Source organism: Zalophus californianus, chromosome 1, assembly GCF_009762305.2.
Source record: "Zalophus californianus isolate mZalCal1 chromosome 1, mZalCal1.pri.v2, whole genome shotgun sequence".
Taxonomy (NCBI): domain Eukaryota; kingdom Metazoa; phylum Chordata; class Mammalia; order Carnivora; family Otariidae; genus Zalophus; species Zalophus californianus.
This window is the reverse complement of record NC_045595.1, coordinates 10,550,938-10,623,026: the sequence shown is the minus strand read 5'-3', so window position 1 is coordinate 10,623,026 and position 72,089 is coordinate 10,550,938. Positions and strand designations below refer to the sequence as shown.

Below are 72,089 nucleotides of genomic sequence, written 5' to 3'. Positions count from 1 at the left end.
AACTTATGAAACTCAACACCCAAAGAACAAATAATCCAATCAAGAAATGGGCAGAAGACATGAACAGACATTTTTCCAAAGAAGATATCCAAATGGCCAACAAACACATGAAGAAGTGCTCTACATCGCTTGGCTAAAGGGAAATTCAAATCAAAACCTCAATGATATACCCCCTCACACCAGTCAGAATGGCTAAAATTAACAAGTCAGAAATGACAGATGTTGGCGGGGTTGCGGAGAAAGGGGAACCCTCGTACACTGTTGGTGGGAACGCAAGCTGGTGCAACCACTCTGGAAAACAGTATGGATGTTCCTCAAAAAGTTGGAAATAGAGCTACCATTCGATCCAGCCATTGCACTACTGGGTATTTATCCCAAAGATACAAATGTAGGGATCTGAAGGAGTACGTGCACCCCGATGTTTTTTTCAGCAATGTCCACAATAGCCAAACTGGGGAAAGAGCCAAGATGTCCATCGACAGATGAATGGATAAAGAAGAAGTGGTATATATACACAATGGAATATTATGCAGCCATCAAAAGGAATGAGATCTTGCCATTTGCAACGACGTGGATGGAACCGGAGGTGTCATGCTGAGTGAAATAAGTCAATCAGAGAAAGACATGTATCATATGACCTCACTGATATGAGGGATTTTTAATCTCAGGAAACCAACTGAGTGTTGCTGGAGTGGGGGTGGGGTGGGAGGGATGGGGTGGCTGGGTGATAGACATTGGGTACGGTATGTGCTATGGTGAGTGCTGTGCATTGTGCAAGACTGTTGAATTACAGATCTGTAGTTCTGAAATAAGTAGTGTGATAAATGTTAAGAAAAAAAAAGAATAAGATAGCAGGAGGGGAAGAATGAAGGGGGGTATATTGGTGGGGGATACGAACCATGAGAGACGATGGACTCTGAAAAACAAACTGAGGGTTCTAGAGGGGAGGGGGATAGGGGGACGGGTTAGCCTGGTGATGGGTATTAAAGAGGGCACGTTCTGCATGGATGCACTGGGTGTTATGCACAAACAATGAATCATGGAACAGTACATCACAAACTATTGGTGTAATGTATGGTGATTAACATAACAATAAAAATTTTAAAGAAAAAAAAATAACATGTTTCACACCATGAAAATATCACTACTTTTGTCTTTTTGTTCCTTTATTATTTTTGCTGGGCATCAAGGGGATCTAAGGAGAGCAGGAATTTCACCAGAACCAAAGATACTTTTTATTCTTCCTGGTTGGTCTCTCGAGGGCCACCTGCACTACTAGATCTGTTTTCCCACTCATGTCCATGTCATTCCTCTCTTTTCTCTGTCTTTACTGAACAGATTGCCCATGTTTATTTAAATTGACATCAGAAAATGAGCATACCAATAGGTATCCCCAAGTTTATTGTCCGTAGGAATTTCTGGGTAACACTTCTTTAGGAGAAAGATAATGAGATCAGGCAATCTTGATGTGTATCTGCTGCTGGCCTAACTAGTGTGGCTGGGGGTAAAAAAGGCATGGCAGTCGGTAGCCCAGGAGACCATTGTGTGTGTGTGTGTGTGTGTGTGTGTGTGTGTGTGTGTGCGTGTGTGTGTGTGTGTGTTGTGAACTGAGGGCAGTCCTCACAGTCGGGGTACTAGGGCTCACATATTCCAAAGTGACTCTTATTGACAGAGGCCAGAACTCAATCAACAGAAGTTACTGATGTGGGTGTGCATTTCAACTCATGCGACACCTTTATAACAAAATTAAGAAAGTTTTGCAAAATTAATAAAGTGAGGGATTCCTGTGTCTTGAAGTTTCAGCCATAGTGGGGTGGCTGGTTCCTTCCTCAACACGCACTGTCACTACCTCTCATCTGTCTCCTTCTTCTCCTTCCCCTTGACACCCTGGTTTTCTTTTGAGCCTTGATTTTCTGAATCAAACAGCTTCCTCAGGGCCTTAACACTAGCTGTTGCCCCTGCTGGGTGCACACTTCCTGAGATAATCTCCCTTCTTATCTCCCTCGAGGTCCTGTTCACATGTCACCTTTGCAAGTCTCGTGTGGACGTCCAGGAAAAAAATAACACCCCTTCAACTCTTCTTTATACCTGCTTTCTTTGTCTTCACAGCCCCTGTCAATATCTGACATGTGATTGGATTGTTAGTATTTGCTTATATTCTTTCTCTGTCATAGGATTGTAAGAACATTTTTATCAGCACCCTATATTCATTGCCTATACAGTACCTAGAACACGGTCAATACTCAGTATGTACCCCTTAAAGGAATGAAAAATATTCTCAAGGAATCAAGTCTCTACATTATGCTTGAGGAACAGACTGAGGTGGATACAGAATTCCTGATATGAATTGGTGCTAGGGATGCCCTAATGGGGATGAGACCACACACACATTGAAATTAATTTCCTGACTCTAAAATATATGTGGTAGCACTTTTGCTAGGTTATAAAAACACTTGTTTGTGTGAAATTAGTCATTTATTTTCCTATATCCTGGTAGTTACCTCCAACCCATGGAGCCAGTGATAGATAGATATCTATCATTATTTCAGTCCAATGACACCCCTTTCATGCTTCTGATCTCTAAAACTTTCAGAGAATTATTTGTTTTTAGACACTAGTGAGGTGATTTGTGAAAACAGTGAAAGGAATCTAATATAGATATTTATCCAATAAGCTATTGTTTGCAGGAACTGAGTTTGAGCCTCTTAAATAATTCAGTTAGCTTCCCTTGGGAATTTTGTGTTGAAATCCCACATTAAATAGAGAAATTAGAGTGATTTTGGAGATATTTGGCCCCATCAGATGGTACAGAGAATTTTCCACTGCATAAATGCAAAATGGTTCTGATTTTGAGGCCTTTGAGGACTTAAGATAGGAAAAGTAATTCATTACTAAAATTAAGTCACCCTAAAGGCTTTTTAAAAAAGACTTATTTATTCATTTGAGAGAGAAAGAGATAGAGTGAGGGAGGGGAGTGGCAGAGAGAGAAAGAGAGAAACTTAAGCAAACTCCACAGTGAACATGGAGACTGATGTGGGGCTCGATCCTGCAACCATGAGATCTCGACCTGAGCCAAAACCTAGAGTCAGATGCTCCACTGACTGGGCCACCTGGGTACCCCATCCTAAAGTTTTTTTTTTACATTAATCACTCATTCTACTTTATTTTTTAAAAAGATTTTATTTATTTATTTGAGAGAGAGAATGAGAGACAGAGAGCACGAGAGGGAAAAGGGTCAGAGGGTCAGAGGGAGAAGCAGAGCCCCCACTGAGCAGGGAGCCCGATGTGGGACTCGATCCCGGGACTCCAGGATCATGACCCGAGCTGAAGGCAGTTGCTTAACCAACTGAGCCACCCAGGCGCCCCCACTCATTCTACTTTAAATCTTTGTGTCAAAATTTCTACCTTCTTTCTATTTCACATTCATGCAAACATTCCTTTTCATTACAATATTCTGCAAATTTCTCTCAAGTTTTCTTTCAACATAATAGTTGGGATTATAAACCAGTGTGTGTGTGTGTGTGTGTGTGAGCATGTTTATTTGAAAGAAAGACATGCATGAGTGCACACACTCACATCCATACACACACTCCTCCCTATCAAATCTTTTCTTTGGACTCAACAAAGTGTATTCAGCATTTTATTTATTCCTCACCACTTTCATTTCAAGTTCCACATTACCTTCAGAAATAAGGAAATGGATGTCCAGGTCAATTACATTTTTAACAATAACATAAAAATGCAGATAAAACTTCCTGTGCCTCTTCTCAAGTTCTTACAAAAGGACCCGTACAATAGGTATGCTTAATTCAAGTATGGCGCCTTTATTTCAGTAAAATATACAGTTAATATATGTGCAGCTTATTCTATGTAATTATACTCTAATAAATTAGTGGGAATTTAAAATTCTAATGGTGTATGACTCATACTGGGTCAAAAGCACCCATAGCTGAGTCACATCTGACAGGGGTGGGAGAAATGTCTTGTAACTGGGAAGAAGGCAAAGTGTCACATATGGGTATAGAAATAGCGGAATGCAATTAAGGTAATTTACATTTGGTAAATTATTTTTTTCCATAAACTGTAAGATTAACCTACATATATAAATTAAATAAATATCATCTTTTAGTTGAAGAAAGATGTGAACAACAGCTCCACACAACATCGTGGATGACCTTTAGAAATACAAGGTAGAGAATGATAAGTAGTGCAGAATAGGTCAGAACAACTCCCCACCAGACAATCTCATTTGATAATAAAAGTGTTATATAAAGACACATGTTTTCAGAATGGCTAGTTATACAGTCCTAGTGAAGAGACACAATTATAAAAACAACGAGAACTAAGAGAAATTTTAAGAGTCTATTTCTTCCCATTCTAGGCATTTGTACAGATATTTGGGGACAGAATTCATGATTACTCTATTATTGAAGTTTATCAGCAGGAGCAGGAGCTTAATAAAGTGAGGTACTTAAACAAATGCAGAAGTTGAATCCAAACAAATGGAAATTCCAGAAAATAAATAGAAGGGGCAGATTTTACTTCCACAGCCTGATTGAAGAATGGCAGTTCCTGGCTCTGAGACTGAGTCCTGCAGTCATGGGAACTTCTTCAGCCCCAGGACCACTGGTCCTTACATCACTGAACCCCAATGATTCTTTTCAGAGCCCTCTTTATGTCTCTGTTCCTCAGGCTGTAGATGAAGGGGTTCAGCATGGGCGTCACCACTGTGTACATCACCGAGGCTACTGCACTTGAGTGGGCGCTCTGGGGAGCAGCAGAGCTAAGGCACACTCCTAGGCTGGTACAAAAAAATAAGGAGACAACAGAGAGGTGAGATGCACAGGTAGAAAAAGCTTTATACTTGCCCTTAGCTAAAAAGATTCTATGAATGGAGGAAACTATTTTAGAATAAGAGTAAAGGATCCCAGAAAGGGGACCACCAGACAGCAGCATAGCTGCAAAATACATCACCATGTTATTGAGGAAGGTGTCAGAACAGGCAAGTTGGATCATCTGATTGAGTTCACAGAAAAAGTGGGGGATTTCCATCTCTGTACGGAAGGACAGCCGCAACACCATTGAGGTCTGTAACAAGGAATGCAAGACACTCGTGAGCCAGGACACCAGTACCAACAGTAGACAGAGCCGGGGGTTCATGATGACCATGTACTGCAGGGGGTGACAGATGGCCACAAAGCGGTCATAGGCCATCACAGCCAGAAGATAGATATCCAACCCTGAAAAGATGATGAAAAAGTACATCTGTGTGATGCAGTCTGCATAGGTGATGACTTGGCTCTGAGTCTGGTTGTTCCACAGCATCTTGGGGATGGTGGTGGAGGTGAAACAGATGTCTGCAAATGACAAATTGGAGAGGAAGAAGTACATGGGGGTGGAGAGATGGGAGTCAGAGACAACAACCAGGATGATGAGCAGGTTTCCAAGCACAGTTATCAGGTACATGAAGAGGAAGAGCCCAAATATGAGGGGCTGCTGTTCCAGTCCCTCTGAAAATCCCAGAAGAAGGAATTCTGATATCCTTGTATCATTGCCTGACTGCATGTGGTTGCACTGACTATCAGGAAAGAGAAAAAAGACATCATTAATTTTTCATGAATAGCATAGCTCACATAGTTGAAATGCGACAATTTATATTTTAGAGTTAAGAAGTTAATTTTGGTATCTTGTGTAGGTACTGTCCCCCCAAAGAGATTTCCCCCCTGTTCCATCTCTGATTAGGCATTTTGTCTCATTTCCCTCCTTCCCCCCCAGAGGTCATGCATTCTACTGTTTTATTGAGAATATCTTTCATGCATTTGAGGAATATGTATTGAGTATCAAACATGGTCCAGACAATGGCTAGCCATGAGTACAGGATCCTGAATACCAAAAGCCACTATAATACAATGATGGAGAAAGAACAGAGACAAATAAACATATTAATAATATATCAGAGACTGTACCAACTTGCACTCCCACCAACAGTATAAGAGGGTTCCCCTTTCTCCACAACCTCTCCAACATTTGTTGTTTCCTGCCTTGTCCATTTTTGCCATTCTAACTGGTGTACGGTGGTATCTCAATGTGGTTTTGATTTGAATTTCCCTGATGGCTAATTGTGATGAACATTTTTTTCATGTGTCTGCTAGCCATTTGTATGTCTTCTTTGGAGAAGTGTTTGTTCATGTCTTCTGCCCATTTTTTGACTTGATTATTTCTTTTTTGGGTGTTGAGTTTGAGAAGTTCTTTATAGATCTTGGATATAAGCCCTTTGTCTGTAGTGTCATTTGCAAATATCTTCTCCCATTCCGTGGGTTGACTCTTTGTTTTGTTGACTGTTTCCCTTGCTGTGCAGAAGATTTTATCTTGATGAAGTCCCAAAAGTTCATTTTTGTTTCTGTTTCCCTTGCCTTTGGAGACATGTCTTGAAAGAAGTTGCTGTGACTGACGTCAAAGAGGTTACTGCCTATGTTCTCCTCTAGGAATTTGGTGGATTCCTGTCTCACATTGAGGTCCTTTATCCATTTAGAGTTTATCTTTGTGTATGGTGTAACAGGATGGTCGAGTTTCATTCTTCTGTATATAGCTGTCCAATTTTCCCAGCACCATTTATTGAAGAGATCCTCTTTTTTTCCATTGCATATTTTTTCCTGCTTTGTCAAAGACACAGGTCACTTTGCTGCTGGTTAAACTTCAAGAAAAAGGAGTCACTCACCCACATTATATACTTCTTGTATTTTATAATCTATTTGCAAAGGCATCCTTTAAATTGAAATAGAGCCCCTTCTGAGTACCATCTGGTGATTGAGTTTTGGTCTCTGTATTATGAGACTCACCTTGGAATATATTAGTCTGTGAACCCTAGCTCTTGGACTCTTCTCACTCCACAAAGCACTCACACACACACATGCACAGACACACACTTACACACACCCCAATTCATTGCTCCCTGGGCTGTGTTCTTACCATGACTCTTCATCCCCAGATCCAAGGATGAACCTGGAGTGAATGTAACTCAGACTGGCCAGATCAATGATCACTCCCCTAAACAATGTAAAATGCTACCTGACATTCCAATTATCAAGCTTCCCATGGACAGTCATATTTCCCATATAAAATTTAAAACTTTTTATGGACAATATATCTAACCAAAAGTCAATAAATAATAGTCTGTGAATTGCATTTGAAATACTGCTAACTGCAGAATAGACATAGAGTTTATGGACATATAATAATCAGGGGAATCTAATAATGAACATGGTGATCAAGTACATAAATATTTGCTCAAATTTAATAATGGTTTAAGAAAAGAACAAAAAATCTCTTGCACACTCAGCCTGTGACACAATTTAAAGATCTCTTGTGCTGATTAGGTTGGAATTTTTTTAAAAGCTAGCAAAAGAAGTTTCTCTAATTTTGCTGGCAGAAATGTGAACTGTTACAATGTTGAGAAAACAACCTAAAGGTAGCTATAAATATGAAAATACACATATTCTTCAGCTCAGAAATTCTCAATCTTGACACTATTGACATTCTGGTCCAGTGTGTTCTCTGTGGTGGCCTGTGTCTTGGACTTTATAGGATGTTTAGAACATCCCTGGCCTCTCCTGACACCTCCCATGTGACTCTGAATTCCTCAGTGTCCCCCTGGGGAACAGTATTTCCTCCAATGGAGAAACAGATTTTTAACATAACAATCTCCAAATATTTTTTTAATAATTTTTTATTGTTAGGTTAATCACCATACATTACATCATTAGTTTTTGATACAATCTCCAAATATTTTTGACAATTGTTATAACAGCAATGAATTGAGAAAGAAAATGCTTTCAAAGTGTGAGTAACACAACCACATCATGAAATATTATGTAGAACCTGAAATAAAGAATCAGCATTACCCTAGTTGACTGGAGGCAAGTCCATGATGTATTACTGAGAAAGAAGAAAGAATGGAAACAGGTAGAACACAAAGACTGCCCTAAAACTAAAGAGCATTTATGATGAGGACAGGATACTACTCATCCATTTTTATTGTGTATAAATGTGTATGTGTGCATCATCTAGGAAGAGAAGTTTTAAAAACACTAAGAACTTAAGGAATAAAGATTGTCAGGAGGAATGAAATTAGGTCAAGTGTAGTGTTTTCAAAACAACTGTCTGAAACAAAATTATATGAGAATCTAAAACTAATGTATATAAAGACATAAAAGAATAATTGTGTGCTATCAAGGTGAGTCACTAATTCCAGATTTAAATTCCAAAGACTTAGAATAAAAGAATATGAGAGAATGACATTTACAATTGGGAGGAAGCACCCTCTAAGTGATAAATTTTTTCTTACATAAAGATATATGGATTAAAATGTTGCTTATGGAAGCTAAAAGCAATCTTCAGTCAAATGTAAAGAAGAGATGATGGTCAAAGATGATGCAACTTTTAGAAATGGATCTCATCACAAAGAGACAAAAGGACCCTGATGTGGAATGACAGATGTGCAAAAACAAATGAGAAATATGTATAGAGGTGATTTATTAGCACTCAGTGTACAAATTAACATTTATTTTCATTTTGTTTATTGCAAGGATTGGCAAGTGAAGAATATTAGTGACAGCTCAATTTTTCAGGATGGATAATAAATCAAAAAAGCAATATGGAGAACACCATATAACCACATTACTAATACACAATTTTCCACATATACGTCTATACATACACAAGAGAACTCAATGCAAACAGCAAAGTTGGTAAAATAAAAACAACCCCTCCTCCAATTTCTTGTTTGAAAGACTGCAATAAAAAAATGGGAATAAAAAACCTCTGACTCCAGGGACGCCTGGGTGGCTCAGTTGGTTGAACGTCTGCCTTTGGCTCAGGTCATGATCCCAGTATCCTGGGATCGAGTCCTGCATTGGGCTCCCAGCTCGGCGGGGAGCCTGCTTCTCCCTCTGCCTCTGCCTCTCTCTCTCTCTGTCTCTCATGAATAAATAAATAAAATCTTAAAAAAAAAAACAACCTCTGACTCCATTGTACAAATGAAAAGACCTGGTAAAGACAGTGTACAATACAGAAAACCAATGAATAACTAATCCATAAATATGTTCAGCTCCCTGGGTAATGAAATCATTGCAAAGCAAAGCTCCTTCACATCATTTTCATTGTCAGATCATTATTTTCATATGAATACCCAGAGTAACAGGGGACACTGTGAAAAATGTATGTCTCATAAATTACTGTTGCAAGGTCATATCTGCAAGCAATAAATCAGTCTAGGTGTTTCTCATCAATATGGAAACAGAGTCTAATATGCCGCATTTAAAGACAAAAAAAAAAAATGCCCTGACTTCACTGGACATCCCTCCATCCCTAATATTCCTACTCCCTTTAACTGCAAAACTCACTGGTTGTGTTCTATTGTTACTAGAAGTACTTTATGCCTCCCACCCCCTGATGTCATTGTCAACAATCACCCATGTCCTGCTGAGCTCAATGTTCACTCCTTACTTTAACATCATCTATGAATCCATTAATCAGCTCATCAGGCAAGCAAATAAGCATAGAGATCTCTAGGTTTTGGGACAGGCTAGTGGCTGTCAGGTGACCTCAGGTCAATGCACCTGGCTTGGATTGTGTCTGACCCTTTCCTGCAGGACCTTCTGGGCTCTGGGACTCACCTGAATGGCAACTATGAGGGAAAGATCTCCCTGTGGCAGTCTGAATTTCCTGGGTGGGGATGATGGTGACTAAACTGTCCCTACACAAACTGGCAGGAAAGAGGCTGGAGTTAATCTCCCAGCCAAGCTTAGGACTCCAGAAGCAACAATCAGGTCCCATCCAGCCCACAGTGGCACAGACAGAGGGACTGCCACACAGGAGATATTTAGAGCTTCCTCTGTCTGTTCATGAGACACATTTCCCTCCTGCTCCTCCAATCTCTAAGCACATGATTTCCCTGTGGGACACTGGTGTGGACACAAAGGAAACTTTTCCTGGAGATTGTGTGTTCCCAAAAGACCAACTTCTTTCCAGGTGAATCCAGAGTTAATTACTCCTTCCTCGGGAACTCTGCTGCTCCCAGAGTTCAGACCTCCTGGTGCCTTATCCCAACCCTGATTTTAACTTTTCCCCAAAGTCTAGGACTGAGCAATCTGTCTGTGTTAGATCCCTTGAATCTCCAAAATGTTGACTTGTGGTGGACACAAAGTGCTGCCATCTACAAAAAAATGTTGTTTTCCTTTTCAAAAAGGAGAACGAAGTTTCTTGTTTGTTTGTTATATAATCCTCGAGCAAGACATCCTGTAGCTTCATGACACGTTTGCCAAATGATTAGGAATCATACTTGTAAATTAAGAGTTGTCATTTGGTCCTCATTGTGAAGCACTTCTTAATTATAAGAAATATATTTAGATTTTTTTACACTATTTTATAAGCTTGGAAAAGTAAATAGATTCTTCCCTGTAGCTTCCAGAATGAACCAAGTCTTGCAAATATTTTTAGCCCAGTGAGAGCCATTTCAGGTTTCTGATCCCCTGAATGCTAAGAACATAAATGTGTTTAAATACTAACATAGTCATTTTACATAGTAGTAGGAAATGAATATGAATATTTATCCAATAAAATTTTGCTCAGGAAACTGAGATTAAGCAATTGTAGGCAAATGTTCAGTCCTATGACAATTGGCCATGTAGCGTCTCCTTCACAAAGAATGCTTTCAGAGCCCTTTTCATGTCTTTGTTCCTCAGGCTATAGATGAAGGGGTTCAGCATGGGTGTGACCACCGTGTACATCACCGAGGCCACTGCACTTGAGTGGGAGCTCTGGGGAGCAGCAGAGCTAAGGTACACTCCTAGGATTGTACAGTAAAATAAGGAGACAACTGAAAGGTGAGATGCACAGGTGGAAAATGCCTTATACTTACCCAGGGCTGACGATATTCCATGTATGGTGGAAACAATCTTAGAATAAGAGTAAAGGATCCCAGCAAAAGGCCCACCCCCCAGCAGGACAGCTGCAAAATACATCACCAAGTTATTAAGAAAGGTGTCAGAACAGGCAAGTTGGATCATCTGATTGAGTTCACAAAAAAAATGGGGGATTTGGAATTGTGTACAGAAAGAAAGCCGCAACATCATTAAACTTTGTAATAAGGAATTCAGGACACACGTGATCCAGGACACCAGAACCAGAAGTCCACAGAGCCGGGGATTCATGATGACCGTGTAGTACAGGGGGTGACAGATGGCCACAAACCGGTCATAGGCCATCACACTCAGCATAAAGAAGTCTGAGACAGCAAAGAGTATAAAGAAATAAATCTGTGTGATGCAGCCTGCATAGGTTATAACTTTGCTCTGTGTCTGTATATTCACCAGCATCTTGGGGACAGTGGTGGAAGTGAAACAGATGTCTACAAAGGACAGGTTGGCAAGGAAGAAGTACATGGGGGTGTGGAGGTTGGGGTCCGTGCTGACGGCCAGGATGATGAGCAGATTTCCAAATACAGTGATCAGATACATGGAGAGGAAAAGCCCAAATAAAAAGGGTTGCAGTTCTGGGTCCTCTGATAAGCCAAGAAGAAGAAACTCTGAAATTTGTGTATCATTGCCTGGTCCCATGTGGTGGAGGTGACTTCAAGGAAAGAAGCAAATAGCATGACTAATTCTTAAACAAACATTTAATAGTCACAGATTTCAAATGCTACTTTTTATATTATGTAGTCTAGAAATTCATTTCAATATGTTGTGCATGGATATGGTCCCCTTCAATGAATCCTGTGTATCAGCAGAGTGATGTATTTTTCTTCCAATCCCCTTTTTTCCCAAAAAGCCATGTACTCCACAGTTTTAATTTAAAAATTATTCCAAATCTCAGAAATATAAATTGAGTGTTAGCAATGTTTTAGGCATTCTACAGGCAAGGAGTATAGGGTGCTAGAGAAAAAAAAAAGTCCCTATCACTCAATGATGGAGAAAGAACAAATTAACAAATAAGAAAATTAATTACATTTCTGATGGTGGCAGGTGGTATGAAGAAAAGGAAAGCAGGGATAAAGCAGAGAGTGAATAGGGCATGCTATTTTCATGGGTATGGAGACCAATTGTGCAAAAAGGTGACATTGGAACACAGATCTCAAGTAAGAGATGGAGGCAGATCAAGGATTATGGGGGAAATGTGTGCCCAGCAGAGGGAATGGCCAGTGCAAAGGCCCCAAGGAAGGTACTTGTTTCCAATGTTCAAGTCAAAGAAGTAAAGCCAGTGCTGCAAGGGGGAATGAAGAGGAGGGAAATTGAGGAGAGACGTTGTCAGACATGCTGAGGAGGGAAGTGGCCTCCCTGCTACCTCTGAACCCTCAAGTCACAAGGACTTCCTTGTCCACACTGCCTCTCCCACTGTATTCATCGTGTTGCAAAGGCATCCCATGAATTGAATAAGATCCCCTTCTTAGTGGCCTCTTTTGATCGAGTTCTGGCCCCTGTGTTGTGTCATGTTGGGAGTCATGAGTCCTGGCACCCTGTTGTGGGGGCTGCTCACACACTACAGGTCACACACACAGGACACCATGGCCTCCTGGGTTGTGTTATTCCCCTGTCTTTCTCAGCCCCTCCATCCTGGTTATGCTAGGAACGTATCCAACCCAAGTAGGCCAGATCACTGATCTTTACCCTACAAAGAACAGAAATGCCAGTTCTTAAGCCTCCCATGGACAAATAATATATATAAATATTAATAAATATATACTAATAGGGTACATTTCCAAAAATGAGAAAACAGATAAACCAACACTTCACAAAAGGAAGTATACACAATACAACAAAAGTTGGGCATTTCTATATCAAACATAGAAGACTTATTTTTCCTGTATTTCCTGCATCATTATTTGGCCAATTCATTTTTGTGGGGTTTTGTAGGGAGTGAGGTTAGCCCCTTGCTCCCCTTTCTTATATGGCATCTCTTATTGACATTCTTGGGCTTTGGGTATTGATCTCTCCTTTGACAAACCCAACGGGCACGCTCTAGTCCTCATGCTGGATTTTGTCCATTGTGCAAAGGCGTCCCCAGACATTGGTCTATAAATCCTGCCCACACCATGACAATTCTATCTTTTTGTACTCAATAATTTGCTTCATATCATTCTGTCTGTGGATATCATATCACACACACATTTATGATCACACCTGATTAGATCCACACATTGAGTTTAACAATCTCAACATACTTTTTCTAGCATTGCTATAGTAGCAATTTAATGATAAAGAATATGAAAGACCATCAAAAGTGTGAGTAGCTGTCACTTGTGAAATTGACATTAGCACTGAATAAATACATTAATAACTTAATCCAGGAAACCAAAAAAACATAGGGATCACTCATTCTGGGCTAAGTTGAATTGGCTCTCAAGTGATGATGGGTCAATGTTCTTGCTTTCCATTCTCTCTGACCCTGACATCCATGGTCCACTGGGGTGTTGGACTCACCTTGCTGGGGCATCTGACAGGAAGGTGTTGTTGTGGAAGTCTAAATTTCCCCCTGGATGACAGATGATAGGGACTAAAACTCTGTCCTCAGCCAAGGGCAGCAGGAAGGAGTGAAACATAGGCCCCGAGCCAGAATTAAGACTTGGAACAAACAGACAAGAAGCATGGCCCTTCCTGTCCAAGGTTGCCCGGGCTGACAGACTGGAGATGAGGAGGTATTTACAACTCCCTGTATCTGCTCATTAGGCACATTTCCCTCTTGTGATTCCAGCCTCTATGCACATGATTCCCAAGTGGAAAATTTCTCTGGACAGAAAGGATGTTTTCCTAACGAATCTTGGTTCCCAAAAGACTAGATTAGAGGTCACAGGAATCCAGCTTTGGGTTTTTTTTACCCCTTTTCCTTGACCTTGTTGTCATCTTGCTGTGTGAATCTCCTAGCATCTTACCTCAGCTCAAAGCTATAGTTTTTTTCCATGTCTAAAACCCAGTAACTCTCCTTGATTAGGTTTCTTTATCTTCAAAGCATTGACTTGTGTTGGGGACCCAGCCCTGCTACCTCCACATATGGTCTGTTCTTCTTCTCAATTAGGCGCAGAAGTGTGTTCTTTTGATAATAAGCCTTGGCCACTACACACATTGGCTTCAGTAGATGTTTGCTGTTACAATTAGGAATTTCTTACTTTATACAAGTTAAGAGCTGCCACATAGTCCTTTGTCATAAAATGATTGTTTATTATAACAGGTGTGTTTAGATCTTTTCATGTATTATAACATGACCTTCAGATCTCATATGTGTTGTTTTAGTTTTTATAAACATCTTATCCCCAAGGAAGTACATTTATGAACTCCTTGCTTGGTGCTGCCTAGTGATCTGTTCACATTTAATATCTGAATATGTGGTGGCCTTGAGGGTCATTCTGTCAGGATGCCTCTACTTCTCAAGCTCTGGGGCAGTGGTTCTCACTGAAGGGATGCCGCTAAACACCTATAATTCAAAGGAAAGCACCCTTACAGTTTTATTATCCTGCCACAGATGTCAACCATAAACTCTGACAAATCCATCTAGACCAGCATCTCTTCCACTTCAATGTGCTATGAATCCACATGGATCCCACTACAAATGTAGAATCTCATCAGAGCTCCCTGGGTAGCCCAGAGATTCTGCATTTCTAACAAGTTCCCAGGTGTTGTTGATGTCTTGATGTTAGGAGTTACTTGGACAATTAGGTAGTCTGGGCCAGGGTCTCCAACAAGAAAATATGGAGTCAGGACAGCTAAAATAAAATAGCTTTGAGATCCTGTTCTGAAGCTTAGACAGGAGCTCACTGATATATTGCTTTGCAGCCCTTGCAGAAATGACTTCTTCAAAACGTCCTAAATAAGACAATTAACCACAAAGCATTTGTCAATATTATGGGTAAGGGGCAGTTAGGCCATAAGCCCCAAGAGGACAGCAAGAAAAAGACCCATCTTTTGGATTTTTGACATAGAGTATCATGTCATCTGCAAAGAGTGCGAATTTGACTTCTTTGCAGATTCAGATGTCTTTCATTTCTTTTTGTTGTCTGATTGCTGAGGCTAGTACTTCTAGTGCTGTGTTGAACAGCAGTGGTGATAGTGGACATTGATGATGTGTCCTTGACGTTAGGGGAAAAACTCTCAGTCTTTCCACCATTGAACATGATATTGTCTGTGGGCTTTTCATACATGGCTTTTATGATATTGAGGTATGTTCCCTCTATCCCCACACTGTGAAGAGTTTTAATCAAGAAAGAATGCTATATATTTTTTATTATGTTCAGTTAGCCACTGCATAGTACATCATTAGTTTTTGATGTAGTGTTCAGTGATTCATTAGTTGTGAATAATACCCATTTGCATTGACATGGATGGAACTGGAGGGAATTATGCTAAGTGAAATAAGTCAAACAGAGAAAGAAAAAAAAGAGAGATGGCAGAACCCACACATAAAATAAATACCTGTAATTAAAAAGTGCATACAAATGAATTGTTCCAGAATGTGAAAAGGTATTATCAGAGCCTGGGAGGGTCCATGTCTCTCAAGAAATAAAGAATATTTTCATCTAAAAAAAAAGAATGCTATATTTTGTCAAATGCTTTTTCTGCATCTATTGAGAGGATCATATGGCTCTTTTCCTTTCTTTTATTAATATAGTGATCACATTGGTTTGCAGATGTTTGACCACCCTTGCTGCCCAGGAATAAATCACACTTGGTTAGGGTGAATAATCCTTTTGATGTACTTTTGGAACCTATTGGCTAGTATTTTGGTGAGAATTTTTGCATCTATGTTCATCAAGGATATTGCTCTATAATTCTCTTTGGTGGGTTCTTTGTTCAGGTTTTGGGATCAAGGTAATGATGGACTCATAGAAAGAGTTTGGAAGGTTTCCTTCCACTTCTATTTCTTGAAACTGCTTCTGAAGAATAGGTAACAGTTCTTTAGATGTTTGGTAGAATTCCCCTGGGAAGCCCTGGACTCTTGTTTGTTGGGAGACTTTTGATTATTGCTTCAATTTCCTTGCTGGTTATGGGTCTGTCCAGGCGTTCTATTTCTTCCTGTTTCAGTTTTGGTAGTTTATATGTGTTTAAGAATACATCCACCCCCAAATTCCTAAAACTCATACAGGAATTCAGCAAAGTGGCAGGATATAATATCAATTCACATAAATCAGTTGCATTTCTATACACAATGAGACAGAAAATAGAGACGTTAAGGAGTCAATCCATTTACAGTTACACCATAAACCGTAAGACACCTAGGAATAAACCAAAAAAGTAAAGAATCTATACTCAGAAAACTTTAGAACACTCATGAAAGAAATTAAGGAAGACAAAGAAATGGATAAACATTACATGTTCATGGATTAGGAGAACAATATTGTTAAAATGTCTATGCTACATAGAGCAATCTATACATTCAATGTGATCCTTACCAAAATACCATTAACTTATTTTTACTGAGCTGGAACAAATAATCCTAAAATTAGTATGGAACAAGAAAACACCCCAAATTGCCAGGGAATGTTGGAAAAGAAAGACAAACATGGGGGCATCACAATGCCTGACTTCAAGCTATATTACAAAGCTGTGATTATCATGACAGCAGGGTACCGGCAAAACAAAAACAAAAACAAAAACAAAAAAACAAAAACAGACATACAATCAATGGAACAGAATAGAGAGCCCAGAAATGGACCTTCAACTCTATGGTCAACTAATCTTCAGCAAAACAAGAAAGAATATCCAATGGAAAAAAGACAGTCTCTTCAACAACTGGTGTTGGGAAAATTGGACAGCTACATGTAGAAGAATGAAGCTGGACCATTTTCTTATACCATACACAAAAATAGATTCTAAATGGATGAAAGACTTCCATGTGAGACAGGAATCCATCAAAATCCTAGAGGAGAACATAAGCAGTAACCTCTTTGACATCGGCCACAGCAACTTCTTTCAAGACACATCTCTAAAGGCAAGGGAAATAAAAGCAAAAATGAACTATTTGGACTTCATCAAAATAAAAAGGTTCTGCAGAGCAAAGGAAACAGTCAACAAAACAAAGAGTCAACCCAAGGAATGGGAGAAGATATTTACAAATGACACTACAGATAAAGGGCTTGTATCCAAGATCTATAAAAAAACGTATCATATCAACACCCAAAAGACATAATCCAGTCAAGAAATGGGCAGAAGACATGAACAGACACTTCTCCAAAGAAGACATACAAAGGACATACAGACACATGAAAAAATGTTCATTATCATTAGCCATCAGGAAAATACAAATCAAAACCACAATGAGATACCACCCCACACAGGTCAGAATTGCTAAAATTAATAAATCAGGAGACATCAGATGTTGGCCAGGATGCAGAGAACAGGGAACTTTCTTACACTGTTGGTGGGAATGCAAACTGGGGCAGTCACTCTAGAAAATAGTATGGAGCTTCTTCAAAAAAGTTGAAAATAGAGATACCCTATGACCCAGTAATTGTACTACTAGGTATTTACCCCAAAGATACAAATGTAGTGATCCAAAGGGGCATCTGCACCCCAATGTTTATAGCAGCAATGTCCACAATAGCCAAACTATAGAAAGAGCCCAGATGTCCACTGACAGATGAATAGATAAAGAAGATGTGGTACATATATACAATGGAATACTACTCAGCCATCAAAAAAATGAATTCTTGCCATTTGCAGTGATGTGGATGGAACTAGAAGGTATTATTCTAAGCCAAATAACTCAATCAGAGAAAGACAGTTATCATATGATCTCACTCATAGCTGGAATTTAAGAAACAGAACAGGAGCATAGAGGAAAGGAGAGAAAAATAAAACAAGATGAAATCAGAGAGGGAGACAAAACATGAGAGACTCCTAAGTATAGGAAACAAACTGAGGGTTGCTGGAGGGGCGGTGGATGGGGGTTGGGGTAACTTATTGATGGACATTAAGAAGGGTTCGTGATATAATGAGCACTGGGTTTTATAGAAGACTGATGAATCACTGAACCCTACCTCTCTAACTAATGATACATTTTATGTTAATTAACTGAATTTATATAAAATAGAATTAAAAAATAAAAATTCTAAATTCTAGTATATGCTATATGCATTCTGCTTATAATTAGATAGTACTTTAGAAAAAGATTTGGAGAGAGACACAGAGATTGAGAGAGAGCAATTGACATTTTCCTTTCCAACTTAGAGTATTTTTAAAAATATGATTTTTTTAAAATTTTGTTTTATTATGTTAGTCACCGTACATTACATCATTAGTTTTTGATGCAGTGTTCCACGATTCATTGCGTATAACACCGTGATCCATGCAATACATGCCCTCCTTAATACCCATCACTGGGCTAACACATTCCCCACACCCCATCCCTCTAAAACCTTCAGTTTGTTTCTCAGAGTCCATAGTCTCTTATAGTTTGTCCTCCCCTCTGATTCCCCCCCACCACCTTCATTTTTCCCTTCCTACTATCTTCTTTGATTCAGAGTGACCTATGTTCAAATCCTGCTTTGGCTACTTATTAATTGTGTGGTATTAGGTAACTTAGTTAAAATTGCTGAATGTACTTCTATAATTGCAAAATTAGGAAAAGAATGTCTACCTCTGTCGGGGGTGGAGGAGGGAGAAGAGATTCAAGGACCTGTAACACGGTAAGTGCTTGATGAATGTTGCCTGCATTTTATCTCATTCTATTAATGATGTAGGCTTATTGTGGGCACAATGAGAAGAAATGAATGAACATGAATTAAAATATAGATGTTGGGGGGTCCCTGGGTGGCTCAGTCATTTAAGCATCTGACCCTTGATGTTGGCTCAAATTATGATCTCAAGGTCCTGAGATTGAGTCTTGTGTTGGGAGTGGAACCTGCTTAAGATTCTCCCTCTCCTTCTGTCATTCCCCGCCCTGCTTGTACATATGGGCCCTCTCTCTCTCTCAAATAAATAAATAAATAAATAAATAAATAAATAAATAAATAAAGTTAAAAAAAAAAAAGAAGACCATAATCACAGAGACAATAACCTAATAGGTAGACAGATACATGACCAAAGCCGATTGGCATGATTCACCACACCCCAATTACTTAAGATAGTTCTGCCAAAGAGCTCATAAAAACCCCTAAAGTTAGAAACTCTGGGGCCCACCCACTTGGGCCCCCTCACTCTCTGGGAGCTTTATACTGTTGCTCAATAAACTTTGCTTTGCTGCCTACCACTCTTTGTCTGGTCTACCTTTTCATTCTTCAAAGTGGTGTGACCAAGAACTGTGGGGAACTAAGAGAACAGAAATCTTGTAACACTGGTATGTGGGTCACACTTTGATTAACAAAGCTGTGATAGGTATAGGGAGTTTTAGGTATTTGTCACCAAATATTGTCATTGCATGAAATTTTGAAGAAATAGTATATTCACTCATTCTTGAGACTTGTAAATTCCATGTTTATTGCTTTTGTAACTGAACAGAATAATATGCTTATGATAAAGACTTTGCAGTAGGCAGAAGAAGGCCCTCCCAAACATGTCCACATCCTAATGCCCAGTGCCTTTAATGTGTTATTTGTTATAGCAAAGAAGGGTTATGGTAGCAGATTGTAAAGGGTTGCTAATCAGCTGCCATTAATATAAAAAGATTACTTATGATTGTCCAGGTGGGACTAAGGTAATCACAATGGTCCTCCAAATGTTGACAAGGGAGACAGAAGAGTTGGTGTCAGAGAGACTTTGAAAATGCTGCCCTGCTGGCTCTGAAGATGGAGGAAGAGCCATGAGCCCAGGAATGCAAGTGGCCAGCAAGAGAGACTGGAATTGGAAAGAAAACAGATTCTCCCTTGAGCCTCTAGAAGGAACTCAACCTTGTAGTCATCTTACCATTAGTCCAGTGAGACTCCTTCTGAACTTCTGACTCCAGAACTATTAGAGCACATATGTGTTTGTTTTAAGCAATTAGCATTGGGATATTTTACAGCAGGAGGAATCTCATATGGTTATAGTCAATAACATTATTTGAGAAAACTGACTTTAAGCCTTCCAATTCACTCATCAGCTTCCCTTGGAAAAGGGCAATTTGCACTTAAGGAAGCAAATTAAATAGAAAAGAAAAACTAGATTGATTTAGAGATATTCTGCCCCTCAGCTGGTACAGAAACTTCCTCATGGCATGTGTGGTCTGACACTGAGGCCTTTGAAGCAGTGACATTGAAAAGGAACTTATGATCAAAATTAAGGTTACCCATTGTAATTTACAATTTTGTGTATATATTTCTGCATTCTTTTATTTCATATTAATTCAGCAATTCATTCTTTTCACAACCGCTACACTGGAAGGTTTTCTTTGGAGTAAAAATTAATTTCCATGCATTTCATTATTTTCTTACAACGTTCATATGAAGTATGTTTATCCATTTAGAGTTTATCTTTGTGTATGGTGTAACAGAATGGTTGAATTTCATTATTCTGTATATAGCTGTCCAATTTTCCCAGCACCATTTATTGAAGAGACTGTCTTTTCTCATTGCATATTCTTTCCTGCTTTCTCAAAGATTAGTTGACCATAGAGTTGAGGGTCCATATCTGGGCTCGCCATTCTGTTCCATTGGTCTATGTGTCTGTTTTTGTAGAAGTACCATGCTGTCTTGGTGATCACAGCTTTGTAATATAACTTGAAATCAGGCAACTTGATGCCCCCAGCTTTGTTTTTCTTTTTCAACATTTCCTTGGCGATTTGGGGTCTTTTCTGGTTCCATAAAAAATTTTAGGAATGTTTGTTCCAGCACTTTGAAAAATGTCATTGGTATCTTGATTGGGATGGCGTTGAAGTTATATATAGATTGCTCTGGGCAGCATAGACATTTTAATAATGTTTATTCTTCTGATGTATGAGCATGGAATGTTTTTCCATTTTTTCCAATTGAAGGAAGAAATTACTTCAATTTCTTTCAGGGGGGCGGAGCAAGATGGCGGAGGAGTAAGAGACCTAGATTTCGTCTGGTCTCAGGAATTCAGCTGAATAGGGATCAAACCATTCTGAACACCTACGAACTCAACAGGAGATCAAAGAGGAGAGTAGCAACAACTATCTGAACAGAGAAGCGACCACTTTCTGGAAGGTAGGACATGCGGAGAAGTGAATCCGAGGCAATATTTGGGAGGATAGACGGTGGGGGAGGGGCCTCCGCCAGCCGCTTCTGGCAAGTGCTAGAGCGACGGAGCACAAAATCGGACTTCTAAGAAGTCGGGTCGGCTGAGGGACATCGCTCCAGTGGCTAAGCTGGGGGTGGAATCCTCCCGGGACAGTGTGGTCTCAGGACCCTTGGGGTCACAGAAAGACCGGGGGTGCCTGAGTGCACCAGAGCTCCCAGGGATTGGAGCAGGGAAGCCGGCTGCAGAGACGGAGCCGAGGCGCGGGCTCTCAGCTCGAGGTTGCCATAAACTGTGATCCGCGGCCCAGTCGGGCCACTGCTCCTCCAGCAGGGACCCAACAAGCAGCAGATCTGGGGACACTCCCCTTCCTTCCCAGGGAGGAGCGGTGCAGGAACGCACCGCAGGGATCTGCTGGGTTTGGAGACTCCACACGGGATCGGGTGCCAGAGATAGCAACGCTCGGTCACAGGCCGGGTGAGCACGGAGTGCGGCCGGAGACCGGGGAGACGGGAGTGACTGCTTTTCTCTGGGGGCGCACTGAGGAGCGGGGCCCTGAGTTCTCAGCTCCTCTGGGTGGAGATTGGGAGGCCACCATTTTTGTCCTGGTCCTCCAAAGCTGTACCGAGAGCTTGCAGGGAACAAAAGCTCCTGAGAGCAAACCGGAGCAGCTTCCTTAGCCCAGACCGACAAGGGCGGGGCAATTCAGCCTCCGGCAAAGACATTTGGAAACCACGGCAACAGGCCCCGCCCCCAGAAGATCAGCACTAACAGCCAGCAAGCCAAGACCAAGTTTACCGATCAAAGAGAACGGGAGAACTCCAGCGCTAGGGGAATACTGCACATAGAATTCATGGCTTATTTTACCATGATTCATTAGTTCATCAAAGTTAATTTTTGTTGACTGTTTTTTTTTATTTTTCTTTTTCCCTTTTTCAACCAACATCTTATAAATCCCTTTAAAAAAAAAAAAAACATTTTTTATTTTTCATTTTTAGAGTCATATTTTATCCCTTCATAGTAGTTATCCTTGTTTTTGGCATATATATATAAGTTGTTCTCTCTTTAAAATTTTGAGGTACGGTTTCTTCTAACAGATCAAAATATACCCTAAATCACTAGTGTATGGCTTTGTTCTAGTCTCCTGCCTGATCACATTCTCTTCCTTTTTCCTTTTTTTTTTTCCTTAAATCTTCTTTCTTTTTTCAAACAACATATCTTACCAAGTCCTTTTATAAAATCTTTTATAATTTTCATCTTTACAGTCATCTTCCATCCCTTCATTGTATCAACCCTTATTTTGTACATATATGTCTTTCTTCCTTTAAAATTTTAGGAGGCACTTTTTTCTAACAGACCAAAATACGCCCAAAATCTAGTGTGTGGCACTGATCTATGCACTAGCCTGATCATATTTGATCATATTCTGCCTTTTTTGTATTGTTTTGTTTTTGTTTTTATCTTTTTTTTTCTTTATCTCTTTCTTTTTTCTTTCTTTCCCTTTCTTTTCCCCTGGTTTCAGGTCTTTTCTGATTTGTATACAGTATATGTGCTGGGGACGTTGTAAACCTGTTAGCATTTTGTTCTCTCATTCATCTATTCTCCTCTGGACAAAATGACAAGACGAAAGAAATCACCTCAGCAAAAAGAACAAGAGGTAGTACCGTCAGCCAGGGACCTACTCAATACAGACATTAGTACGATGGCGGACCTAGAGTTCAGAATCATGACTTTAAAGATACTAGCTGGGCTTGAAAAAAGAGTGGAAGTTATTAGAGAAACCCTTTCTGGAGAAATAAAAGAACTAAAATCTAACCAAATCGAAATCAAAAAGGCTATTGATGAGGTGCAATCAAAAATGGGGGCACTAAATGCTAGGATAAATGAGGCAGAAGAGAGAATCAGCGATATAGAAGACCAAATGATGGAAAATAAAGAGGCTGAGAAAAAGAGAGAGAAACAACTACAGCATCACGAGGGCAGAATTCGAGAGATAAGTGATATGATAAGACGAAACAACATTAGAATAATTGGGATCCCAGAAGACGAAGAGGGGGGGGGGCAGAAGGTATATTGGAGCAAATTATAGCAGAGAACTTCCCTAATGTGAGGAAGGAAACAGGCATTAAAATCCAGGAGGCACAGAGAACCCCTCTCAAAATCAATAATAATAGGTCAACACCCCGACATCTAATAGTAAAACTTACGAGTCTCAGAGACAAAGAGAAAATCCTGAAAGCAGCTCGGGAGAAGAGATATGTAACCTACAATGGTAGAAACATTAGATTGGCAACAGACCTATCCACAGAGACCTGGCAGGCCAGAAAGGACTGGCAGGATATCTTCAGAGCACTAAACGAGAAAAATATGCAGCCAAGAATACTATATCCAGCTAGGCAGTCATTGAAAATAGAAGGAGAGATCAAAAGCTTCCAGAACAAACAAAAACTAAAGGAATTTGCAAACACGAAACCAGCCCTCCAAGAAATATTGAGAGGGGTCCTCTTCTCTTTTTTTTTTATTGTTATGTTAATCACTATATTACATCATCAGTTTTTGGTGCAGTGTTCCATGATTCATTGTTTGTTCATAACACCCAGTGCTCCATGCAGAACGTGCCCTCCTCAATACCCATCACCAGGCCAACCCATCCCCCTACCCCCCTCCCCTCTAGAACCCTCAGTTTGTTTCTCAGAGTCCATCATCTCTCATGGTTCGTCTCCCCCTCTGACATACTCCCCTTTTCTTCCTCTCCTGTTATCTTCTTTTTCTTTTTTCTTAAAATCTGTTGCATTATTTGTTTCAGAAGTACAGATCTGTGATTCAACAGTCTTGCACAACTCACAGCGCTCACCGTAGCACATACCCTCCCCAATATCTATCACCCAGCCACCCCATCCCTCCCACCCCCAACCACTCCAGTAACACTCAGTTTCTTTCCTGAGATTAAGAATTCCTCATATCAGTGAGGTCATGTGATACATGTCTTTCTCTGATTGACTTATTTCACTCAGCATAACACCCTCCAGTTCCATCCACGTCGTTGCAAATGGCAAGATCTCATTCCTTTTGATGGCTGCATAATATTCCATTGTGTATATATACCACTTCTTCTTTATCCATTCATCTGTCGATGGGCATCTTGGCTCTTTCCACAGTTTGGCTATGGTGGACATTGCTGCTATAAACATTGGGGTACATGTACCCCTTCGGGTCCCTACATTTGTATCTTTGTGGTAAATACCCAGTAGTGCAATTGCTGGATCAAACGGTAGCTCTAATTTCAACTGTTTGAGGAACCTCCATACTGTTTTCCAGAGGGGTTGCACCAGCTTGCATTCCCACCAACAGTGTAGGAGGGTTCCCCTTTCTCCACATCCCTGCCAACATCTGTCGTTCCCTGACTTGTTAATTTTAGCCATTCTGACGGGTGTGAGGTGGTATCTCATTGAGGTTTTGATTTGGATTTCCCTGATGCCGAGCGATGTTGAGCACTTTTTCATGTGCCTGTTGGCCATTTGGATGTCTTCTTTGGAGAAATGTCTGTTCATGTCTTCTGCCCATTTCTTGATTGGATTATTTGTTCTTTGGGTGTTGAGTTTGATAAGTTCTTTATAGATTTTGGATACTAGCCCTTTATCTGATATGTCATTTGCAAATATTTTCTCCCATTCTGTCGGTTGTCTTTTGGTTTTGTGGACTGTTTCTTTTGCTGTGCAGAAGCTTTTTATCTTGATGAAATCCCAATAGTTCATTTTTGCCCTGGCTTCCCGTGCCTTTGGCGATGTTTCTAGGAAGAAGTTGCTGCGGCTAAGGTCGAAAAGGTTGCTACCTGTGTTCTCCTTTAGGATTTGGATGGACTCCTGTCTCACGTTTAGGTCTTTCAACCATTTGGAGTCTATTTTTGTGTGTGGTGTAAGGAAATGGTCCAGTTTCATTCTTCTGCATGTGGCTGTCCAATTTTCCCAACACCATTTGTTGAAGAGACTGTCATTTTGCCATTGGACATTCTTTCCTGCTTTGTCAAAAATAAGTTGACCATAGAGTTGAGGGTCCATTTCTGGGCTCTCGATTCTGTTCCATTGATCTATGTGTCTGTTTTTGTGCCAGTACCATACTGTCTTGATGATGACAGCTTTGTAATAGAGCTGGAAGTCCGGAATTGTGATGCCGCCAGCTTTGCTTTTCTTTTTCAGTATTCCTCTGGCTATTCTGGGTCTCTTCTGGTTCCATACAAATTTTAGGATTATTTGTTCCATTTCTTTGAAAAAAGTGGATGGTATTTTGATGGGGATTGCATTGAATGTGTAGATTGCTCTAGGTAGCATTGACATCTTCACAATGTTGATTCTCCCAATCCATGAGCATGGAACGTTTTTCCATTTCTTTGTGTCTTCTTTAATTTCTTTCATGAGTATTTTATAGTTTTCTGAGTACAGATCCTTTGCCTCTTTGGTTAGATTGATTCCTAGGTATCTAATGGTTTTGGGTGCAATTGTAAATGGGATAGACTCCTTGATTTGTCTCTCTTCTGTCCTGTTGTTGGTGTATAGGAATGCCACTGATTTCTGTGCATTGATTTTATAGCCTGCTACTTGACTGAATTCCTGTATGAGTTCTAGCAGTTTTGGGGTGGAGTCTTTTGGGTTTTCCACATACAGTATCATATCATCTGCAAAGAGTGAGAGTTTGACTTCCTCTTTGCCGATTTGGATGCCTTTGATTTCTTTTTGTTGTCTGATTGCTGTGGCTAGGACTTCTAATACTATGTTGAATAGCAGTGGTGAGAGTGGACATCCCTGCCGCGTTCCTGACCTTAGGGGAAAAGCTCTCAGCCTTTCCCCATTGAGAATGATATTCGCTGTAGGTTTTTCATAGATGGCTTTTATGATATTGAGGTATGTACCCTCTATCCCTATACTCTGAAGAGTTTTGATCAAGAAAGGATGTTGTACTTTGTCAAATGCTTTTTCTGCATCTATTGAGAGGATCATATGATTCTTGTTCTTTCTTTTGTTAATGTATCGTATCACGTTGATTGATTTGTGGATGTTGAACCAGCCTTGCAGCCCAGGAATAAATCCCACTTGGTCGTGGTGAATAATCCTTTTAATGTACTGTTGGATCCTATTGGCTAGTATTTTGGTGAGAATTTTTGCATCCATGTTCATCAAGGATATTGGTCTGTAATTCTCTTTTTTGATGGGGTCTTTGTCTGGTTTTGGGATCAAGGTAATGCTGGCCTCATAAAATGAGTTTGGAAGTTTCCCTTCCATTTCTATTTTTTGGAACAGTTTCAGGAGAATAGGTATTAATTCTTCTTGAAATGTCTGATAGAATTCCCCTGGGAAGCCATCTGGCCCTGGGCTTTTGTTTCTTGGGAGATTTTTGATGACTGCTTCAATTTCCTTAGTGGTTATAGGTCTGTTCAGGTTTTCTATTTCTTCCTGGTTCAGTTTTGGTAGTTGGTACATCTCTAGGAATGCACCCATTTCTTCCAGGTTATCTAATTTGCTGGCATAGAGTTGCTCATAATATGTTCTTAGAATTGTTTCTATTTCTTTGGTGTTGGTTGTGATCTCTCCTCTTTCATTCATGATTTTGTTGATTTGGGTCATTTCTCTTTTCTTTTTGATCAGTCTGGCCAGGGGTTTATCAATCTTGTGAATTCTTTCAAAGAACCAGCTCCTAGTTTCGTTGATCTGTTCTACTGTTCTTTTGGTTTCTAGTTCATTGATTTCTGCTCTGATCTTTATGATTTCTCTTCTCCTGCTGGGTTTAGGCTTTCTTTGCTGTTCTTTCTCCAGCTTCTTTAGGTGTAGGGTTAGGTTGTGTATTTGAGACCTTTCTTGTTTCTTGAGAAAGGCTTGTATTGCTATATACTTTCCTCTCAGGACTGCCTTTGCTGTATCCCAAAGATTTTGAACAGTTGTGTTTTCATTTTCATTGGTTTCCATGAATTTTTTTAATTCTTCTTTAATTTCTTGGTTGACCCATTCATTCTTTAGTAGGATGCTCTTTAGCCTCCATGTATTTGAGTTCTTTCCGACTTTCCTCTTGTGGTTGAGTTCTAGTTTCAAAGCATTGTGGTCTGAAAATATGCAGGGAATGATCCCAATCTTTTGGTACCAATTGAGACCTGATTTGTGACCTAGGATGTGATCAATTCTGGAGAATGTTCCATGGGCACTAGAGAAGAATGTGTATTCCATTGCTTTGGGATGGAATGTTCTGAATATGTCTGTGAAGTCCATTTGGTCCAGTGTGTCATTTAAAGTCTTTATTTCCTTGTTGATCTTTTGCTTAGATGATCTGTCCATTTCAGTCAGGGGGGTGTTAAAGTCCCCCACTATTATTGTATTGTTGTCAATGTGTTTCTTCGTTTTTATTATTAATTGCCTTATATAATTGGCTGCTCCCATGTTAGGGGCATAGATATTTACAATTGTTAGATCTTCTTGTTGGATAGACCCTTTAAGTAGGATATAGTGTCCTCCTCATCTCTTATTACAGTCTTTGTTTTAAAATCTAGTTTGTCTGATATAAGGATTGCCAGCCCAGCTTTCTTTTGGTGTCCATTAGCATGGTAAATGGTTTTCCACCCCCTCACTTTCAATCTGGGGGTGTCTTTGGGTGTAAAATGAGTCTCTTGCAGACAGCATATTGATGGGTCTTGTTTTTTAATCCAATCTGATAGCCTGTGTCTTTTGATTGGGGCATTTAGCCCATTTACATTCAGGGTAACTATTGAAAGGTGTGAATTTAGTGCCATTGGATTGCCTGTAAGGTGACTGTTAAATGTATGTTGTCTGTGTTCCTTTCTGATCTATGCTGCTTTTAGGCTCTCTCTTTGCTTAGAGGACCCCTTTCAATATTCCTTGGAGGGCTGGTTTCGTGTTTGCAAATTCCTTAGGTTTTGTTTGTTCTGGAAGTTTTTGATCTCTCCTTCTATTTTCAATGACAGCCTAGCGGGATATAGTATTTCTTGGCTGCATATTTTTCTCGTTTAGTGCTCTGAAGATATCTTGTCAGTCCTTTTTGGCCTGCCAGGTGTCTGTGGATAGGTCTGTTGCCAATCTAATGTTTCTACCATTGTAGGTTACATATCTCTTCTCCCGAGCTGCTTTCAAGATTTTCTCTTTGTCTCTGAGACTCGTAAGTTTTACTATTAGATGTCGGGGTGTTGACCTATTATTATTGATTTTGAGAGGGGTTCTCTGTGCCTCCTGGATTTTGATGCCTGTTTCCTTCCTCATATTAGGGAAGTTTTCTGCTATTATTTGCTCCAGTATACCTTCTGCCCCTCTCTCTCTTTCTTCTTCTTCTGGGATCCCAATTATTCTAATGTTGTTTCATCTTATCGTATCGCTTATCTCTCGAATTCTGCCCTCATGATCCTGTAGTTGTTTGTCTCTCTTTTTCTCAGCCTCTTTATTTTCCATCATTTGCTCTTCTATATCGCCTATTCTCTCTTCTGCCTCATTTATCCCAGCAGTTAGTGCCCCCATTTTTGATTGCACCTCCTCAATAGCCTTTTTGATATCGACTTGGTTAGATTTTAGTTCTTTTATTTCTCCAGAAAGAGTTTCTCTAATAACTTCCACACTTTTTTCAAGCCCAGCTAGTATCTTTAAGGTCATGATTCTGAACTCTAGGACCGACATAGTACTAATGTCTGTATTGAGTAGGTCCCTGGCTGACGGTACTACCTCTTGTTCTTTTTGCTGAGGTGATTTTTTTTCATCTTGTCCTTTTGTCCAGAGGAGAATAGATGAATGAGAGAACAAAATGCTGACAGGTTAACAACGTCCCCAGCACATATACTGTATACAAATCAGAATAGACCTGAAACCAGGGGAAAAGAAAGGGAAAGAAAGAAAAAAGAAAGAGAAAAAGATAAAAACAAAAACAGAACAACACAAAAAAAGCAGAATATGATCAAATATGATCAGGCTAGTGCATAGATCAGTGCCACACACTAGATTTTAGGCGTATTTTGGTCTGTTAGAAAAAAGTGCCTGCTAAAATTTTAAAGGAAGAAAGACATATATATACAAAATGAGGGTTGATACAATGAAGGGATAGAAGATGACTGTAAAGATGAAAATTATAAAAGATTTTATAAAAGGACGTAATAAGTTGTTTGAAAAAAGAAAGAAGAAGATTTTTAAAAAAAAGAAAGAAAAAAGGGAGAGAATGTGATCAGGCAGGAGACTAGAACAAAGCCATACACCAGTGATTAGGGTATATTTTGATCTGTTAGAAGAAACTGTATCTCAGAATTTTAAAGAGAGAACAACTTATATATATATATATATATATATATATATATATATATATATATATATATATATATGCCAAATATAAGGGTACCTACTATGAAGGGATAAAATATGACTCTAAAAATGAAAAATAAAAAAAAAATTTTTTTAAAGGGATTGATAAGATGTTGGTTGAAAAAGGGAAAAAGAAAAATAAAAAAAGCAGTTAAAAAAATTAACTTTGATGAACTAATGAATCATGGTAAAAAAAAAAAAGCCATGAATTCTATGTGCAGTATTCCCCTAGCGCTGGAGTTCTCCCGTTCTCCTTGATCGGGAACCTTGGTCTTGGCTTGCTGGCTGTTCGTGCTGATCTTCTGGGGAAGAGGCCTGTTGCCGTGGTTTCCAAATGTCTTTGCCGGAGGCTGAATTGCCCCGCCCTTGTCGGTCCGGGGTAAGCAATCTGCTTGGGTTTGCTCTCAGGAGCTTTTGTTCCCTGCAAGCTCTCGGTACAGCTTTGGAGGACCAGGGCAAAAATGGTGGCCTCCCAATCTCCGCCTGGAGGAGCTGAGAACTCGGGGCCCCACTCCTCAGTGCCCCCCCAGAGAAAAGCAGTCACTCCCGTCTCCCTGGTCTCCGGCCGCACTCCGTGCTCACCCCGCCTGTGACCGAGGGTTTCTATCTCTGGCACCCGACCCCGTGTGGAGTCTCCAAACCCAGCAGATCCCTGCGGTGCACTCCCGTGCCGCTCCGCCCGGGGGAGGTAGGGGAGTCTCCCCGGCTCTGCCGCTTGTCGGGTCCCTGCTGGAGGAGCAGTGGCCCAACTGGGCCGCGGATCACAGTCTATGGCAACCCCGAGCAGAGAGCCCACGCCTCGGCTCCGTCTCTGCAGCCGGCTTCCCCGCTCCGATACCTGGGAGCTCTACCGCACTCAGGCACCCCCGGTCTTTCTGTGACCCCGAGGGTCCTGAGACCACACTGTCCCTAGAGGGTTCCACCCCCCGCTTAGCCACTGGAGCGACGTCCCTCTGCGGAGCCGACTTCTAAAAGTTCCCATTTTGTGCTCCACGGCTCTAGCACTTGCCAAAAGCGGCCGATGGAGGCCCCTCCCCCGCCGTCGATCCTCCCGAATATCGCCTTGGATTCACTTCTCCTCACGTCCTACCTTCCAGTAAGTGGTCGCTTCTCTGTTCAGAGAGTTGTTGCTACTCTCCTCTTTGATCTCCTGTTGAGTTCGTAGGTGTTCAGAATGGTTTGATCCCTATTCGGCTGAATTCCTGAGACCAGACGAAATCTAGGTCTCCTACTCCTCCGCCATCTTGCTCCGCCCCCAGAATAAATACAAATTTTTAAAAAGATAGAAGGATAAAAAGATTAGAATTGATTATCCAGATGGGACGAAAGTAATCACGACGGTCCTCCAAATGTTGAGGAGGGAGACAAATCTTTGGTGTCGGAGAGACTTGAAAATGCTGCCCTGCTGGCTCTGAAGGTGGAGGAAGAGTTATGAGCCATGCAGAAATGCAGGTGGCCAGCAGTAGAGACTGGAATTGGAAAGGAAACAGATTCTCCCTTGAGCCTCCAGAAAGAACTCAGTCCTGCAGATATGTTGCTATTAGCCCGATGACACTCCTTCCTAACTTTTTTTTAAAGATTTTATTTATTTATTTGACATAGCGAGAGAGAGCACAAGCAGGAAGAGCAACAGAGGGAGAAGCAGGCTCCCCGCTGAGCAAGGAGCCTGATGTGGGACTCGATCCCAGGACCCTGGGATCATGACCTGAGCCGAAGGCAGATGCTTAACCGACTGAGCCACCCAGGCATCCCTCCTTCCTAACTTCTGACTCCAGAAGTATAAGAGCAAATATGTGTTTGTTTTAAGCAACTAGTGTGGGGATATTTTACAGCAGCAGGAGGAATCTCATGTGGACATAGTCATAAAATTATTTGGGAAAACTGAGTTTAAACCTCTCAATTTCTTCATCAGCTTCCCTTGGCTAAGATCAATTTTGTATTAAAAACCCGCGGTAAGTAGAAAGGAAAATTTAAATTATATGAAGATATTCTACCCCATCAGCTAGTACAGTGAATTCCTTAACGTCATAAATTGTCTGTGGTCTGACTATGAGGTCTTGGTGGCAGTGACATAGGAAAGGAACTCATGATCAAAATTAAGTTAACTCATTGTAGTTCAAATCTTGTATTTCTGCATCCTTTTATCTCATGTACATTCAAAAGTTCATTCTTTTCAGCACTATCCTCTCTAACTTTCTCAATATTCCTTTCAACATAAAAGAAGATGCAACTGTGTGTGTACACATGTGAGTGAGTTTATTTGAAAGCAAATGACACACAAACATACACATATCCAAGACACAACCCTTACCCTCAAATGTTTTCTTTGAGATACAAAAGGAAGTTTCACACATTTTATTCATTTCCAACAATGTCCATATGAAGTTATGTTTAGAATCCCACATTACATTCAGAAATAGAGAAAATGATGCTCAGGATGCTTTAATTTTTAGTAATTACCTAACAAAGCAGTTAAAACTTGTGTGCAGTCTTAAATTACACATAAGTAGAAACTTGCACTACATACTCTTCATTTTCATGTGGATCCTTTAATTCACCAGAGTGTACAGTTTACACATGCAGGTTTTGTGTATAATTATACTCCAATTATTTTGTTCAGTGGAAAAAATCTAATGGTGCATGGCTATTGGTAGGATCTAGAGCACAGGTAGCTGATTCTCACTTAAGAGGGGTGGGAGATAGAACTTCTAATGGGGAAGAAAGCCAAGTGTCAATTATGGATGTATGAAGAATGGATTTAAATTTAAGTAATTCACAATATACCATTTTTTCTATGAATAGAAGATTAACCTACATATGAACATGTAGTAGTAAGAGACCATGAAATGGCTGAGACAGAAGAGCCCTACAGACACACACAACATTATGGATGAGCCTTAGAAACACAACATAGACATTCACACCTGACTCTAGACCCATGAGGACCCAGCAGAGAGATCAGAAACACTCCCCAGCATACAATTCTAGTTGATTGTAAAGGTATTATGATATTCCATTTCACAAGGACAACCTGTTATACAGCAAGAGCTGACTGACACAATAATCCAAGTGAACAGATGTGAGGAAGTTAGAACATGTGCTGCTTTTTATTTGTGGCACATGGTCTGACAATAAGGAGAGCAGTCATGATCATTCTGTTATTCAAATTTATTTCCAATGACTATGAACAAGTGATTATATGTGGGCTCCCTTATGGGTCACTGGGAAAGTCTGAAGGACATGGACATTTGTGCAGAAGAACTGGTGACTCTGAACCACATGACCAGCAGAACATCCAACTCTCCTGTGAAGGGTCCTCTGAATATGCAGAGAGAGGAGATTTCTAAACAGGAAGGAGATATGAAATGGATGATGCTGGTATTGTTCATTCACCATTCCTTAGTATTTGTGACAAATATTAGGAAAAGGGAGTTATTTCATGGAACAATAGAGAGGGTCATACTAGCAGGTAGCACTGGAAGTTTTCAAGTAGAAACAGGAATATAACTTGGTGATAAAACAAAGAAGACACTAAGCAATCCTCCACCTCAATGAATAAACCCCCTCAGCTGTGGACACCAATCTTCCATGCTTCCACAAATACATGCGTAGTATGAAAAAGAAATATTTTGCATAGTGATAAAATTGGTGGTTTGAAATGTTGCACCCCTGTATTTCTTTTTTCTTTTCAGATTTTATTTATTAATTTCAGAGAGAGAGAGGGCAAGAGCACATTAGCCAAGGCAGGCACAGAGGGAGAAGCAGACTCCCCACTGAGCAGGGAGCCTGATGGGGACTCAATCCCAGGACCTGGAGATCATGACCTGACCCTAAGGCAGACATAACTGAATGAGCCTCCCAGGTGCCCCTCACCTTTGCATTTCTTAATTCTTTTTTACTTTTTTAATTCCAGTATAATTAACATACATTATAATAGTAGTTTAAGGTGTAGAATATAGTGATTCAGCACTTCTGTACATTACTCAGAGTGCATCACAATAAATGTACTCTTTATCCCTATCACCTATTTCACCCATCTCCCCACCTACCTCCCCCCTAGATACCACCACTTTGTTCTCCATATTGAAGAGTCTGGTTTTTTTAATCTCTTTTTTCTTTGTTTTGTTTCTTAAATTCCACATATGAGTGAAATCATATGGCATTTGTCTTTCTCTGACTGACTGATCACACTTGCCATTATACCTTCTAGATCCATCCATGTTGTAAATGGTACATCAAAATAAAAGCTCCTGCACAGCAAAACAAAAAGTCATCAAAACAAAAAGACACTACATCAAAAACTAATGATGGCTAACTGAACATAAAAAAAAGACAACCTAATGGGAGCAAATATTTTCAAATGATATGTCCAATAACAGGTTAATATTCAAAATGTATACAAGTCAACACAAAAAAATAATAATTTCATTAAAAAATGGCTGGAAGACATGTACAGATGTTTCTCCAAAGAAGAAATCCAGATGGCCAAAAGACACACGAAAAGATGCTCAACATCACTCATCATCAGGGAAATACAAATCACAATGAGATATCACCTCACACCTGTCAGAATGGCTAAAATCAGTAATACAGGAAACGACAAATGTTGGAGAGGGTGTGGAGAAAGGGGAACCCTCTTGCCCTGTTGGTGGGAACACAAACTGGTACAGCCACTTGGAACACAGTATGGAGGTTCATCAAAAAAAATAAAAATAGAACTACTCTATGATCCAGGGATCACACTACTGGATATTTTCCCAAAGAAAATGCATCCTCAAATTTGTAGTCATTTCTGACACTAATAATATATCAGGTCATAATATTTATTCAAATTTGTCTTTCCATGTAGACTCCACTGGGAGGTATATGTTTCCTAATCAATGTTTGCCAGTGGCGATGGTAAGCATTCTAGACACCTAGGTGAATAATGGAATAAAACAAAGAGTCTAGTTTTAAGCACAAGAAAGTGCCTGACACTAAGCTTTTGATTTCTGGTGCAACCATTTCAAGAACAATGATGTTGAATAAACATATTGTCAGGTGTGTGACACTATTACCAGAGAAGCACTCAGGAGGCCCCAGCCGTGAAATACCTCTTTAGAAAGCCCTGGTAACCTTGATACTGATGTGTGTGATGCTGCATTCCTTTCCCTGCCAGAATTTCACTCTTATGTTTTAAACTGGTCAATAAAGAGTGAACCTGTGAACCCCAAATCACTCCGCCCATGGACACCAATAAAGGCAGAACCCCCAGTTGTGGCCTATCTGTCTTTTCCTATGAAACTCTATACTTGGGGCACCTGGGTGGCTCAGTCCTTAAACATCTGCTTTTGGCTCAGGTCATGATCCCACGGTCCTGGGATCAAGCCCTGCATCGGGCTCCCTGCTCGGTGGGAAGCCTGCTTCTCCCTCTCCCACACCCCCATTTGTGTTTCCTCTCTCGCTGTGTCTCTCTCTGTCAAATAAATAAAATCTAAAAAAAGAAAGAAAGAAAGAAAGAAAGAAAGAAAGAAAGAAAGAAAGAAAGAAAGAAAGAAAGAAAGAAAGAAAGAAAGAAAGAAAGAAAGAAAGAAAGAAAGAAACTATACCCCACTACCCCCAGACTGTCCTGCCACTGCCTTCCAGGACCTATGAGTAGTAAACCTGGTTTTGTTAGAGTTCTCTGATGGGTGTTGCTGAGGCATATCTTGCAATCATAACAAGAACAAATGGGCTGGAGCAGCCACAACAGAGGCTCTGTTCAGGGAAGCATCTGTGGTAATGTCCACAAGCACAAGGGAGTGCTTGGGCTTTCCTAGCTTGAGCATCCCTGTCAGTAGCCTGAGACATAAAGGGAACAGTATTAAATTCCACATTATCAGGAAGAGGAGTGAAGGTAGTGATATAAAAAGATCGACAGAGTCTAGGTGAAAATTGTATTTTCATCTGAAATAAAGTTATATGAAGGGCTTAGGGCCAAATGTAGTTTCTTCCATAGGAAGAATACAACTCATGATTAGTGTTTTTGGGGAATCTAGAGAAAATTTATTTGGCGTGGTTTAAGTCATTTGAAATGAAATTATTTTTAGAAATCCAACATGACGCTTGGGTGGCTCAGTCAGTTAAGTGTCTGACTTTGGCTCAGGTCATGATCCCAGGGTCCTGGGATCGAGTCCCATATCAGGCTCCTTGCTCAGCAGGGAGCCTACTTTTCCCTCTGCCTGCCGCTTCCCCAGTTTGCTCTCTCTCTCTCTGACAAATAAATAAATAAAGTCTTAAAAAAAAAAAAGAAAGAAATCCAACATGTCCCATGTAAGACAAAAATTTTCAGCATTTGTGGTCCAAGATCAGGGAAAACGTTGGAACAGATGAAAATGGACAAAGAGAAAAATGTCTGTATATCAGACAGAGCAGAAGGTTAATAAAATGAGTACTTAAATTAATGGAGCACTTGAATTTAAACAAATGGAAATTCCAGAAAATATACAGAAGGATCGGATTCTACTTCCAAGCTTGATCTAAGAATAGCAGTTTCTGACTCTCTGAGGCTGTGCGCCCTGCTATCATGAGCAATTCTGCCCCAGGATGACTGGTCCTTACATCACTGGAACCCCGGTGATCCTTTTCAGAGCTGTCTTTATGTCTCTTTTCCTCAGGCTGTAGATGAAGCTATTCGGCATGGGCATGGCCATGTTGTACATCACCGAGTCTACTGCACTTGAGTGAGAGCTCTGGGGAGCAGCAGAGAAAAGGTACACACCTAGGGACATAGAGTAAAATAAGGAGACAACTGAGAGGTGAGATGCACAGGTGGAAAATGCTTTATATTTGCCCTGAGCCTAAGAGATCCAAAATATGGAGGAAACTCTCTTAGAGTAAGAATAAAGGATCCCAGCCAGGGGAGCACTAGCCAGGAGCATAAAATACATCATCACGTTATTAAGAAAAGTGTTGGAACAGGCAAGTTGGACCACCTGATTGATTTCACAGAAGAAGTGGGAGATTTCCACATCTCTACAGAAGGACAGCCACAACACCATTAAGGTTTGTAGTAAGGAAGTCCGGGTACTCATCATCCAGGACACCAGAAGTAGCAGTCCTCAGAGCCAGGGATTCATGATGACCCTGTAGTGCAGGGGATGACAGATGGTCACAAAATGGTCATAAACAATCACAGCCAGGAGAAGGCTATCCAATCCAGTGAAGAGTAGGAAAAAGCATATCCAAGTGATGCAGTCTTCATAGTTTATAACTGTGCTTAGTCTGGATGTTCTGAAGCATCTTGGGGATGGTGGTGGAGGTGAAACAGATGTCTTCCTGTCCAACCAAAGGACAGGTTGGAGAGGAAGAAGTACATGGGGGTGTGGAGGTGCGTGTCAGAGCTGATGGCCAGGATGATGAGCAGGCTTCAAAACATAGTAACCAGGGACTGGAGAAAAGATGGTGGAGGAGTAGGGGACCCTATTTCAACTGGTCCCCAGAATTGAGCTGGATATCTACCAAACAACTCTGAGTACCCACAAACTCAGCCTGAGATGTAAGAAGATCTGGATCTCTACAAACAGAATATCGTGGGTGGTTGGTTTTGAGGTACAAAGTGGGGAGCCGTGAGTCCGCAGGCAGATATCAGAGGATAAATGGCAGCGGGAGGGAGCCTGGCTGTGGGGATCCTACACCTCTGGTGAGCGACAGCCTCATGCACTGGGGACAGGGCACAGACTTACAGACTGGTAGCGGTGGGGAAAGGACTTTAGGGCAGCCCCAGGGCAGAAACCCAGAGTGGCGGTGCGAACTAGGAGTGGCTGGTGGTTTTCAATGCACAAAGGGCAGAGACTTGCTCCGACCTGGAGGCAGGACTGGGAGCACTGTGGAGGGACGCACAAACCAGGATGCTGCAGTTTATAGCAGCACAGACAGAAACAGAGACAGTGTGGCCTGGAGAGCTCACTGAAGAACAGACTGCGATCTCTCTGCTCTGAGGCAGAGGGCTGGAAATGGTCTCTTCTGCTCTGACTCTCAGAAGAGATGCAGAAAGCCACCAGGGAAAGCCGACAGAGAACAAAAGCCCCCAAAAAACAATTCCCACTGAACCCATCCCCCCCCACAGGGGGACAGGGCAACTCTGCCCAAACAGGGTTGCCTGAGTAGCAGCAGGGCAGGCCCTTCCCCCAGAAGACAGGCTGGGAAAACAAGAGGCCAGCAACCCTAAGGTCCCTAGAGAACAGGTGCATCTTGCTTGGGTTCTGGTCAATAATTTGGACTCTATACATTCCCTCACACACTCATCAACAGAATGACTAGGAGGAGGAATCCCCAAAATAGAAAAGACTCAGAGATTATGACTTATGCCGCAGATTTACAAATGGATGCAGATATAACCAAGATGTTGGAGATGGAATTCAGGCTAGCAATTGTGAAGACAATAGCTGGATTGGAGAAATCAATTAATGGCAACATAGAGTCTCTAAGGGCAGAAATGAAAGCTGAATTGGCAGAACTTAAAAATGCTATCAATGAGACCCAATCCAATCTAGATAATCTAACAGCTAGGGTAAGTGAGGCAGAAGAATGAATAAGCGACCTGGGAGACAATATAATAGATAAAAAGGGGAAAGAGGAGGCCAGGGAAAAACAACTCAGAATCCATGAAAATAGAATCAGAGAAATAAGTGACACCATGAAGCATTCCAATGTCAGAATAATTGGAAACCCAGAGGGAGTGGAGAGATAGAGAGGACTAGAAGATGTATTTCAGCAAATCGTAGCTGAGAACTTCCCTAATTTGGGGAATGAAACAAACGTTCACGTCCTAGAGGCAGAGAGGACCCCTCCCAAGACCAAGGAAAACAGGCCAAGACCCCAGCATGTAACAGTAAAACTCGCAAATCTTAGAACCAAGGAAACCATCTTAAGGGTAGTTAGGGGGAAGAGATTCCTTAAGTACAGAGGGAGGAACATCAGAATAACATCAGACCTATCCACAGAGACCTGGCAAGACATATTCAAGGTACTAAATGAGAAGAACATACAGCCAAGAATACTTTATCTGGCAAGGCTGTCATTTAGAATGGATGGAAAAATGCGGAGCTTCCAAGACTGGCAGAAACTGAAAGAATATGTGACCACTAAGCCGGCCCTGCAAGAAATAGTAAGGGGGGTTCTATAAAAGGAAAAAGACCCCAAGAGTGATATACAACAGAAATTTACAGGGACAATCTATAAAAACAATGTCTTCACAGGCAACATGATGACAATTAATTCATATCTTTCAATAATCACTCTCAACGTGAATGGCCTAAATGCTCCCATAAGACGGCACAGGGTTGCAGATTGGATAAAAAGACAGAAACCATCCATATGCTGCCTACAAGAGACTCATTTTGAACCTAAAGATACATCCAGACTGAAAGCGAAGGGATGGAGATCCATCTTCCATGCCAGAGGACCTCAAAAGAAAGCTGGGGTAGCAATTTTTATATCAGACAAATTAGATTTTAAACTAAAGTCTGTAATTAGAGACACAGGAGGACACTATATCATTCTTAAAGGGTCTATCCAACAAGAAGATCTAACAATTGTAAATATCTATGCCCCCAACATGGGAGCAGCCATCTACATAAGCCAACTGTTAACCAAAATAAAGAGTCATATTGATAACAATACGTTAATTGTAGGAACCTCAATACTCCACTCTCAGCAATGGACAGATCATCTAAGCAGAAAATCAACAAGGAAACAAGAGCTTTGAATGACACACTGGACCAGATGGACCTCATAGATATATACAGAACATTCCTACCCTAAAACAACAGAATACTCATTCTTCTCAAGCACACATGAAACTTTCTCCAGAATAGACCACATACTGGGTCACAAATCAGGTCTCAACCGATATCAAAAGATTGAGATTATTTCCTGCATATTCTCAGACCACAATGCTTTAAAACTGGAACTCAATCACAAGAAAAAATTTGGCAGAAATTCAAACACTTGGAAGCTAAAGACCACTCTGCTCAAGAATGTTTGGGCCAACCAGGAAATCAAAGAACTTAAACAATTCATGGAAGTCAATGAGAATGAAAAGACATTGGTCCAAAACCTATGGCATACTGCAAAGGCGGTCCTAAGGGGGAAATACATAGCCATCCAAGCCTCACTAAAAAAAAAAAAAAAAAAAAAAAAAAAAAAAAAAAAAAAAAAACAGAAAAATCCCGAATTCACCAACTAACTAACTCTACACCTTAAAGAACTAGAGAAAAAGCAACAAACAATGCCTAAGCCACACATTAGGAGAGAAATAATTAAAATTAGAGCAGAGATCAATGAATTAGAAACCAGAAGCACAGTAGGTCAGATCAAAGAAACTAGAAGTTGGTTCTTTGAAAGAATTAATAAGATTGATAAACCACTGGCCAGACTTATCCAAAAGAAAAGAGAAAGGACCCAAATTAATAAAATTATGAATGAAAGGGGAGAGATCATGACTAAAACCAAGGAAATAGAAACAATTATTAGAAATGATTATCAACAACTCTATGCCAATAAACTGAGCAATCTGGATGAAATGGAGGCCTTCCTGGAAACCTATAAGCTGCCAAGACTGAAACAGGAAGAAATTGACAACCTGAATAGGCCAATAACCAGTAACGAGATTGAAGCAGTGATCAAAAACCTCCCCAAAAACAAGAGTCCAGGACCTGATGGATTCCCTGGGGAATTCTACCAAACATTCAAAGAAATTATACCTATTCTACTGAAGCTATTTCAAAAAATAGAAACAGAGGGAAAACTTCCAAACTCATTCTCTGAGGCCAGCATTACCTTAATCCACAAACGAGGCAAAGACCCCATCGAAAAGGAGAATTTCAGACTGATATCCTTGATGAATATAGATTCCAAAATCCTCAACAAAATCCTAGCTGATAGGATCCAACAATACATTAAAAGGATCATCCACCACGACCAAGTGGGATTTATCCCTGGGATGCAAGAGTGGTTCAACATTCACAAATCAATCAATGTGATAGAACACATTAATAAGAGGAGGGAGAAGAACCATATGGTCCTCTCAATTGATGCAGAAAAAGCATTTGACAAAATACAACATCCTTTCCTGATTAAAACTCTTCAGAGTATAGGGATAGAGTGAACATTCCTCAAGTTCATAAAATCCGTCTATGAAAAACCCACAGTGAATATCATCCTCAATGGGGAAATGCTGAGAGCCTTTCCCTTAAGATCAGGAACACGTCAAGGATGCCCACTCTCACCACTATTGTTCAACATAGTACTAGAAGTCCTAGCAACAGCAATCAGACAACAAAAAGAAATAAAAGGTATTCAGAGAAAGACGTGTATCATATGATCTCACTGATATGAGGAATTCTTAATCTCAGGAAACAAACTGAGCTTTGCTGGAGTGGTGGGTGGTGGGAAGGATGGGGTGGCTGGGTGATAGACATTGGGGAGGGTATGTGCTTTGGTAAGTACTGTGAATTGTGTAAGACTATTGAATCACAGACCTGTACCTATGAAACAAATAATACATTATACGTTAAAAAAAAAAAAAGAAGATAGTAGGAAAGGAAAAATGAAGGGGGGGGCAACCAGAGGGGGAGACGAACCATGAGAGACTATGGACTCTGAGAAACAAATTGAGGGTTCTAGAGGGGAGGGGGGTGGGGAGATGGGTAAGCCTGGTGATAGGTTTTAAAGAGGGCACGTATTGAATGGAGCACTGGGTGTTACACACAAACAATGAATTATGGAACACTACATCAAAATCTAATGATGTAATGTATGGTGATTAACATAACAATTTTATTAAAAGTAGTATATGTATACAGTGGAATATTGCTCATCCATAAAAAAGAATGAAATCTTGCCATTTACAACGATGTGGATGGAACTAGATTGTATTATGCTAAGTGAAATAAGTCAGTCAGAGAAAGATGACTACCATATGATTCAGTCATATGTGGAATTGAAGAAACAAAACAAATGATCGTGTGAAAAAAGAGAGAGAGAGAGGTAAACCAAGATACAGACTCTTAACTCTTGAGAACAAACTACTGGTTACCAGAGGGGAGGTGGGTGAGGGGGATGGGTGAAATAGGTGACAGGGATGAAGGAGGGCATTTGTGATGAGCACAGGGTGATGTATGGAAGTGTTGAATCACTAAATTCTACACCTGAAACTCATACTACATTGTATGTTAGCTAACTGGAATTTAAACAAAAACTTTAAAAACTGAAAAATAATATAGGGTAAGAAATAAATGAAAGCCATTTGATTGAAAATTATTATGTTGTTTTATCCTTCTCACTAGTCATCTCCACCAAATGGAACAAGGCAATGATACACAAATTTCAGAGATTCTTCTTCTGGGATTTTCAGAGGATCCAGAACAGCAGCCCCTAATATTTGGGCTTTTCTTCTCCATGTACCTGATCACTGTGTTTGGAAACTTGTTCATCATCCTGTCCATCAGCACAGACCCCAACCTCCACATGTATTTCTTCCTCGCCAACCTGTCCTTTGTAGACATCTGTTTCACCACCACCACCATCCCCAAGATGCTGTGGAACATCCAGACTCACAGCAAAGTGATCACTTAGGAAGTCTGCCTCAGCCAGATGTATTTTTTCATACTCTTTGCCATGTCAAATGTCTTTCTCCTAAGTGTGATGGCCTATGACCGCTTTGTGGCCATCTGCCACCCCCTGCACTAGAAGGTCATCATGAACCCCCAGCTTTGTGGACTCTTGGTTCTTGTGTCCTGGATCATGTCTATCCTGAATTCCTTGTTACAAAGTTTAATGATGTTGCTGCTTTCCTTCTGTACACACTTCCAAATCCCCCACTTTTTTTGTGAACTCAATCAGATGATTCATCTTGCCTGTTCTGACACCTTTATTAACAACTTGGTGATTTATTTTGCAGCTGTCCTGTTGGATGGGGGTCCTTTTGCTGGTATCCTTTACTCTTATTCTAAGATTGTTTCCTCCATATGTAGAATATCATCAGTTCAGGGCAAGTATAAAGCATTTTCCACCTGTGCATCTCACCTCTCAGTTGTCTCCTTATTTTATTGTATGATGCTTGTTGTGTACCTTAGCTCTGCTGCTCCCCAGAGCTCCCACACAAGTTCAGTAGCCTCGGTGATGTATATGGTGGTCACACTCATGCTGAACCCCTTCGTCTACAGCCTGAGGAACAGAGAATTAAAGAGGGTTCTGAAAAGAATCATTGGGGTTCCAGTAATGTGAGGACCAATCATCCTGGGGCTGAAGAAGTGCCCATGATTATAGGGCTCACTGCCTCAGAGCCAGGAACTGACATTCTTCTATCAGGCTGTGGAAGTAGAATAGATTCCTCTTATTTATTTCCTGGAATTTTTTTTGAATTCAACATCTCCATACATTTAAGTAACTCACTTTATTAGGCTTCTGTTCTGCCTGATATACAGACAGTTTTCTTCTTTGTCCATTTCCTACTTTTTCAAAATTTTTTCCAGCCTTGAAAAAAATATTTGGAAATTCCCATTTATGTCATAGGGTATGATTTTCTTAAGAGTACTTTCTACTCAAAGAACATATATCACCCAAAGTAATTTTCTCTTATTTTATTAAAAGGATAGTCATGAGTCATATTATTTATAAAGATAAAAACTAGTTTGATAATGAAGGACATTTATATAATTTTACTTTAAAGGACAGTATGAGATCTCAGTTTTTCACTTTTGTGTACATCAATACTTTGTACCTCATTGCCTTCACTGCTCATCCTGACAACGTAGACTAACTTATAGTTTGTCCTATAGGTAGTCACTGAGCTCCACACTCCTTATTAGGATCATGTTCTCCTATGCAGCTGTGTCCATCGTACCTACTACACTAATTGGCAAAATGATTACCAAGTACATCTCTCCAAGTGGAGTCTACGTAGAAATGTATATTAGAATAAATATATTAACTTCATGTGGACTTTGAGTCAGGGAAGATCTTAAATATGATGAAGAAAACTTGAAATTATAATTTGTATTACAGAGCAAAATATTTAATTTTATGCTGTCTATCTACTCACTGAATGTGGAGTTTGATGTCCATGTAGAAGAGCTGGGTTTTCCCTGTTGGGGTGAAGAATTGGTTGGCGTATTTGTGGTATTTTACTGAATCATCTTCCTCTTTCTGCTGCATATAAATAAGACTCTTTCCTCTGCTCTAAATGAAAGATCTCCTCTTTTCTAAATTCTAAACCATAACCAGGAAATGGGCAATGATTGAACAATATCAATATCATACATTCTATATCATCCATTACGTATCCTCAGGATCAAAGGATGACTCATTAGAGAGATTCAACTCCTGTTCAGTCATGTGATTCAGGTCACACTTTTGTGCAAGAGGCACGTCCTTCCAGCCTCTTTTGGTTACTTGGAAGGAATCCTAAGACTGTCTTTAGTACAGTCTTCTGAAATAAACGTGTACAAGCACTTTGTTGAGTCCAAAGAAAACATTCATTAGGAATGTATGTATATGTGTGTGTACATTTGTATACATCTTTCTCTCAAATAAACACATTCACACACATCTATATAGACACACAGAGACTTATTTAAATCTCTTCTATTGGGGCGCCTGGGTGGCTCAGTCGTTAAGCGTCTGCCTTTGGCTCAGGTCATGATCCCAGGGTCCTGAGATCGAGCTCCTCATCAGGGTCCCTGTGCAGCGGGAAGCCTTCTTCTCCCTCTCCCACTCCCCCTGCTTGTGTTCCCTCTCTCGTCTCTCTCTGTCAAATAAATAAATAAAATCTTTTTTAAAAATTAGAATAAATAAATAAATCTCATCTACTGTGTTGAAATAAAACCTGAAGTTTGGAGGGGATACATATCAAAGGATAAATATTTTAATCAACATAAAATAGAAAGAATGTAGAATTTTGACACAAACATTAAAGTGGAATAGGTGACCTTAATTTTATTTTATTTTATTTAATATGCAAGCATTTTTTCTTTTTTAATTTTTTTATTTAAATTCAATTAATTAACATATGTTGTATTATTTGTTTCAGGGGTACAGGTCTGTGATTCATCAGTCTTACATAATACCCAGTGCTCATTACAACATGGCCATACCACCCTGAACGTGCCCAATCTTGTCTGATCTCGGAAGCTAAGCAGAGTTGGGCCTAGTTAGTACTTGGATAGGAGACGTTAATTTTAATAAAGGATTGGTTTTGTTTTTTTTAATCTCAAATCTTCAAAGTCTCAGAGTCAAAACCACATTTGCATTTATTCAGTGGGAAATCACTGTCCAGCTAATGGGGCAGAATGTCTCCTAACTGAAACTAATTTTCTCCTTCCACTTTGGTGGGATTTCAATACCAAATGCTTTTACCCAAGGGAAGTTCACTGAATGAGTTGAAAGGTTCAAACTCCATTTCTACAAACAATATTTTTCTGAACAAATGTCTGTATTTGATTCCTGCTCTAACAAATGACCACAAATGGCTTAAAACAAAGATTTATCTTATGTTTCTAGAAAATCAGAAACCTGAAATGGTTCTCATTGGTCTAAAATTAAGAAGTCTGCAGAGCTGTGATCTTTCTAGACACTCCAGAGGAGAATTCACTCCCTTTCCTATTTCACTTTTCAGTGGCTACTTGCCTTTCTTGTCTCATGGCCCTTTTCCATCTTCAAAGCCCACAGCCCAGAGTCTGCAAATGTCTCTCAGATTCCAATTCTTTGTTCTCCCTCTTCCACATATAGAGTACTATTATGATTACACTAGTCCCATCTGGATAACCCAGGCTAATCTTTTTATAGAGATCACTGATTAGCAGCCTTATTCTATCTACTAGCTGAATTCCCCTTGCTATGTAAACATTTTCAAAAGTTCTTTCTTTAGGATGTGGATATCTTTTAGAAGCCCTTATTCTGCCTATTATGAAGTCTTTTTCAAATATGAATTTCTTGATGTCACTCAAGAGCCCTTATATAATAGAATTGAGGGGTGACTGGGTGGCTCAGTCATGTGAGTGTCCAACTCTTTATTTATGCTCAGGCCATGACCTCAGGTCCTGGGATCAAAACCTGCATCAGACCCTGTGCTCAGCTAAGAATCTGCTGGAGATATATCCCTCACCCTCTCCCTCTGCTCCTCCCCTACTGTCCGTCTCCCTAAAATATTTTTTAAAAAATTAAAATTAAAAAATAATTTAACACAAAATTTATCAACACCTATAGAGTTATGGGAAAAAAATTTCTTTCAAAATTATAAATGCAGAAGAATCTTAGTGGAGAAGATCTAAAGCTACCTACATGTGTCTCTAACACAGGAAGACAGCTTGTTCTCAAACTGTGCCCCACAGACCAGGACCTATAGCACCAACATCACCTGGGAGCTTATTATAAATGCAGAATCCCTGGGCACTGGACATGTGATGAATCAGAATTTGCATTTTAGCTCCAATGTTGGTGATTCGTATATACAATGAAGGTAGAAAAATGCTGGTCTAGAATCATATTTCTCACCTTCTAACTGTTGACACTTGGGGCTGGATAAATATTTGTGTTGGGTGCTGTCTCAGGGATTATAAATGTTAAGCTGCATCCCTTCAGACATGGCCCAAATATCCCAAGGGCAATATCATGTCTGGTTGAGAACCACTGTACCAGAGTTTGAGAACTGGAATCAGCATGACAGAATTCCAATCAAGGCTTCATCCAGTCCTATGCTTATAACTGATTTTGTGATTTATACTAAAAAATATAGATTTGGTCTTCATCCCCAGTTCTGGCACAGAGTTTCTCAAACTTGGAATTTCCTAAGTGGTGAGATCCATAAAGTTATCTTTTGTAGGTTAATGAGGTGACATTGGGAAAGTACCTAAGGAGAGAGGTTGCTTGCCAAGGGGAGCAACCATGTGGTTAGAGGACTGGAATGTTAGGACCAACCCCTTGACCTCCTGGGATGGGAAAGGGGCCAGAGATGGTGTCTAATCACTAATGGACAATGATTTAATCAATCGTATCTGTATCATGAAGCTTCCATAAAACCCAAAATGATGGTTCAGAGAGCTTCCAGGTTGGTGAATATTTGGAGACTGGTAGAGTGGCATACTTGGAGAAGGCATGGAAGCGCCACACCCTTTCTCCATAACTTGTCCTGTGCATTTCTTCCATCTGGCATCATCCCTTCCCTGAGGCAGCACAGCTCAAGAGGGAAATACTCGAGAGGCACACATAAACTTGAGCATACACAAGCTCGACTACTGAGTCCATCATGTGACCCACTAAGATCAGACCTGAGGTGAGCATGAGGATTCTTGGTAGAGAAGGTCTAAAAACAACTATCCCTGACTCAAACACTGAACCACAGCCTTAGTACCCAAAGACTGGTCCATAGACCAGTACTGGTGGCATCAGTAACAATTGGGAAGCAGTTACAATTATAGACATCTCTGAGCCTCACCCACATCCTGCCAAATCAGATCTGAATTTGAACAGCATCCCCAAGTGATACATATACGCATTAATGTTAGAGAAGTTCTGGTCTAGAATAGTGTTCTCAACGTCTCTACTGTTGACATTTGTGCTAGATAATTCTTTGTGGTGGGGACCATCCTGTGCATTGTGGGATATGGGGCAGCATCCCTGGCCTCAAGTCACTAAGTGCCAGTAGATATCCCTAGTTATGACAACCAGAGATTTCTCCATATCTTGTCAAGAGTTTTCTGGAGGCAAAATCGTCCCTGGTTGAGAACCAGTGACCAGAGCATGAGAATTGGAAATATCTTGGTGGAGTTCCAGTCAAAGATCATCCTTTCCTCAGCTCATAACTCAGGGTAGGTCATTTCACACTCTGAGCCCCACTTTTACAAGTATATATTAAGGTTCATTATAGTACAGCCCTTACAGAGTGGACTTTTGTATATATGAAATAAAACAACCACATAGAATTCTCAGCTCAGTGTATGGTTCATAAAACAATCTATCTCATAATTAACACACTTTTTAAAATGGAACACTAAATGACACTCCTTAATTTGTGTTATCAGCATGATTCACCTGGTTGAATAGTCAAAAGCATCATGAAGACAAGAGCACAGTATCAATATGTTTATAGTAAACTAACATGCCCCTCTCTCTTGTTGAAGAGGGGAGTAGCATTTTTCTAGAGATATCAGGAGATCTTCCCTGCCATACAGAGCACTTTGGAAGTCCATGAGACATGGTTAAGCAGGTTCCTCAGTCTTATTTGGAGAAAACATGAACTTAAAATGGGGATTAGATGGAAGGAGGTTAGAGCTCTGGAAGTCAGACAAGATCATGGAGAAGAAGTAATAAAACCTGGATTCATCTGACTTCTAAACTTGTCTCCTGGGAACAGACAATTGGCTGGCAAACATTTCTTATGCCCAGACCAGTGGCCCATGGGGAAATAATATCCTCAGAGGTGGGATAACAAAGGAAACAGCACTTAAAGAGCAGGCACAGAGAGCTATAAATATCTCCTCCACTGCAGTCCCTTACCATGTTGAATCCTTGTGCAGGAAAGGGCATGGTTGTTGCTTTTGGGTTCCTAAGGCTGATTGGGGGACCCATGCTTCACTCCTTCCTGCTGTCCTGTCTGTAAGCAGGCTTGAGTTTCCATCACCAGACATCCAGGGAGGAATTTGGCCTCCACATGGAGATTTCCATTTTATAGTCTCCAACTAGGTGAGTCTGAGAGCTCAACAGATATTTCAGGAATGGATCAGAGAGAATGAAACCTGAGAACCTTTACCTGAGGTTATCTGGGAGCCTAACCAGTCTATCTAGAGCCTAGAGATTGCATGTTTGTTTGCTGGGTTGATTACTAAGGTTAAAAATAATTCATATAAATGGATAAAGAAGATGTGGTATATATATACAATGGAATATTATGCAGCCATCAAAAGGAATGAAATCTTGCCATTTGCAATGACATGGATGGAACTGGAGGGTGTTATGCTGAGGGAAATAAGTCAATCAGAGAAAGACATGTATCATATGACCTCACTGATATGAGGAATTCTTAATCTCAAGAAACAAACTGAGGGTTGCAGGAGTGGTGGTGGGAGGGAGGGATGGGGTGACTGGGTGATAGACATTAGGGAGTGTATGTACTATGGTGAGCACTGTGAATTGTGCAAGACTGTTGAATCACAGATCTGTACCTCTGAAACAAATAATACATTATATGTTTAAAAAAATTTTTTTTAATGAAAAAAAGAAGAAGATAGCAGGAGGGGGAAGAATGAAGGGGGTGAAATCAGAGGGAGGATGAACCATGAGAGATGATGGACTCTGAAAAACAAATTGAGGGTTCTAGAGGGGAGGGGGGTGGGGGGATGGGTTAGCCTGGTGATGGGTATTAAAGAGGGCACGTTCTTCATGGAGCACTGGGTGTTATACACAAACAATGATTCATGGAACACTACACCAAAAACTAATGATATAATGTATGGTGATTAACATAACATAAAAATAATATAAAAAAACTAATGAAGTACTATATGGTGACTAACATAACATAATAAATAAATAAATAAATAAATAATAAATAAATAATTTTTTTTAATTACAAAAAAAAAAAAAAGAGTGCCAGGACAGTTCAAAGGTAAGGAAACCAGAATATCCACATGCAACAAATGAGAGGGGCCCTTCCATTCACCATCTACAAATATGATTCCAAATGGATCACAGATCTAACCACAAGAAATAAAAACTGTAAGCACTTAGAAGAAACCAGAAGTACATCTCCACAACACTGGATTTGACCAGATTTCCTGGATATACCACCAAAGATATAAGCAACGAGAGAAAAAATACTTCAGCAAAATTAAAAATATCTCTGCATCAAAGGGAACTATTTCTCAAGTGAAAATGCAACCCACAAATGGAAAAAAAATTGGCAAACTACATACCTGATCATAGATTAATGTCCAAAATATGTACAAAAATTCAATAGCAAAAAACCCAAACAACTCAATTTTTAAAAGGCAATGCTTTTACTTAGATTCCAGTTAGTTAACATGCAGGTAATATTAGTTTCAGGTGTACAATAGAGTGATAAACACTTCCATAATAAAAAAAAAATTTTAAATACATTTAAGTTGTCTGCAAAGAGTGAAAACTTGACCTCTTCTTTGCCAATTTGGATGTATTTTATTTCTTTTTGTTTTCTGATTCCTGATGCTAGGACATGATACATTATGTAGAAAACCCAAAAGACTTCACCCAAAAATTAGTAGAACTGATACAGGAATTCAGCAAAGTTGCAAGATATAAAATCAAAGCACAGAAGTCAGTTGCATTACCATACACTAACAATGAAGCAGAAGAAAGAGAAATCAAAGAATCAATCCCATTTATACTTGCACCAAAAATCATAAGATACCTAGGAATAAACCCAGAAATGGACCTTCAATTCTATGGTCAACTAATCTTCCACAAAGCAGGAAAGAATACCCAGTGGGAAAAAGTCTCTTCAACGAATGGTTTGGGAAAACTGGACAGCCACTTGCAGAAGAATGAAACTGGACCACTTTTTAGACCATATACAAAAATAAACTAGAGATGGATGAAAGACTTAAATGTGAGACAGGACTCTCAAAATCCTAGAGAACACAGGCAGCAACCTCTTTACCTCAGCCACAGCAAATTCTTGATAGACACATCTCCAAAGACAAAGGAAACAAAAGCAGGAAAAATAAACTATTGGGATTTCATCAGGATAAAATCTTTTGCACAGCAAAAGAAACAGTCGGGGCGGAGCAAGATGGCAGAAAGTAGGAGACCTGGATTTCGTCTGGTCTGAGGAATTCAGCTGGATAGGGATCAAACCATTCTGAACACCTACAAACCCAACAGGAGATCGAAGAAAAGAATAGCAACAACTCTCTGAACAGAAAAGCGACCACTTTCTGGAATGTAGGACGTGCGGAGAAGTGAATCTGAGGCGATATTCAGGATGATAGACAGCGGGGGAGGGGGCCTCCGTCGGCTGCTTCTGGCAAGTGATAGAGCCGCGGAGCACAAAATCAGAACTTTGAGAAGTCGGCTCCACGGAGGGACGTCACTTCAGTGGCTAAGCAGGGGATGGAACCCTCGCGGGACAGTGTGGTCTCATGACCCTCGGGGTCACAAAAAGACCGGGGGTGCCTGAGTGCAGCAGAGCTCCCAGGTATCAGAGCGGGGAAGCCGGCTGCAGAAACAGAGCTGAGGAGCAAGCTCTCAGCTCAGGGTTGCCATAAACTGTAATCGGTGACAGTCGGGCCACTGCTCCTCCAGCAGGGACCCAACAAGCGCCAGATCCAGGGAGACTCCCCTTCCTCCCCTGGGAGGAGTGGCGCGGGAGTGCACCGCAGGGATCTGCTGGGTTTGGAGACTCCACATGGGGTCGGGTGCCAGAGTTAGAAACGCTCGGTCACAGGCCGGGTGAGCACGGAGTGCGGCCGGAGACTGGGGAGACGGGAGTGACTGACTGCCTTTTTCTGGGGGCGCACTGAGGAGTGGGGCCCCAGGTTCTCAGCTACTCCCGGGAGGAGATTGGGAGGCCGCCATTTTAATTCTCGTCCTCCAATGCTGCAGAAAGCTTGCAGGGAACAAAAGCTCCCGAGAGCAAACCTGAGCAGATTACTTAGCCCAGACCCAGCAAGGGCGGGGCAAGTCAGCCTCCGGCAAAGACATTTGTGAACCACAGCAACAGGCCCCTCCCCCAGAAGATCAGCACGAACAGCCAGCCAAGATCAAGTTTACCAATCAAGGAGAACGGGAGAACTCCGGCACTAGGGGAATATTGCACATAGAATTCATGGCTTTTTTTACCATGATTCATTAGTCTTTCAAAGTTAATTTTTTAACTTTTTTTTTGAATTTTTCTTTTTCCCTTTTCCAACCAACATCTTATCAATCCCTTTTCTTAAAAAAAATTATTTATTTTTCATTTTTAGAGTCATATTCTATCCCTTCATAGTAGGTACCTTTATTTTTGGCATATATATATAAGTTGTTCTCTCTTTAAAATTTTGAGATACAGTTTCTTCTAATGTATCAAAATATACGCTAAATCTCTAGTGTATGGCTTTTTTCCAGTCTCCTGGCTGATCACATTCTCTCCCCTTTTTTTTCTTTCTTTCTTTCCTTTTTTTTAATACTCTTCTTTATTTTTTCAAACGCCTTCTGATCAATTCCTTTTTTAAAATTTTTTTATAATTTTCATCTTTACAGTCATATTCCATCCCTTCATCATATCAACCCTTATTTTGTACATATATGTTTTTCTTTCGTTAAAATTTTAGGAGGCACTTTCTTCTAACAGACCAAAATATACCCAAAATCTAGTGTGTGGCACTGATCTATGCACTAGCTTGATCATATTTGATCATATTCTGTTTTTTGTGTTTTGTTCTGTGTTTGTTTGTTTTTATCTTTTTCTTTCTTTCCCTTTCTTTTCCCCTGGCTTCAGGTCTTTTCTGATTTGTTTAGAGTATATTTTCTGGGGACGTTGTAAACCTGTTAGCATTTTTTTCTCTCATTCATCTATTCTCCTCTAGACAAAATGACAAGACAAAAAAAAATCATCTCAACAAAAAGAACAAGAGGTAGTATCGTCGACCAGGGACCTACTCAATACAGACATTAGTGCAATGTTGGACCTAGAGTTCAGAATCATGACTTTGAAGATACTAGCTGGGCTTGAAAAAGCATAGAAGTTATTAGAGAAACCCTTTCTGGAGAAATAAAAGAACTAAAATCTAACCAAGTCGAAATCAAAAAGGCTATTGAGGAGGTGCAATCAAAAATGGGGGCACTAACTGCTAGGATAAATGAGGCAGAAGAGAGAATCAGCGATATAGAAGACCAAATGATGGAAAATAAAGAGGCTGAGAAAAAGAGAGATACACAACTACTGGATAACGAGGGCAGAATTCGAGAGATAAACGATACGATAAGATGAAACAACATTAGAATAATTGGGATCCCAGAAGAAGAAGAACGAGAGAGAGGGGCAGAAGGTATATTGGAGCAAATAATAGCAGGGAACTACCCTAATGTGCGGAAGGAAACAGGCATCAAAATCCAGGAGACACAGAGAAACCCTCTCAAAATCAATAAAAACAGGTCAACACCCCGACATCTAAAGGTAAAACTTACGAATCTCAGAGACAGAGAAAATCCTGAAAGCAGCTCGGGAGAAGAGATATGTAACCTATAATGGTAGAAACATTATTGGCAACAGACCAATCCACAGAAATCTGACAGGCCAGAAAGGACTGGCACGATCTCCTCAGAGCACTAAACGAGAAAAATATGAAGCAAAGAATACTATATCCAGCGAGGCTGTCATTGAAAATAGAAAGAGAGATAAAAATCTTCCAGGACAAACAAAAACTAAAGGAATTTGCAAACACGAAACCAGTCCTCCAAGAAATATTGAAAGGGGTCCTCTAAGCAAAGAGAGAGCCTAAAAGCTGCACAGACCAGAAAGGAACAGAGACAATATACAGTAACAGTCACCTTACAGACAATACAATGGCACTAAATTCATATTTTTCAATAGTTACCCTGAATGTAAATGGGCTCAGTGCCCCAATCAAAAGACACAGGCTATCAGATTGGATTAAAAAACAAGACCCATCCATATGCTGTCCGCAAGAGACTCATTTGAGACACAAAGACACCACCACATTGAAAGTAAGGGGGTGGAAAACCATTTACCATGCTAATGGACACCAAAAGAAAGCTGCGGTAGCAATCCTTAGATCAGACAAATTAGATTTTAAAACAAAGACTGTAATAAGAGATGAGGAAGGACACTCTATCCTACTGAAAGGGTCTATCCAACAAGAAGATCTAACAATTGTAAATATCTATGCCCCTAATATGGGAGCAGCCAATTATATAAGGCAATTAATAACAAAAGCAAAGAAACACATTGACAACAATACAATAATAGTGGGGGACTTTAACACCCCCCTGAGTGAAATGGACAGATCATCTAAGCAAAAGATCAACAAGGAAATAAAGACTTTAAATGACACACTGGACCAAATGGACTTCACAGACATACTCAGAACATTCCATCCCAAAGCAAAGGAATACACATTCTTCTCTAGTGCCCATGGAACATTCTCCAGAATTGATCACATCCTAGGTCACAAATCAGGTCTCAACTGGTACCAAAAGATTGGGATCATTCCCTGCATATTTTCAGACCACAATGCTTTGAAACTAGAACTCAATCACAAGAGGAAAGTCGGAAAGAACTCAAATACATGGAGGATAAAGAGCATCCTACTAAAGAATGAATGGGTCAACCAGGAAATTAAAGAAGAATTAAAAAAATTCATGGAAACCAATGAAAATGAAAACACAACTGTTCAAAATCTTTCGGATACAGCAAAGGCAGTCCTGAGAGGAAAGTATATAGCAATACAAGCCTTTCTCAAGAAACAAGAAAGGTCTCAAATACACAACCTAACCCTACACCTAAAGGAGCTAGAGAAAAAACAGCCCATAAAGCCTAAACCCAGCAGGAGAAGAGAAATAATAAAGATCAGAGCAGAAATGAATGAAATAGAAACCCAAAGAACAGTAGAACAGATCAACCAAACTAGGAGCTGGTTCCTTGAAAGAATTAACAAGATTGATAAACCCCTGGCCAGACTTATCAAAAAGAAAAATGACCCAAATCAACAAAATCATGAATGAAAGAGGAGAGATCACAACCAACACCAAAGAAATACAAACAATTCTAAGAACATATTATGAGCAACTCTATGCCAGCGAATTAGATAACCTGGAAGAAATGGATGCATTCCTAGAGATGTATCAACTACCAAAATTGAACTAGGAAGAAATAGAAAACCTGAACAGACCTATAGCCACTAAGGAAATTGAAGCAGTCATCAAAAATCTCCCAACAAACAAAAGCCCAGGGCCAGATGGCTTCCCAGGGGAATTCTACCAAACATTTCAAGAAGAATTAATACCTATTCTCCTGAAACTGTTTCAAAAAATAGAAATGGAAGGAAAACTTCCAAACTCATTTTATGAGGCTAGCATTACCTTGATCCCAAAATCAGACAAAGACTCCATCAAAAAGAAGAATTACAGACCAATATCCTTGATGAACATGGATGTAAAAATTCTCACCAAAATACTAGCCAATAGGATCCAACAGTACATTAAAAGGATTATTCACAATGACCAAGTGAGATTTATCCCTGGGCTGCAAGGTTGGTTCAACATCCGCAAATCAGTCAACGTGATACAATACATTAACAAAAGAAAGAACAAGAATCATATGATCCTCTCAATAGATGCAGAAAAAGCATTTAACAAAGTACAGGATCTTTCTTGACTAAAACTCTTCAGAGTATAGGGCTAGAGGGTACATACCTCAATATTATAAAAGCCATCTATGAAAAACCCACTGCGAATATCATTCTCAATGGGGAAAAGCTGAGAGCTTTCCCCCTAAGGTCAGGAATGCGGCAGGGATGTCCACTCTCACCACTGCTATTCAACATAGTATTAGAAGTCCTAGCCGTAGCAATCAGACAACAGAAAGAAATCAAAGGCATCCAAATCGGCAAAGAGGAAGTCAAACTCTCACTCTTTGTAGATGATATGATAGCATATGTGGAAAACCCAAAAGACTCCACCCCAAAACTGCTAGAACTCATACAGGAATTCAGTAAAGTGGCAGGATATAAAATCAATGCGCAGAAATCAGTGACATTCCTATACACCAACAACAAGACAGAAGAAAGAGAAATTAAGGAGTCTATCCTATTTACAATTGCATCCAAGACCATAAGATACCTAGGAATCAATCTAACCAAAGAGGCAAAGGATCTGTACTCCGAAAACTATAAAATACTCATGAAAGAAATTGAGGAAGACACAAAGAAATGGAAAAACGTTCCATGCTCATGGACTGGGAGAACCAACATTGTGAAGATGTCAATGCTACCTAGAGCAATCTACACATTCAATGCAATCCCCATCAAAATACCATCCACTTTTTTCAAAGAAATGGAGCAAATAATCCTAAAATTTGTATGGAACCAGAAGAGACCCCGAATAGCCAGAGGAATCTTGAAAAAGAAAAGCAAAGCTGGCGGCATCACAATTCCAGACTTCAAGCTCTATTACAAAGCTGTCATCATCAAGACAGTATGGTACTGGCACAAAAACAGACACATAGATCAATGGAACAGAATCGAGAGCCCAGAAATGGACCCTCAACTCTACGGTCAACTAATATTTGACAAAGCAGGAAAGAATGTCCAATGGAAAAAAGACAGTCTCTTCAACAAATGGTGTTGGGAAAATTGGACAGCCACATGCAGAAGAATGAAACTGGACCATTTCCTTACACCACACACAAAAATAGACTCTAAATGGTTGGAAGACCTAAATGTGAGACAGGAGTCCATCAAAATCCTAAAGGAGAACACAGGCAACGACCTCTTTGACCTCAGCTGCAGCAACTTCTTCCTAGAAACATCGCCAAAGGCAAGGGAAGCAAAGGCAAAAATGAACTATTGGGATTTCATCAAGATAAAAAGCTTTTGCACAGCAAAAGAAACAGTCCACAAAACCAAAAGACAACCGACAGAATGGGAGAAAATATTTGCAAATGACATATCAGATAAAGGGCTAGTATCCTAAATCTATAAAGAACTTATCAAACTCAACACCCAAAGAACAAATGATCTGATCAAGAAATGGGCAGAAGACACGAACAGACGTTTTTCCAAAGAAGACATCCAAATGGCCAACAGACACATGAAAAAGTGCTCAACATCGCTCGGCATCAGAGAAATCCAAGTCAAAACCTCAATGAGATACCACCTCACACCAGTCAGAATGGCTAAAATTAACAAGTCAGGAAGTGACAGATGTTGGCGGGGATGCGGAGAAAGGGGAACCCTCCTACACTGTTGGTGGGAATGCAAGCTGGTGCAACCCTTCTGAAAACAGTATGGAGGTTCCTCAAAAAGTGTAAAATAGAGATACCCTACGACCCAGCAATTGCACTACTGGGTATTTACCACAAAGATACAAATGTAGGTACCCAAAGGGGTACGTGCACCCCAATGTTTATAGCAGCAATGTCCACAATAGCCAAACTGTGGAAAGAGCCCAGATGTCTATCGACAGATGAATGGATAAAGAAGAGGTGGTATATATGCACAATGGAATATTATGCGGCCATCAAAAGGAATGAGATCTTGCCATTTGCAATGACGTGGATGGAACTGGAGGGTGTTATGCTTAGTGAAATAAGTCAATCAGAGAAAGACATGTATCATATGACCTCACTGATATGAGGAATTCTTAATCTGAGGAAACAAACTGAGGGTTGCTGGAGTAGGGGTGGGATGGGAGGGATGGGGTGGCTCCAATGTCTATCATTGGGGAGGGTATGTGCTATGGCGAGCGCTGTGAATTGTGCAAGACTGTTGAATCACAGATCTGTACCTCTGAAACAAATAATGCAATACATTTTAAGAAAAAAAAAGAAGAAGAAGAAGATAGCAGGAGGGGAAGAATGAAGGGGGGTAAATAGGAGGGGAGACGAACCATGAGAGATGATGGACTCTGAAAAACAAACTGAGGGATCTAGAGGAGAGGGGGGTGGGTGGATGGGTTAGCCTGGTGATGGGTATTAAAGAGGGCACGTTCTCCGTGGAGCACTGGGTGTTATGCACAAACAATGAATCATGGAATACTATATCAAAAACTAATGATGTAATGTTTGGTGATGAACATAACAATAAAAAAATTTAAAAAAAGAAACAGTCAACAAAACTAAAAGGCAACATACGGAATGGGAGAAGATTTTTGCAAATGACTTATCAGATAAGGGTAGTATCCAAAATTTATAAGAACTATTCAAACTCGGGCGCTGGGTGGCTCAGATGGTTAAACGTCTGCCTTCAGCTCAGGTCATGATCCCAGGGTCCTGGGATTGAGTCCCGCATTGGGCTCCCTGCTCCTTGGGAGCCTGCTTCTCCCTCTGCCTCTCTCTCTCTCTCTCTCTCTCTCTGTCTCTCATGAATAAATAAATAAAATCTTAAGAAAAAAAAGAACTATTCAAACTCAACGTCCAAAACAAAGAATCCAGTCAAGAAATGGGCAGAAAACTTGAATAGATAATTTCTTGGAAAGAAAAGACATACAAATGGCTAACAGGCACATGAAAAATGCTCGCATCACTCCTAATCATCACTCATAAATACAAATCCCTGTTGGTGGGAATGCAAGTTGACACAGCCACTTTGGAAAACAGTTTGGAGGTTCCTCAAAAGTTAAAATAGAACTACCCTATGACCCAGCAATTGCACTACTGGGTATTTACCCCAAAGATACAGATGTAGTGAAAATAAGGGCCACATGCACCCCAATGTTCATAGCAGCAATGCCCACAATAGCCAAACCGTGGAAAGAGCTGAGCTGCCCTTCGACAGATGAATGGATAAAGAAGATGTGGTATACATATACAATGGAATATTACTCAACCATCAAAAAAGAATGAAATCTTGCCATTTGCAAACACATGGTTGGAACTAGAGGCCATTATGTTAAACAAAGTAAGTCAGTCAGACAAAGACAAATACCATGTGATTTCACTCATATGGAATTTAAGAAAATAAACATGTGCAAAGGAAAAAAAAGAGAGACAAACCAGAAACAGTCTCTTAACTACAAAGAACACACTAATGGCCATTCTCCAAAGAAGACATAGGAATGGCTAATTAACACATGAAAGATGCACAACATCACAATCATTAAGGAAATGCAAACCAAACCATAATGTGACACCACTTCACACACACTATGGCTATTTTCAAAGCTAAAACAGAAAAAAAAAAAAGAGTTGGCAAGGATGTGGGGAAATTGGAACTTTGTGGTGCTTTGCTGATGAGAATAAGAAGTGACACAGCAGCTGCAGGAAACACTGTGCCAGTTCTTCAAAAACTGAAACATAAAATTATCATATGATCCAGTAGTTTCACTTGTGGGTATATGCCTACTTAGATGGCCCAAAGAATTTATAGTAGTGACTAGAACAGATATTTGTACACTGATTTTCATAAAGCTTTATTTACAGTAGCCAAAATGTGGAGAAAACTCCAACGTCCATCAACAAAGTCACAGATGAACAAAGTGTAGTGAACCTTGCTAACATTAAACTAAGTCAAAGAAGCCAGACACAGAAGGACAAATATTATACTATTACATCTATATGGGGTACCTAGAATACTCTGTTTTAGAGAGAGAAAGTAGGATGGTGGGAGCCAGGAGTTGGGTAAAGGGGCAATGGGGAGTTTGTGTTTCATAGGGACAAAGGTTCAGTTCGAGGTGTTGAGAAAGTTCTGTAGATGGATATAGGCAGTGGTTGTGCAATAGGGAGAAAGTCCTTAATGCTACATAACTGAATACTTAAAAATTTTAAAATAATATATTTAATATATATCTTACCATGACAAAAAAATAAAAGGATGAAAAAAGATTGCCATACTCCATAAAAGACTGTCAGTGCCATAAATAGCCTCATATGATATAGAAGAAGGAATCCACAGTTCAGGAGATAAGGGCATTTAATGGATTTATCTTGTGTGATTCAATATCTTAACCCCAAAGTATCCCAAAGTAAGGGTTCAGAGGACATAAAATTCAACATACGGTCATTGAGAAATAACCTGGTGAGGCTGTAGTATCTTCCTTGACAAGCTCTACAGAGCCATACAACCCTGTAGGACATGGTTAACATGGACATGCTCAAATTGAAATGCATTTGTCCTGAGGTCAACCCATCCTGAACCAGGAGAGGCCATGTCAGCAGTCCAAAACCAACGGAGATATGGTGTTCATAGTTCATGTAAGAGTTCACCATCCTCATCTAAACTGGGTGAGCCACAGGGATTTCTCAAAATTGCAAATTCCTCATGGTGTCTCCACAAAACAAAAATGATGGGCATCTTAATAAGGACTCATTCCATCTGAGTAACCAAAACAATAAAAAAAATTAAAAACCCTCTAATTCTCATGAAGAAAAGTTTAACCTGAGTCACACAATGAAGGGTCATAATCTCACAGGTCCAAATCCTAGATTGATGGAACCAGTTACTCCTGAGTGAAGACTCCAAAATGGCAACAAATGTGTTACATTTTCCTCCAGACCCAATCCAAAGACTCTGAGGTGATGGTGCTAGGCAGCTTATAATGATGCATGAGGACTGTGGCCTGAACTAAAATTGGTAGCTTGAAACTGGGCAAGATGAGGGTTGCCTGGGTGTGGCAGTCAGTTAAGCAACCAATTCTTGATTTTGGCTCAGGTCATGATCTCAGTGTTGTGAGATCAGCACGGAGCCTGCTTAAGATTCTCTCTCCCTCTACTTCTGCCCCTCCCCCCCAACTTCTCTCTCTCTCTCTCTCTCTCTCTCTCTCTCTCTCTCTCCCTCTCTCTCTTAAATAAATAAAACTTAAAAAAAAGAAACTGGGCAAGATGAGACTAATTATACTATGGAAACTGGCAAATGCTACAAGTGCTCTACTTTATTCCCTTTATCTTATATTCTTCCTATCTTCATGCCTTCCTTTCTTTTCTTTGTGTTTTCTTTTGAGAGAAAGGTCCTTAAACATTTATCTGAATACTAGTGTTCAAAATGATCTGTGAACTTTTACCCAGAAAACTGTGAACCAGGTAATAGGAAGTTACCATTATGGCCTACAAATCCAAGTGTAGGCTTCTGGGGTCAAGTGATGAGGAGACATTCATCTTACTCTGTTTCACAAAGCACAGGTGAGGTCCATAGGTACAGCCTGCTATTACTGCCTAATCTCTGGGATGCATCATTACAAAGACTTAGCTGGAAAGAAGTGGAATATCCATATTGCTTTTGTGATCTATGAAAGGATTATTATGTCAGGAGGTGCTGAAGGAATTCACCAGGCAGTGTTGCTTCCTACCTAAATACTAAAAGAAAAGTAATGCATCCCTGGAATAAGCACTGAAGAGGACACCATTGGTGCTTGAAAATTCAGTTGTAATTTCTATTACCTACACTTAATTTATGTGATCTCTTTCTGGGGTGGATTGACAGAAACCCCTGGAAACTGCTATATAACCTCTGCTATATTAAATGGATTTTCTCCCAAAACAGATACTCTAAGGGATAGCTACTTTCATCTGAGGGAGAAAGCATCCCATATATTCTTCTGGCTCTTCCAGAACATTATAAGTATCCAATTTCCTGTATTACATATCCACAGCTGGAAATCCATGCAATATCAAAAAAATTTTTTAAAGAAATAGGGGCATCTGAGTGGCACAGTCAGTTAAGTGTCCAATTCTTGGTTTCAGCTCAGGTTGTGATCTCAGGGTCATGAGATTGATCCCTGCATTGGGCTCCATGCTCATCCCAGAGTCTGCTTGAGTCTCCCTCTCCCTCTGCCCCACCCATTCATGCTATCTCTATCTCTCTCTGAAATGAAATGAAAAAAATAAATAAATAAAAATTTTTAAAGCAATAGACCATAAAACAGATTCTTAAAAATGGAGAAAAAACAGGGTTGCTGGAGGATGAGCTAAATGGATGATGGGGATTGAGGAGGGCACTTGTGATGAGCCCTGGGTGTTGTAGGCAAGTGATGAATCACTGAATTCTATTCCTGAACCTACTATTACACTATCTGTTAACTAACAGGAATTTAAATAAAAACTTACTATTCAAAAAAATTTTGAAAAAAAGGAATAGTTGATTATTGTGTATTAAAAAATTAAAGAGATTGAATACTGTAGGAAGATAAACTGTATATTGTATTTCTATGAACTGATACAAAAATCATGATCTAGGTATTCTAGGGTTTTGAGCCCTTTTACACATGTCTTCATCTTGAAACAAAGGATCCTTATATGCAGAGAATGTCTCTCAGCTAAACAGCTTTTTTAGGGCCAGCTTTATGTCTCTGTTCCTCAGACCATAGATGAAGGGGTTCAGCATGGGTGTGACTACCATGTACATCACTGAAGCTATGGCAGTTGTCCTGGAGTTTTGTGAAGCAGCAGAACTAAGATACACCCCAAAGCCTGTACCATAGAACAAGGAGACAACCAAGAGGTGAGACCCACACGTGGAAAATGCTTTATACTTGCCCCCAGAAGATGAAATTTTCAGAATGGAGGTTAGAATTCTAGAATAAGAGGAAAAGATACCAATGAGTGGAATAAAACCCAGAAGTCCACTTGCAAGATAAATTGCCAGGTTATTGAAGAAAGTATCAGAACAAGCAAGTTGGATCACCTGATTAAGGTCACAGAAAAAGTGAGGGATTTCTAACTGTGTACAAAAAGACAATTGCAGAACCATTAAGTCTTGTAATAGAGAGTTGAGAACACTCAGTAACCAGGATACCAGAAGCAGGATGCCACAGAACTTGGGGTTCATGATGACCATGTAGTGCAGTGGGTGACAGATGGCCACAAACCGGTCATAGGCCATCACTGTCAAGAGAAAATTGTCTAATCCTGCCAAAAGCATGAAAAAATATATCTGGCTGAGGCAGCCTGCATAGGTGATCACTTTGCTCTGTGTCTGGATGTTCCACAGCATCTTGGGGATGGTGGTGGTGGTGAAACAGATGTCTACAAAGGACAGGTTGGAGAGGAAGAAGTACATGGGCATGTGGAGGCTGGAGTCCATGACAATGGCCAGGATGATGAGCAGGTTCCCACTGAAGGTGACCAGATACATGGACAGGAACAGCCAAAGGAGCAGTGGCTGCAGTTCTCCCTCCTCTGAAAGTCCCAGGAGGATAAATTCTGAAATAGGAGTTTGATTTCTTTGTTCCATGTAACTGCTGAAAACAGCTGGAACAGAGACAAGAGCATAGTAGAGTCACAAGCAGTGAGCACAGAATTAAAAGAAACGCTGTGATTGGGGTGCCTGGGTGGCTCAGTCAGTTGAGCAACCAACTCTTGGTTTCAGCTCAGATCATGATCTCCTGGTGGTGAGTTCAAGCCCTACATTGGACTCTTTCCTGGGGGCAGAGTCTACTTCAGATTCTCTTCCTCCCCCTTTATTCCTTCCCCTGCCTGTGCATTGGCTCTCTCTCTCTCTCTTTCTCTAATAGATAGATGATAGAAAGAGAAAGAAATGCTGCAATTTGTGTGGTGAAATTTGTGTTTTCAAATTGCTTCATTCATTAATTCTCATACATTACCTATCAATCGAGAATAACTAGCTAAAAATTGCAAGGATCTCAAAAGCTCCATGTTTTCCATGATGCTAAAAATAATTGCAGTCCTGAATCAAAACATTTACCCAAAGCAATTTTGTCCTCTATAAGTTTCCTGAGACATTTTTTGTTCATTTAACAAATATTTTAACCAATTATCTTGTGGCAAGCATTGTTGAAAGCATTGTAAATTAGTGATGTGTGTTTGACCTTAACAAGATTGTGTCTAAGATATGTGTGTGCCAGAGGGAGCAATAAAATATTGACAAATGAGCAAATAATGTTTCAAGTGGTGGTTATCACTACTAAGTAAAATAATGCAAGACAAGGTAGTCCTACAGTGAAGAGAAAATTTTCCATTGTATCTTCTCTGATAAGGGGATTTTGAGCAGGAAAGCTGAGGGCCGTGGATTCATGAACCACGCAGATAATTTTGAGAAAAACAACTAAGGCAGAGAAATAGCCTGTGCAAACAGCCTTAGACAAGAGCTCACCCGAAACCATAGGGCAACATCAAAGAGAAAGCTGTGAGCAGAGTGGGTAACACAACAGGAACAGGTGTTGGATGTAGGAGAAGAGAGAGAGGAGGTCAAAGCCTCCTGCTTCTTTGGAAACATTCTAAGGCGATGGACACTGTCATTTTTACATGTATATATTATATATGATGTCTACAATAGCACAAATTTTATGTAATATATACAAATGGAACAAAATTCATTCCTCTATAACTCTCTTTCTCTCTTTCTTTACTCTCAGTCTATAGTTGGTCTACATTCTGTATTTTTTATTGCTTAAAACAGCTTTGGCTTGACCTGTGTGTACTGTAATGATAAATTCTCTATTCCCTACACACACACACACACACACACACACACACACACACACACACGCACGCACGCACGCACACTGAGTGCAGAGAGGGAGAAAGACAGAGAGAGTTCTCCATTATTGTAGTACTGTGAACCCTTGTAGCTGAAGCACAACTGTATTAGAAAGCAGAGGACAGGCTATACCATGAGTCACAGAGCTTCTTTCTCCTAGGAGAATTGCATTTCGTAATGTAGGCATTCCAATGGAGTAGTCATGACTAAAGATCACAAGATCCATACAGAATCAGGAGGAACACCAATCTTTTTCAAACTCTTCCAAAAAATATCAAAGGGCAAACACTTCCTACTTTATTCTAAGAGGGCAGCATTGCAGTTACAATGAAGCCAAATAAAGACATTACAAGAAAAAAAGGTGCAGATCAACATTCCATGGGAACCTTTGACTAAATATTACAACTAAATATAGCAGCCTTTTTTTTAATGCTGTATAAGAGGATTATGCATCATGACTAAGAGGGATTCATTCCTGGAAGGCAAGGATGGTTTAACTCATGAAAATGCACCCCTGTAATACACCACATTAACAGAATCAAGGATAAAAGGCAGAATTATCTCCACTGATGCAGAAAAAAAATTGACAAAATTCTGCATTCTTTCATAATAGCAACACTGAAAAAGCTAGAAGAGAAGGAAACTTCCTCAACATGATATAGGTCATATATGAACACCCACCTCTAACATTATTCTTAATAGGGAAAGGCTGAAAACAATCCTAAGATAAGAACAAGACAAGAATGCCTGCTTTTTTAACTTCCTTACATACAGCATTCCAAGCTCCAGACAGAGCAATTAACCAGTGAAGAAGAAGGAGGAGGAGGAGAAGGAGGAGAATAAAAAGAAAGAAAAGAAAAAAAGAAAAGCCATCAAAATTGTACAAAGGAAGAAATAATATGATTTTTGTTCACAAAGAAGGTGATCTTATTTTAAAAATAACACATCATTAAAAACAAGAAAAACTGTTAGACTAATAAACGGATTCAGCAACGTTACAAATACAAATCAACACACACAAAACACAGAGGACTGAGGGAATCCCAGAATGGAATGCTCCATGTGAAAACAAAACAAAACAAAACTAACTATATTACAATCGCATGAAAAAAACTCAATGAAGCAAGTGGGGGAAAAGGCAGAAATATGTGATCTGGGAACTGAGTGGAATCTGTAAAACTGGAAATGAAAGTTCACAGAAGGACTCTACTGTAGTTAATACAGATGTATCCTAGAGAGTACTATTAACAATGCTGATACTTCTACACGTGTGAATGAAACTGAACATTTAAGGAAATGGAGAGTAAATGGTGGGCCATTTGGTGTGGGAGCTTACAGGTAAGCAAGGTGGAGAGGCTAGAATGATCCATGTGGCAATAAATGAGAGTTGGAGCCATCAGTATGAACTTGCTTTAGCTTCACATAGATACAGAGAGTTACATATAGATATATGTATAGGTGTCTGCATATACACAGAGTATACACTCCTGTGTTTCCTTGCCAGGTCAGTTGAGAGGATACAGAGACCCTGGCAGCAGTAAGCACAACTGGCACCCAGATCTTGGTGCTAATCCCATGACCCAATAAAATGAAACAGGGCTCTTTGCAGGAATCACTGATTCTAGGGCTCAGGAGGGAAATACAAGAAGCTGAAGCTAAAGCCTCTTTTACTGTAAGACAGTAATGAAATGCTACCTGAAAAAGCCAAGAATGGAGACATGCCAAAGAGACATATCAGCTGACTGAAGGAGTTCTCTATTGCCAAAGCTGGAACAATTTGAGCAACAAAATGAAGTAGTATTGGATTATAACACAGACTATATAATCAATATCACGGAGTATACACCTATGTAAATAAGTGAAAAAACATAGAGAAGACACACATTAGAGGGCAGAAGAATACCAACAATGTACATAGACATTCTACTCTCAAGGAGGTGGAGGATAACTCCCACTACTTAGAAATGGTGCTACACTTAGAAAAGTCCCTACAAGCGTACAGTGTGTAAATAAGGGGGAAAGAGTAACCACAGTGGAGAAATCCGAAAAACCCCATGCAGCCAGCACAACAGCAACAACATCAATGAGGGTCAGTCATGTTGATAGTGTGTACCCTTGATGTCACGAGATGAACATGGTAGTTTATCTCTCTGGTCTTCTTGCCCAACACCCATAGTCCTAGTATACTCAGGAAGAAAAGAACAATAAGGTAAGTCCAAAAGAAGATAATTTTACAAAACACCCAACCAGTACTCATCAAAACTATCAATTACTTTGAGAACAAAGGAAGCCTGAGAAAAGTCACTGTGTGTGGAAGCTCAGCAGATATGAGGATTACACGTAACATGTATAACATATACAATGTAATCATAAGAGCAGAAACAGGGAAAGGAGCTTATGAGAACTCTCTGAACTATCACAGTAATTTTTTCATGATAAATGTACAACTGTTCAAAAACTAAACTTGATTAAAACTTAAATTACTGAAGTGCAAAATATTTGGAAACTCTGAGCATGTGTTAGGCTCCATTATATGCTTTGTGTAAGCAGTATTACTGCTGTCAGCAACACTTTCCAACCATAAAATAAAAGAGTGATACCAAATTCATAGTTTTTGAAAGATTTCAATAAAATGATGACTACAATATGTCTGGCATTGTTTGTAGTATTAATTAACTCCTACAAATGATGAAGAGAAGATGTTTGGTAGTTACTAGGAAAAACGTAATAATGAATGAAAAAAAATCATCTGAATTTCTGTATCCATGATGTCCACCCTCTCAGACACCAATCACTTGCCTCCCATCTCACTTTCATGATGCTATCTCTATCCCTTAATGTCCCTCTCACACCCTGAACACAACAATGGCTTGTTCCTCACATTAACCTGGGTCACTTCCATAGAGCAGACCTGTGCATAGTTATCCCCTGACCTTTAAAACCTGCACTTACTCTTCATTAATTTCAGAATTAAAATTCAACCCTGTAGCCAAAATGCTTGATTCTTTCTTAACATACTATTTCTTACCAGGCCAGTCTCCTATCTGTCGATTTTGCATACCCTGCTACTGATGGTTGGTCAAATCAGTAAGAAGTGTTTCTAATCTCAGCAGCACAACTTCCAGTTTAATTAATCTCTAAATTTTCTCCTTCGCTGTTTCTTCCTCAACTGCTTACACCCATTGCCCCCTGGAAGGACTCCAATACCTCCTTCAAGGCTCAATTTGATAATAAACTTCCCTGTGAAGCCTTCACTAATTCCTATGAAAGAGTTAACTTTTTGAAAAAATTAAAAATAAAAGAGTCAACTTTTTTGGATACTTCCACAGACTTCAATGCAACCTCACGATAGCACATTTATTTATTTTTACATCTCTCACTTTGTTTACACAGTGAGTACCTTGAGAGAAGAAATAATGTCTTATTTATTTATTCCCAGAATAAATGGTAGTATCTACCATATATTAAATACTGAAAAAATGTTTGTTGAATGACTACAATAACAAATGGCTGAATAATGATAAACAGTCTCTCTCGAGAATGAAAGAACAAGCAGTGAAACAGGAAAGATTATTGAGGAATGATATCCCTGTCATTAAGCATTACTCTGAAGGAGACAGATCAGAGATGGTTTAATGTATCCAGACTTTCCCTCCAGAATCAGAGCCTTAGTGGGCAGGACTTGGCTTTATTAAACTCTCCTTAACTTACTGTCCCTGTCCATCACCCAACAATAATCACCAAGAAAAGCGTCTCTCCCACCATAACACATGTCCCCAGCACTAGTGACTCACCCAGATGTTATCACAGAACAACATGAGATCACCGACCCATTTTCTCCCATGGATGATTGATGAGATTGGAAGTTATGCCCCCAGGAAAGGAAGAGACATGGTCCCATTCATGAAGACTCTGGAAGACACAGTTACGTGTTTGTATCACCTGAGATTAGAAGAGATGAAGTCAGTGGGTGCAGTACAGACATTTTCAACTTCTGTGGCTATAGAGGCTGAATTCCCATGAGTCTCATTAATGAAATATTCTTCTGTCTCACTTCCCCTTGAGATACTTGGTGCTAGGAAAGAAACATAGAATGCAAGCAAGTCCCAGTGTTGGTATTAGGACACAGCCTGGGTATTCCATGATTGTCTCATCCCATTAAACTCTTTGATCCCACAAGGAGGTCCTCTCCTCTGTAGAGGGTCTCACTAATAAGCCAGAGAACCCCATAATAAGTATACAATTCTTGATTTGGAAGAGAGATTCTGAATGCCCTAAATCTCTTCTTTCTCCCATCTGGACCCTCTTCTGTTGGCTCATGATCATGGATCCTTCATCCCCCACAGTGCTTCTCCTGTTCTGCACCTCTTTCTCCTTCATTGTACACTGTGTCTGTTTAACATCACTCAATCATTTGCTTCTTTGGGCATCTTGCAAACACTTAAGCAGCAGGGGTGATACAGTAGGCACTAAGTTACATCCTGGGGATAAAGAAAAGTGTAAGACATGGCTTACAGTTATAAGAGACAGGGCAAGAGACAGAACAATAAATGAATTCACTAACCTGAAGTGGCACTGACACCCGATGAAGAGGACACGAACGTAACCAACTCTTCCAGGGGAGATGAGTGAAGGCTTCACAAACAAGCTTATAATTGTCCTGAGTCTTGATGTCAGGGAATGCGGTAAGAGGACTCCAAGAGGGGGTATCAGGGCTGTCAATGTGGTGATTAGACTGTAAGATACAGTCAAGATATTTCCTATACTTCATACTTGCTGACCAATAATCAGGGGCTAAGTATGACAATTGAAACATGACCCTGAGCAGTAAGACAGCATTCAGATAGCAAAGATGCTTATATTTTGGGTACAGGCCAACATGTGTTTATGAAAATTGTGGAGTGTCAGTGCAGATTTGATGATGGGATGTCCAGGATCAAGCTTTCCCTGTGGAAAAGTCATCCTGGGACAATGTTAGACATAGATTCTTGCTACTATAATAGTCAAAGAAAACCGAAAAAGTGTAGATGGAAAAATAGAGAATGAATGGACATCTTTAAAGGGCAAAAAAATAATAATAATAAAATATTTTAAGTTTGCAATATGGATGGAGCTAGAGGGTGTAGTTCTGAGTGAAATAAGTCAGTCTGAAAAAGGCAAATACCATTTGATTTCAATTATATATGGAATTTAAGAAACAAACAAATGAACAAACAAGGAAAGAAGACAAAAAAAAAAACCGACTCAAATACAGAGAACAAATTGGTGTTTGCTGAAGGAGAGATGGGTGAGGGGATGGGTAAAATAGATAAAGGGGATTAATAGTACACTTATCTCCATGAGCACTGAACAATTTATACAATTGTTGGATAATTACATTGTACACCTGAAGCTAATATAACAACGCATGTTATTATACTTTTATAAAAAAAATCTTAGGGGGGAAATATGATTTTCAGAATTACCACATTAAAATCTTAAAACAATCCATTATCAACAACACAAACAGAAATATAAATTATTGGAATAGGAGGAAGCCCAGAAATAAACTGTCATATATATTATTGAATGATTTTTGACAGGAGTGCCAGGACAGTTCAATGGTAACTGGACAGTCTTTCCATGAAATAGTGATGGGAAACCAAGCTATCCATCTGAAAAAACATGAAGGTGACCTTTCTGTCCACCATCTACAAACATGACTCCAAATGGATCATAGATCTAACCACAAGAAATAATGCTGTAAGTACGTGGAAGAAAACTCGGAGGTACATCTTTAGGACACTGGATTTGACCAAGATTTCCTGGATATAATACCAAGAACGCAGGCAACTAGAGAAAAAATTACTTCAGCAAAATCAAACTACGTGTGCATTGAAGGGCACTATTCTCAAGTGAAAAAGCAACCCACAAAGAAGAAATTGGCAAACCCCATACTTGATAACAGATTAATATCCAAAAGATGTACAAAAATTCAATAGCAAAAAAACCAAACAACTCAATTTCAAAAACACAATGTTTTTGTTTAAATTCCAGTTAGTTAACATACAGGTACTATTAGTTTCAGGTGTTCAATAGAGTGATTCAACACTTCCATAATAAAAAAATTTTTTAAAAGATATCTTTAAAAAAAGAAACAACAACTGTCAGCAATGATTTGTTGAAAAAGAAACTCTCTTGCACTGTTGGTGGGAATGCCACCTGGTGCAGTCACTGTGGAAAACAGTGTGGAGGTTCCTAAAAGTTAAAAATAGTACTACCCTATGATCCAGTAATCACACTACTGGATAATCACCCCCAAAATGAAAAAACACTAATTCAAAGGATTACATGCTCCACTATGTTTATAGCAACATTATTTACAGTAGCTAAACAATAGAAGCAACCCAAGTATCCATTAATAGATGAGTCGTTGAAGAAGGTGTGGTATAATTATACATACAATGGAACACTACTCAGCCATAAAGAAGAATGAAATCTGCCCATTTGCAATGACATGGATGGAGCTACAGAATGTAATGCTAAGTGAAATAAGTCAGTCAGAGAAAGACAAATACCATGTGATTTCACTCATATGAGGAATTTGAGCAACAAAACAAATGAACAAAGGGAAAAAAAGAGAGAGGAATGAGCTATAAACAGACTCTCTACTCTAGAGAACAAGCTGATGGTTACCAGAGGGGAGATAGGGGGCATGGGTGAAGTAGGTGATGGGGATTAAGGAGTGCACTTATCCTGACCAACACTGGGTGATCTAAGGAAGTGTTGAATCACTATATTGTACACCTGAAACTAATATTACACTGTATGTTAACTACATCAGAATCAAAACTTAAAATAATTTTAAAAGTAAAATTAATGGTGCAAAAAAAAAAAAACAGGCAATGGACTCAAATAGACATTTCTCCAAAGAAGATATCAGAATCGTTACTTAGCACATGAATGATGTGCAATATCATTAATTATTGGGGAAATGCAAACCAAAACCATAATGTGACACCACTTCACACACAGTAGGATGGCTATTTTACAAACTAAAACAGAGAATAAGAGTTGGCAAGGACGTGGGAAAATTGGAACCCTGTGGTGCTTTGCTGATAAGAATAAAAAGTGATACAGCTGCTGTAGGAAACTGTCTGCCAGTTCCTCAAAAACAACTGAAACATAGACTTATCATATGATCCAGTAGTTTCACTTCTGGTTATATGCCTACCTATATGCCCCAAAGAAATTTAAAGCCATGACTAGAACAGATATTTGTACACCAATTGTCATAAAGCTTTATTTACAGTTGCCAAAATGTGGAGACAACCCCAATGCCCATCCAAAAATCACAGATGAACAAAGTGTGGTGAACACATACAATGGAACATCATTCATCATTCATTCTATTCTGTAAAAAGAATAAGATTCTGGCACAGACTACAACATGGATGAACCTCGCCAACATTATGCTAAGTGAAAGCAGCCAGACACAAAAGGACAAATATTATACAATTACATCTATATGAGGCACCTACAGGACCCAGTTTTAGAGAAGGTAAGATGGTGGGAGCCAGAGGCTGGGCAGAGGGGCAATGGGGAGAGTTAGTGTTTCATGGGAGCAGAGGTTCAGTTTGAGATGATGAGAAAGTTCTGTAGATGGATAGGGGTGTTGGTTGTGCAGTAGGGAGAAAGTCCTTAATGCCACTTAATTGAATACATCAAGATGTTTAAAGTAAAAAAAAAATTATGTATATATTACCATGACAAAAAAAAGGATGAGTAAAGATTGGCATACTCTAAAAGAATGTCAATGCCATCCATAGCTTCATATGATGTAGAGAAAGGAATCCAAAGTACAAGGAGACAGGGGCATTGTGATGGATTTATCTTGTGTCATTCAGTACCTCAACCTTAAAGGATACCCAAAATAGGGTTTAAAGAACATAAAATTAATAAGGTTATTGAGAAATAACCTAGTGAGGCTATAATGGCCTCCTTGACAAGTTCTAGAGAACTTGTCCCTTATAGGACAGTTACCATGGACATGTGCGAGTTGAAAAGGATTTGTTCTCAGATGTCTCAGTGGCTCAGTCAGTTAAGCATCTGCCTTTGGCTGAGGTCATTGTTCCAGGGTCCTGGGATCAAGTCCCGCATCAGGCTCTTTGCTCAGCAGGGAGCCTGTTTCTCCCTCTGCCTGCCACTCACCCTGCTTGTGCTCACTCTCTCTCTCTGACAAATACACAGAATCTTAAAAAGAAAAATGGATTTCTCCTGAGCTCAGCCCATCCTGAACTGGCAGAGGCAAAGACAGCAGTCCAAAACCATCTGAGGTATGGTATTCATAGTTCATGTAAGAATTAACCATTTACATATAAATTGGGTGAACAACAAGGATTTCTTTTTTTTTTGTTTCTTTGTTTGTTTTTAATTTTTTATTGTTATGTTAATCACTATATATTACATCATTT

General features: G+C 39.9%; 3 protein-coding genes and 2 pseudogenes across 3 annotated transcripts; 1 reads left to right on the top strand and 4 right to left on the bottom strand.

Annotated features, from left to right (window-relative positions):
* Positions 1 to 4,638: 4,638 nt before the first annotated feature.
* Positions 4,639 to 5,565, bottom strand: LOC113917356 (olfactory receptor-like protein OLF4). The gene has a single exon (XM_027585089.2). The coding sequence runs from the start codon at positions 5,563 to 5,565 to the stop codon at positions 4,639 to 4,641; it is 927 nt and encodes a 308-aa protein (XP_027440890.1).
* Positions 5,566 to 10,667: 5,102 nt separating this feature from the next.
* Positions 10,668 to 11,516, bottom strand: LOC113916099 (olfactory receptor-like protein OLF4). The gene is made up of 2 exons (XM_027581957.1): positions 11,162 to 11,516; positions 10,668 to 10,876 (listed from the first exon to the last, which is right to left on the bottom strand). Exons 1-2 carry the CDS (start codon positions 11,514 to 11,516, stop codon positions 10,668 to 10,670), a joined length of 564 nt encoding a protein of 187 aa, XP_027437758.1.
* Positions 11,517 to 36,066: 24,550 nt separating this feature from the next.
* LOC113916100 lies at positions 36,067 to 40,321 on the bottom strand (annotated as a pseudogene).
* Positions 40,322 to 41,812: 1,491 nt separating this feature from the next.
* On the top strand, positions 41,813 to 42,739 carry LOC113917545 (annotated as a pseudogene).
* Positions 42,740 to 61,449: 18,710 nt separating this feature from the next.
* Positions 61,450 to 62,370, bottom strand: LOC113917352 (olfactory receptor 7A17-like). Its single transcript, XM_027585085.2, has one exon. It carries the CDS (start codon positions 62,368 to 62,370, stop codon positions 61,450 to 61,452), a length of 921 nt encoding a protein of 306 aa, XP_027440886.1.
* Between the last annotated feature and the right edge of the window lie 9,719 nt (positions 62,371 to 72,089).

Excerpts from the sequence above, each read along its gene's own strand:
- LOC113917356 (XM_027585089.2), bottom strand. The coding sequence starts at position 5,565 with ATGCAGTCAGGCAATGATACAAGGATATCAGAATTCCTTCTTCTGGGA.
- LOC113916099 (XM_027581957.1), bottom strand. The coding sequence starts at position 11,516 with ATGTATCTGATCACTGTATTTGGAAATCTGCTCATCATCCTGGCCGTC. Across the intron at positions 10,877-11,161 it reads TCTGGTGTCCTGGATCACGT|TTGTCTCCTTATTTTACTGT; the intron begins GTGTCCTGAATT and ends CTCACCTTTCAG.
- LOC113917352 (XM_027585085.2), bottom strand. The coding sequence starts at position 62,370 with ATGGAACAAAGAAATCAAACTCCTATTTCAGAATTTATCCTCCTGGGA.